The sequence below is a fragment of the Arctopsyche grandis genome, chromosome 2 (genome assembly GCF_051622035.1).
Source record: "Arctopsyche grandis isolate Sample6627 chromosome 2, ASM5162203v2, whole genome shotgun sequence".
NCBI lineage: Eukaryota > Metazoa > Arthropoda > Insecta > Trichoptera > Hydropsychidae > Arctopsyche > Arctopsyche grandis.
Genome location: NC_135356.1, coordinates 2,606,035 through 2,672,032, shown reverse-complemented (window position 1 = coordinate 2,672,032; position 65,998 = coordinate 2,606,035). Strand labels below are relative to the sequence as shown.

General features: G+C 32.2%; 2 protein-coding genes and 1 long non-coding RNA gene across 3 annotated transcripts; all 3 read right to left on the bottom strand.

Moving 5' to 3' along the window:
* Nucleotides 1-13,156: 13,156 nt before the first annotated feature.
* Nucleotides 13,157-15,677, bottom strand: LOC143922768 (basic juvenile hormone-suppressible protein 2-like). The gene is made up of 3 exons (XM_077446107.1): nt 14,844-15,677; nt 14,609-14,766; nt 13,157-14,172 (listed from the first exon to the last, which is right to left on the bottom strand). The coding sequence occupies exons 1-3, from the start codon at nt 14,985-14,987 to the stop codon at nt 14,004-14,006; spliced, it is 471 nt and encodes a 156-aa protein (XP_077302233.1). The 5' UTR covers nt 14,988-15,677; the 3' UTR covers nt 13,157-14,003.
* A 16,176-nt stretch (nt 15,678-31,853) lies between these two features.
* LOC143922770 (uncharacterized) lies at nt 31,854-44,341 on the bottom strand. The gene is made up of 3 exons (XR_013261647.1): nt 44,188-44,341; nt 43,525-43,626; nt 31,854-32,547 (listed from the first exon to the last, which is right to left on the bottom strand). It is a non-coding gene; the product is annotated as an uncharacterized LOC143922770 (long non-coding RNA).
* Nucleotides 44,342-51,058: 6,717 nt separating this feature from the next.
* On the bottom strand, nt 51,059-63,615 carry LOC143922829 (intraflagellar transport protein 122 homolog). The gene is made up of 20 exons (XM_077446184.1): nt 63,496-63,615; nt 63,060-63,290; nt 62,779-62,995; nt 61,347-61,497; nt 59,848-60,002; nt 59,578-59,775; nt 57,947-58,213; nt 57,336-57,500; nt 56,138-56,376; nt 55,919-56,072; nt 55,015-55,179; nt 54,677-54,834; nt 54,338-54,612; nt 53,678-53,834; nt 53,407-53,601; nt 53,209-53,317; nt 51,810-51,966; nt 51,561-51,763; nt 51,277-51,435; nt 51,059-51,196 (listed from the first exon to the last, which is right to left on the bottom strand). The coding sequence occupies exons 1-20, from the start codon at nt 63,555-63,557 to the stop codon at nt 51,059-51,061; spliced, it is 3,555 nt and encodes a 1,184-aa protein (XP_077302310.1). The 5' UTR covers nt 63,558-63,615.
* Between the last annotated feature and the right edge of the window lie 2,383 nt (nt 63,616-65,998).

Genomic DNA, 65,998 nt, shown 5'->3' with positions numbered 1-65,998 from the left:
GAAACCCGAAGCCCGGAGACTTCGGTGGCAACCCTAATTGTGGTTTACTTATGCATGTAAAACATTAATACTCTACCTATCCGTGCTAGAGAAATCCGCTCGCCGCAGTGCTGGATACCAAACTTCCGTTAGCACAAGACTTCGGCCCCTTCCACTGTCGGTATCGATTGGTCATTGCCAGTTACAAAAAATGACCACTGACACGAAAGCCATGTGAAACGTAAAGGAGGTAAGTAATAAGTAAAAAAAGGGCCGCGTACTCACTTCACTACTACGCACATACTAAATCATTTTGACATAATCCACGAGTATTTTTATTTTTTTGTTGATTCATTAGGTTATCTTTGTGGAATACAATAAATTTAAGATAGATGCAGTTACTATTTAACAAATTGTAAGACAGGGAAGGTATGTTGACCGTATCCCGGTCTAACGAAACACGTGTTGTGTAGTTTGAAAGAGGATCGTTTTTTTTCGTTCAATTGGTACAATGGTTATTGTATGTACGAAGAGGTTTCTTCGGAGAAGTGATCTGTATGATTTCCAGAGGCTCACTCTGCCAGTGGAGGTTAAGTTTAAGTTGTACTATATGCCTACAAAATGGTTGAAAAAACAAGAATTTTGGCGTTGAGATGTACTCCATATCGGTACGGGAGGGTTAAAAGGGTAAATAAAAAGTTGGAATGTTTTATCTTTTTAATTTATACCAGGAAATAAATAGGCTTCATATGCAGGTGTAGAAATCGATTTTTCATTATTTCGTTAGCAACAAAGTACATATCCGTATGGTAAAAAAAAAACCGATCAATTAAGCTCTTACTTGTGCTTGCCAACCACAGAACTCAAGCTCTCTAAAATTTAATACAAAGATGTAGATTTATATGTATATTTAATACTTTATAATGCATACAAAAATACGTACACGTGAGAAAAAACAATTTTATATAAGTTTTTTTGATTAATCATTAAAAAATAATTTAATTAATTAAATTTTTTTATAATACAATAAATGACTATTTATGTATTATCGAGACATCTATAGAGTAAAAATATGTTAATAAGTTTTGGTTAAAATCTTTGCTAAATTGGAGTATTAAATTTCAAAACATTAAAAAAATTAAATGATTAATATATCTAGTTAAATGTTTTGAAATGTAAAACTTTAATTTAGCAAAAATTTCAACCAAAATATGAAGTACGTTGGTACATATACAATTTGATAAATATATTTTTCAACTACAGATGTCTCAATAATACATAAATAATTGTTAATTATATTATAAAAACCAGGGAGTTGAACCGGAAACAAAACCGAAAACAAAAACCGAAACCGAACCGATATTTTTTTTTTTGCGGTTCGTTTTTTCAGTTCAATTTTAATTATATGTGTTAAAAAGTTAAGAATCCGTTGTCTTATAATGAAATTCAACGAAAATGCAATAGACTGTATTACTAGATGGAATAATACATTCGATATGTTAAACTCTTTATTGTAATGTAAAGAATTTTATTCAAAAATAGTTTAAATCAATATGGAGAACTATTTCTTAGAATATATGTAAATAGATCGAAATTATTGTCATCATTGATACATTACGGCCATTAAAAGAATCCACAATGAAATTGCAAACCGAGCAAATGACGTTGAGTGATTTTTACGAGATTTGGATTCCATCAAAATTGAAACTACAAAACTTAAAAAATATTATAGATACACCCATACTTCTGGAAAAAAAAAACTAGTAGATTATTTCTAAACTGTTGTCACACTTTTGTTCCTAAAAGCACGGCCCACGTAAATTTGGTAAGCCTAGAGAATGTCAAATAAGTATAAATAAAAGAAAGTATTTTGTCTGCATTTTAGCTGCATCAGAATCCGCCTTCAATTCCGCAGTGCACCAACGGCAAACTGCATATGCTAGAAAATATTCTCCTTTGACATTTTAATTATGTACCTATGTACAGTGGCGGACTGGGACTGAAATCAGTACATGCCAGGAGTCAAAGGGGGCCCACCCAGGGTTGAAAAAATTTGTCCCCCCCCCCATATAACAAAATTTTCTTCTTTCCATCACGCTAAAAATCAAGGATAAAAAAAATTCAAAAATGGGAATAAACAAATTTAAGTACAAGAAAAATGGCAAAAGCAAAATTGATCCATAAATTACATTGTATATTTCGTTTTAACCCTTGTCCTAGGTAAATAGAATGCATCATAAAAGAATGCGGCATAAAAGCGGCTTTTACTTTCGGTAGAAAACAATCGGGGACGTCATTTCAGCTTTTTCTTGGGAGGGGCAGGCAAAGATTGGTAAAATTGAAAAATTTTCAATAAATCTTGTTTATATCGGAATAAAAATGGAAAATATTCTTTGTATACACCTTATTGAGTTTTAAAATATGAAAAAAATTAGCTTATTTTTGAAAAAATAATTATAAAAAAATATTATCTAAAAAGCGAATAAAGCGCCGCAGACGAAAATTTTTTTCTATGTACATACATATGTACGTAATAACAATAGAAAAAGTTTTGAGATCATGCAAAAATTCGAACTCATAATCGATCGCTAATCACGTTTACATAATATAGAAAAATGAGTATGGCTCTGTGTGACTTATTATTATTTATATTAAATAACTAAAACTTGTTTTGGACCGAATTCGTTACACATGAAGTTTAAATCCATCTCATTCGTTGTTTTGTGAGAGAATGGACGTCTGCAAATAAAATAAAATAGGAGAAATAAAATTATTTGTGATTTAACCGATTCAGTAAATTATTAATTTAAAACCTTTCTTGAAAACAAAAAATAAAATAAACTTTCGGAAAAATAAACGTTACACATCTGTTTTTGAGACAAAATAAAGTAAAGGGGACCTTTCTAACGATTCGCTCCATAGGATGAACAATTTCTAAGAATTTTACCCAAGGCATACCACTTAAAAACCAAAATATACTTGTTTCGAAATAATAATTTTTTTTTTCAAAGCACATAGCAGCGATTATTTTATTAGATACCCAAAAGTAACATACAGTAGCATTCATAGATCCATAGTATCTCATTAATCGTTAAATTCATAATATTTTCTAAATTCACACTATTCCTTAATTTAGGGAAGCGAGCGCCCCCCTATTACGTCCCTGAAAAAAATGCATAGTATTTTCAGTTAATGTTAATCAAAAATCGGGATTTTGGGGAGGGGGCCCCTATCCTATATTTCTGTATACATGGTTGTGTCTAGATTAGGAATAGATTTTATATTCCGAAACTGTTTAAAATTGTGTATTTAAATCTTACTATATCGTCGAAGTATAATTAAATGTTATTATGAAGTAAATTTAAATCGCTGGTTGATGATGAATCGTCCTATCAAAATTGTTCTAAGCAATTCAGTTTATATTATTCACAGAAATTTGTTTATTCCCATTTTTATTTCAGTATGTAGTTGTTACATAGGTATTGGTATATACATATACATAATCTTAAGGTTGGAAATGGGCCCGGCAAAAGGGCCCACGCAAATGTTGAAACTTACATTTCGAGCCTAATAAAAAAAATTAACCGATCCTTGGGCTGTTAAAGCAGGTATTACATAATTATTTGTGTATATCGTAAGAAATTCGTTTTGTTAAAATACCCAAACTTTAGGTTCCAAAGTGCAATATCCTATAAATTTTTACACACGTGAAATAGTTAAAAAGTTATTTAATTTTACAGAGGGCCCATATTTTCTAACAGATAGTGGGGCCCACATGCCATCGGGCATGTTCGCTTGTATGGCCAGTCCGCCATTGCCTATGTACATACATATATGATCACATTAAGTTATAGTGAAAAGCCGTATAAAGAGAGTACACAGTGTGGGTGTATTTACATTAACTTGCTAATATTCAAATACAAGAGAAATTATTTAGGAGTAACGTTCGATAAAATAATGAGATGGGCACCTCACATTGAGGCAGCGAAATGCAAAGCGATGCGGGGTATATCCTCAATATATCCAATATTTAATCGCCATAGTTCTTTATCAACGCTAAATAAAATAAAATTATATCGCGCGCTAATATTACCATTATTAACCTATGCTTCACCTGTATGGAATAACGCCTCGAATACTAACCTTTCCAAGCTCCAAGTAATACAAAATAAATCCCTGAAAATAATTTATAATTCACCCATATATACTAACCTGAAAAAACTGCATGCCATATATAATATTCCTTTTGTTACAGACATTACTTACAAACTAACCAGTAGATTCTATGACAGAATCACTAATAACCATACTAACACACTTGTGAAGAGTCTCGGTGATTACAACAAAATGTCTATACCCTTCAGGTATAAACACAGATTACCTAAACACAATCTGCTTTAGATCATCGACTTTAGAGAGTCGTTAATTAATATTATGTATTAGATGTATTATGAACATTTATAAGGATTGTAAATAGGTTTTTGAGCTATTTTTCCTATTATGGTTTAGATTAACATTAGAATAATATAATACTGTGATTACTAACCAAATTAAATTAAATTGTAAAATAGAAAATGATCAGTAGATCAGTAGCTATTAAAATAGATATAAGATGTATTGTGAACATAATTTCGTAATAATAAAAAGCATTTAAAAATACAAGAGAACCAAAAACCTAAAACATATTTTTTTTACCAAACTGGAAAGAAAAAAATAACAGTTCGGGTCTCTGATAAAATCTGTTTTAATATTTTAAAGATATAAGAAAACATTTAAAAATATATATTTATTTAAATATATATAATTTATATAAAATAATAAATGATTATTTTTATATTATAGACACATCTATATTTTTCTTTAAAACTTATTTTATCAAATTCTTGAAATCTTTGTTATATTATGCTTAACTTTTTAAACATAGATGTCACTAATAATAATAGTATAAAAAAAACTTACCCAACTTATCGATCACTCCATTCAATGAGTAAACCCTATCTCTTTATATAGCCGTCTCGTTCTTTCATCTTCCATTCGATCGAATCGGTGTCTTTCCAGAAAGGCATCGAAGATATGATGTCTCGTAATCTCGAATATACTATAAAATAAAAGAACATTTTAAATATACAAACGAAACGAAAAAAATATCACAAGATTTGATGGAATTTTCTAGAAAATTCTTTCACCTTCAAGTCTTCTCTCGTGGTCTCGATCCGTTGCGGTAAAATTTTTAAAAGGATTAACGCTGGCATTCATGTTTTCTACGATCTTGAATTTATAAAACGAATGAAATTAGACTTATTTACAATGTTCAAATGTTTTTTTTTTTATTTAAAATGTAAAAATCTCTTTATTTTTCTTAAATATGTAATTGTTAACAAGATATTTACTTCAATTTTAACCTAATTAAAGTCTACATGTGCATACATACATATAATATGCAGCAAAATTATCACCATTTTTTTTTAAATTAGATTTTTTTAATCAGTTTTTTATCTTGAAACGGTCCGAATGGTTTTTATCCAAATATTATTGCATACTGAAAAGTGATTTTGTACAACACTGTATTTTTAATTGGCGTTATCTTTATTGAGCATGACGACATATTTATTCTGCCTACATAAATATAATATATGCTGCAGATTCAATAAATGATGGCATGGAATGGAAATAGTGTCCAGACAGACGCACACGAAAGATTTTCAAAAACGAAATCGAAAGACTTGCCTCCCATTTGCTGAAATCTATCAACAACAAATGTCTTAGCTGGAAACAGAGTAGTTTAGCCTTGAACTTCAACTTCAGTTTCTTAAAATCATGAAAAGTCGATTTGGAGATACATATCAATTTTTGAGTAACACGTGTAAAATTTGAATAGAACATATGTTTGTATATACATAGATATGAGGTCAAGGATTCAACCTAAAAAAATATTCGATTTCAATAATGCATGACTCAGAGAACGTACGTATGTACATATACATATATGCACGTGTGTGAATTAGACCGTAAATAAATAAATAATATTTAAATACATACATACTTACATATGTATGTATATATTAATACCTGGTTTTACAGTCTAGATGTGTTCCTGTAGTCAACACTTACTAATACTTGAATTATTCCGTGAAGAGCATGTTTAAGAGGGCTGAACACCAGCGCATAGTCCATACAATTATGGCACTAGAGAAATTATTTTTTAATATGCTATGGATATCCACCATAGGCATGTTTCTATTTTTTTTATTTATTTTGATTAGTTTTTTTTTATAGGAGCTATGAGCCACCAAATATCTATAAAATCGCCTCGTTTTTACACCCACGAAAAGAGTCCAGCGTGATAATTTAACGGTTGATTTTTAAAAAAATACGGAAACACAACCATAGAAAATATCCTTCTCATAGCGATGATGATTTTTTTTATAAAATTGGTCCTGTTTTTGAGGAGAAAACTGGAGAATACGAAACCTCGATTTTGTCGATTTAAAATACGTATTATCTGGTCGAAGCGCAACTGTCGCATTCACTCAATATATATATATATATATATATATATATATATACAGACCCACGACAGGTGTCTGTATATATATAAAAGTATTTGGATCCGCAAAAGCTTTTTGTGCATTTAATATAGAGATCGCATCTTGACTATTAAAACCGTCGATTTTATTTTATTATTTTTATTTTATCAAAACGTTCCGCGTAGTAGAATGCGGCCTGAAGCCAAACGCCCCATCTAGTAATCACTGGCTCATCATGATATTACATGTGCTTTATTAATAATTGAATTTTCATGTAACTGAACACTTCTGGTAAATAACATTTTCGTAGGGTGGATTCATTTGGACATACGACATCGGATCCATATTCTTGGTTTGAACACTTAGTTAAATAAAGTAAAAAGATTGAAATGATGGATTATCAACCTTTGACCAAGGAATATTACATTTAATTAACATTTATGTCCAGATGATTTACGTTTTGGAACATTATCATGTTTATCGGAATTCAATTGTCTATTTATTTACTGAAGATTTTTTAATCACAATATGATATTTACACCTTTCACAATAAATTTTTTCACCATTTAATATTAATTCCGGATGACCGCTTATCCAACTGTTTACTGTTGTTATGGAATGTTTAATCGGAACCATTATTTTTATTTTTATTATTAAAAGCGAAAAGTTGGAACTATTTTTTTAGATTAATCGTAATTATTTTCAAAGAATTTTATTAACGCAATTGAAATCGAATGGCGGAGATTATCGAAGTTCGTCACGAATATAATATTATTCATTAGATCCATACTAGGGGTTCCAAAAAACCGCCCGAAAAAAAAACCGGTTTTCGGTTTTTTTACAAAAAAAAACCGGCCAACCGGCTTTCAGCGGTTTCAGAAAATATTTTTTTTTATGTTTTAAATTTTGACATAAAAAAAAAAAGTTGTATATATATTATATTATGCAAAAAATAATTGCTTATAAATTAAATTGAGTTAGTTTTCACTGACATTTTTTATAAAATAACCAGAAATTGCTTTAAATATTCATGAAAAAAATATGTATTGTATTTGAGAATACACAAACATTTGTTTTTTTGTTAATATTTCTATCGTAAATATGAAAAAAAATTGAAAATTTTGTAATAAAATACAATATAATAGACAAAAACAAATTTATTGATTTAAAAAATACAAATGGATACATCACAAAAATTTTGAGGAAATAAATTCAAATTATTATAATACAAAAACAAGGAAAAATAACAATTAAACGTTATTACAGCTAAAAATTAAATACAGAGTTCGAGAAATTATAGAGATATTAAATTTTATTTACTTTTTAAAAAATGATATTTTAAAAAAACTAATGCATCAAGTGTATCATGTTTCATCGAACTTCGAATTTTCGTACAAAAATTATTGGCAATGCTAAAAACACGTTCGCACGCGGTTGACGTTGGATTAATAGTTAACAATGCGTTATATAATTTTTCGAGTTTTTCAGTACGCTGTTTGCTATACTCTAATAATTTAAAACCTTTTTGCAATTGGAACGGTTCCTTAGAAACGTCTTCTGGCACAGTCATGATTAGAGGTAGGATAGTCACAGTGCTATCCATTGTTCGGCAAACCTTTAACAATGCATTTACAACCTTTGAACAAAACACGGCCCCCTCAGGCTCCGGTGACTAGTCATGATTGATGATATGCTTTTATTTAATTCCGTTATCAAAGGATCGATTGAGGCTATTGCCTGATCATTGTCAGATCGACATGATTCTGTCGTTTCAACTAAAATTATATCGTCATCATCATTATTATTATTATTTAAAAAAAAGTATTTTCATTAAATTGTTCGCACGAGAAATTGCAGCAGATTTCGAAACAAATATTTGAGTTGAATTAACTACAGTTTTGGGAACTACTGATGTGTGTAAATATTGTAATAAAACTAATAAAGTAACTAAAGTTTTGTTTCGTCGTTCTAATATTCTACAAGTTAAAGCCTTTTTAATTTCACAACTAATTAAATTTTCATATTTTTTTAATTGCTCAAATATAAAATTAATTACACCTTCTGCCTGCAAAATAGTACTATCGCTCTTACTTAATTCTAGTACACCAACGTAATGAATTATGAAATATTTCCATCTTACTAGAAAGCTATTTTTACGCATCTGTTTTAGCTTAAAAATCCCAAAGCTGTCGAACCGTATCGGTATCACAATCGTAATAAAAAGTAGATATATTGGCCTCAAAATTGAAAGGGCTTCCAATTCCTTAGAACAAAAATCAATTATATTCCGGAAACTCTCACGCTTTTTTTTCAAGTACAGGGATAATTGTTCTCGTCGTCGGCTTTTCTGGTTATAAATTTGTCTTTCAATAGTGAATATCTCAAAGCTAGCGCTAAGTGCTTTTTACCTTTTTTTTTTGTTCAAAGAAATATACTAAAAATATAAAAATACGCCTATAAGAGATTTTGGATATATGTATGTACACATTTATTTTGATGTCATATAAATTTGAAATCCATAATTGATAGTTTTGAGGAAAAAAACATTAACTAAAGAAAACCTTAAAAAACCGGTTGATCGAGCAAAAAAAGCCGGTTTTTGGTTTTTTGAAAAATGGTGAAAAAGCCGGCTTTTCGGTTTCGGTTTAAGCTGGTTTGGAAGCCCTAGATCCATACTGTACGGAAAACCGAAAACAACTAAAAGTACAGACCCATGACAGGTCGTTCTTACCACTAGCGTAATTTGCAAAACTTGTGACAAATTTGACAAACATGTGGGAAACACGTATTTATTTTAACACCGGTAGATAGATTGAATAGCAACCCACATGTGGTGGTGAAAAAAACCGAAAATTTTGAAACTGGGGATGAAAGAAACAAAGAATCAGTTCACGGTCAGTTTTCGCCCTGTTAACACGCGTTTCCCTACATTAGCTCTCTAAATTCAAAAATGTTCTCATAGCCGGTTTTTGTTTTTTATACTTCTTATATTTTTTTTAGTTTATGATACCAAAATGAAAATAAAATAGTTCCTTTAGATTTACACATATGTATAATCCACATAGGTTAACTCGCGAGTTAATAATTTGTGATTAGAATTGCATATTTTAAGTTTTTCAATTCCCAAATGTTCGACGTCTCGACAATTATGCCAGCCCTAATAAATACAATTACGTGGAAATCCAAATTTTGCGTTCCAGTCTAGTATAAACATACATATGTACATATGTATGTCATTGGAGAGGCCTTCATACAACAGTGGATAGTGAATGGCTGTAAATGATGATTAGAGACACGTATTTGGGCATTTTGCTATTAATGCGTAGTTGATGTTAAAATTCGGAATAGATGCTAAAAGATGCTAAATTCGTAAAATATGCGAAACGATGCGAAAATAACAAACAAAAGTGAAATTTGCATAAGATTTATAAAATTAATAGAAAATTTAGAAGGGTCTTGATATCCCTTTGCCCATTTATTATGTGCAGAAATTGAGAAACATTTTTTGTTTTTTAGAAACCTGCCATTGTTTAATGTATTAACAGAGGCTCAATGTTTGGAAGGATATCAGCACTTTTTAGACAATTAATAGAGAATATAAAAAGTTAATCCACGCCGGATATATATTGCTATTATTGATGGCAACAAAAATTAAATATGAAGAGTTTGGTTGTGCAGCTCTAAAATCTATTTGGTGTCCCGTCAATAGTGTGGATGCTGAAAGGTATTTTAGTAAATATGTACAATATATGAAATTGTTACCGATCGTCGCACAAATCTCAAAAAAGAATCTGTAGAAATATGCTCCATGTTGAGTTTTAATAAATTTTAATTGGAATTATATTTTTTGTCTTTGTATTTTTATATTCATGTTTTTTTCGTTATAATTTTAATTCCAAAACATTTTTGAATTTTTCTATTATTTTTTAATTGTTGTGTTGTCTTTAAATTGTATACATGTACATATGTATGTATGTATAATATATAAAGTTTATTAAAATTCATCGAAATTTTTTATTATTTAAAATTAAACTCTTCATAAAAATAGATCACATATTTTTGGCTTCTATTTTTTCTCGTATTTGTATATGTAATGACATTAGTTAAACTTTTTAAGTTTTCTTTAATTGAAATTGCATCGATATTACTAGATTGCATTTGGTTATAAATAATTTCTACATGCGGCATTAACTTGTGAAAAAGTTCTGACTAAAATAAAATATTGTATTCAGTAAATTGGTAGAATCTGTTATTGTTTTATCAGTATTTTCGGAAGAATATTTAAGTTCTTGAAAACATTAGCTCAGCTTCTCTTGATTTTTATACCATCGTAAATACTTAGAGTGACGTGTAGAAGGAAGTGTAGAGAGGTAGAAAGTGTTAGAGGTGTAGAAAGAAAAACAAAAGGTGCAGAAGAAATGAGGAAAAGTGAGGAGCGTGTCGAGAGCGCGGCGCGCACACGAACGCAACAAGAAATGTGTATAGCACTGTTGGGAGTGCAGTACGGACCAAGCTTCTAGCTGCCCTCGCGCCCCCCCCTTCGCTCACTTCCATCGAAAACCGTACTGCACAAAATCATAAACGATGCCTCACTTTCTGATATTAGTACCACGATATATGATCATTATTGGATGTATCGGTGTGCGGGCGAGCTTAATACACGCTTAAATATGTAGTATTGATATTTTCATATAATATACATACATTTACGTATATAATAATATTAAATTTTTCTCAATTCCCTTGGGGGTGCTGTAGTACAGCTGTGCGTATGGACGAGCCGCCACTGTATATATATATATATATATATATATATATATATATATATATATATATATATATATATATATATATATATATATATATATATATTAAATATTGGATATATTGAGGATATACCCCGCATCGACTGGCATTTCGCTCCCTCAATGTGAGGTGCCCATCTCATTCTTTTATCGAACGTTACTCTTAAATATTTTATTACAACCTTTTACTCAATAAACTTTGGTCCCTTGGAATCCGAGGAAATTTATTTCGTTGGATCTCTTCGTATATACTAAATCGTCACCAAATCATAATTCTCAATGGTTTTAGATCATCACTTAGACATATTCCTTCCGGTGTCCCACAAGGGTCGCATTTAGGTCCCTTATTCTTTTTACTCTATATTAATGATATCTCATACATCTTCAAACATTCCTTTATACTTCTTTACGCTGATGATTTAAAAATTTACAAACCTATATACACCATAGACGATTGTCATAAGATACAAGAAGATCTAGATAGATTCTCTATATATTGTTTAAATAATGATCTTTTTATTAATCTAGAAAAATGCTCTATTTTAAATTTCACTAGAAATAAGTCAATTATTACTAATCAATATCAATTAAATCATTCAATCCTTAACACGTCATCTTCTATTAAGGATCTTGGTGTAATACTCAATAATAAACTAGATTTCTCTGAACATATTTCTTTTATTACCAACAAAGCATTTAAATCTCTTGGATTCCTACTCCGCTCAACAAAACCCTTTAATGATCCTTATGTACTAAAATTACTTTATTTTTCCTTTGTAAGGTCTCACCTTGAATTTGCCTCAATTATCTGGTCACCTTTTTATTTATCCCATATTAATTGTATTGAGAAAGTTCAACTTAAATTTATTAAATCCTTACGCTACCTTTTTCCTACCTATACCCATTCTACTGTTTCCGACATTTTAAAAATCCTTTCTTTTAACAATCTTTCTGTCAGGCGACGACATTCTGATGCTATATTCTTCTTTAAGCTCATAAATGGTTTCCTTGATTGTTCTGATTTACTGAATAAGGTTAATTTCAGAATCCCAGTTCGATACCCTAGACGCGTTACACTCTTTTCACTTGATCCTTTCAATACTAATTCCCAAAAATATTTTTATCTGCAGCGCGTTTATCGTATGTTTAACGGAGAGCTGAATGAGGTTGATCTGTTTGGTATTTCCCTACATCAATTCAGGTCTAACATCAAGAGAATCTTGACCGATTGATTCATTTTTTCTTCTATTCTATTTTTCCAATATTTCCATTATTTTTATACTTTAGTTTAGTTATGTAATGTGCTATTTAATCATATTATAGCTTTCATTCCTTTCCATTTCATTTGTTTATTTTGTATTTACCTTTTTCATTTGTTTTTTATATTTGTAAATTTCAATTTCTTCTTATATTCTATCTTATAACCTTTTCCAAATATTTTAATACTATAGTTTAATTATGCAATGTACTACATATTTTGTCATGCCTTTATTCTTTACTTTTTAATTTGTTTTCCTTATATTTATCTTTTTCATTTTTGTAAAAATCTATTATTGGACTCGGGTGTTACATATATTATTTATTTACTTTTTGTTTTTTTAATACCTATCTCTGTACATCCTGTCTGTTGATTTTTCAATTAATAAAATAAAATAAAAAATAAAATAAAATTACTGACTGCCATTTCAGACTTTCCATCTCCAGAGGGGATTTTCAGTTCTGACTTAACAAATGTATTGTAAATAATGTATGTATGTATGTTATGTATTGTAAAGTATATGTAATGTAAATATTATAATTAATAATTGCAATTCATAAAATATGTAAAAATAAAAATATATTGATCGGTTTCAAAACATACTTTATTTTAAAAATTCATTGTATGTATCCAAGTTGGTAATTTAGTAGAGATTGAATTAAAAGTAAGTAAAAGAAATCAATTGAATTTTTAGTGTTCTTCGGTTTCGAAGCGGTGGGCAACATCGTTCTTCTTGGAGTACGAGTCTGAGTGGTAGACGATCATGTCTCCGAAGTACATGTTGGGTGTGTAGAAGTATGTTTCGTCGATTTCACGGTCGAAGGGGAAACCGAATGGGAGGTCCTCGTAGTATCGAGATCCGCTGCCAACACCAGCGCTGTACTGGTAGGGGAAGGTGGAGCCGAATCGTACCTTAGCCTGCTTGAATGGAGTCACGATCACGTAGAATTGGTAGACCATGCCTCCACGTCTGCCTTTGGGTACCAATAACCTTAGTGGCCATCCACTGTGGGCTTCACTCTGGTCCAGTTTGAACTCTCCCTCGCCAGCGATGCCGGTGAGGACCTTCTTGTAGAGCTCGCGTGCTGGAGAATTCAGTATTCTTGCGAACGAAAGAGTTCTTGCCAGATTTCAGTTTGTACACGAAGTAGTCAACTTCGACGAAGTTGTACTTGTTGTCGTTCAACTTGATGTGACGGCCGAAGCTGTCGTATTTAGGTCCGAAGAATACTCTGAAGGAAGCTTCTGTGTCCTTTTCGGAGCTGATTTCGTAGTTGACATTGAATTTCTGGTGGTTCAAACGTTTTTGGCTGGCTTGGAACACGTATTTCTCCTTATGTTGGCTCAATTCCTGTTTGTCCATGTATACGCCGTTGGTGTTATCGTACGTGAAGTTTTCGAAGTATGTCTTCAAACGGGTGAATTCAACATGTTCTACTTTGATGCCTGGAATGTACGTACAATTCTTCCTTGGTGTAAGAAGGCATGTATTGCTTGAAGCGGAAGAAGTAGCTCATGAAGCGCTTGTACATACAGTTGATAGAAAACGGGATCGCGCATAGCAGTTTGGTATTGTTCTAGGGCAGATGGTACGTAGTCAATCCTATTGAAAAATATCAGTAAGAATATTAGTAAGAAATTTTGGAATTTTAGTAATTATAATAGGTTGTGGCTATTTGCATGTACTATATCTGCGAATTATTGGCTATTTGCAGGTACTATATCTGCGACAGGTGCAAAGCCTTCTGCGCATGCGCGTGAACTTCTTATAATTTGATTATAATTTCTTACATTTAATGTATGCTTTACTTGTTTAAGCAATCGTTCATTATACGTGAGGCAAATAAATTTCTAATTTGGATTATATATTTTACTCTACGAATTCGAACTAAATTTTAAGAGTTTAAAACAAAATTTTAACAGTAAACACGTTGACAGTGACAGTTCACACGCATGCGCAGAAGGCTTTGCGTCTGTCGCAGATATAGTACCTGCAAATAGCCACAACCATTATAATAACGCGAGACAAAAAAACTTACGTGTCGTAAGGTTTGACAGCACCACCTAACAATAATTTAGCGATGACAGAGAGGTAGTCATAGAATCTGATATCTCCAAAGTCAGGGTTGCTTTGCACGAAGCGTCCGAGGGTTTCAATGTCACTGTAGTCCTTCAAGAACAATTTGGTTCCATCGAACTGAAAATAAATAATAAATAAAATTAAAATTTATCTCAAATGATTTAAAAGTAATTCACCAGATTCTAAATATTCACCAAAGTCACGAATCCTTGGGTAACGGCATCACGGATGCGTCTTTCATAATCTTCGACTTCCTGGACGAGGTACTGGTTGTTATCGGTGTTGACGTAGTAGTTCTCTTGCCTCCTTGGGAAGGGATATCCGTTGGGGTATCTCATGTTGGGGTTGTACTGAGTCTTGACTGGGTACTTCCAGTTGAATGAAGGGATTTCTCCCAATCCGTTGGACAATCTTTCCAAGTAGTAACGAGCCAAAAGTTGTTGGTGAGTGAAGTAGTACAGCTCACCGCGTCTATCCTTGTTCAATCCGAATCGTTCGCCTCCTTGCTAGAATGGGTAGTCAGCATGGAAGTAGAAGTAGTACGAGTTCAATCCGATGTCGTTGGTGAAGTAAGATACTTTTCGTTCTTGATCATAGAAGTCATAACCTTGGGTGTAGTTGTCGTAGAATGTGTAGGTGTTGTCTTCGAATTGGATACCATAAAACTCGGCAAGTTTAGGATCTTGAACGTATCCTTGTTGTTTGATGTAATTGGCCTTTGCGAGGACATCGCTGCTGACGAAGTAGAAGGGGTAAATTTCATAAGGTGCTGGCAAGACGAATCCGTGGCAATCCTCACGGTGGAGAACGGCTACTGTGAAGGAATAGACAAAGACTCCGTGGTTCATGAATTCGCAGGCCCAGCAAGCGGTCTTGTAGAAGGTTTTGAAATCCTTAGCATAGTAGAAGACATTGAATAGAGCAACAGCTTCATCCCTATGTTTGTCGAAAGTCAGACAGAAGAGCTTGAACTTGGTAACGAATCCACGCTTGTAGAATTTCACGAATTCCTTAACGGCCTTAACGTTCTGAAAGTAAATTATATAATTAATAAATATTGAAAAGTTAATATATTTGAAATATTAATTCAATTAATGTACTGTGTATTGATCGATGTGGTCTTCGATGGAATACTCCTTGGCGATTTTGACGTATTCATCGCCGAATTCTTGGTTGACATGGTTCAACAGGTCGAACATTTTTTGTCGCTTCAAAAGAAAATCTTTGTCGGCTGAAAAAATAATAAAATATTAATATTATAAGTTGTTATTGTTGATTATTTTTTCAATTTCATAATCAGCAGAAATAGCATGAATAGAATCCTAACCGTTGTGTTGGGGTCACTTTCGATAACCTCACTAAAACAACACCTTTTGATATCTTTCAAGTCCGAGTTTGTATGAGTTCATTTACCTCAAGCTAAAAGTCGACATTTGAAAAATTATTTTATGTAATATATGTAAATATGAGCCGTTATATTTGAAAGTTTTCTTCCTTTCGAGAAATATCTCGCAAAATATTAAATATAATGTTTTGCGTTTAACAATGTGTCCTGTAATACATTTATTCTGCTTTTCCGAGATTCTAGACATATCGAATTACAACTTATATAATTTATTATAACTAGAGACACGTATTTTGGGCATTTTGTTATTAATGCCTAATTGTTGCTAAAATTCGGAATAGATGCTAAAAGATGCTAAATTCGTAAAATATGCGAATAGATGCGAAAATAACAAACAAAAGTGAAATTTGCATAATATTTATAAAATTAATAGACAATTTATAAGGGTCTTATGTGAAGAAATTGAGGGGATAAAACAGAGCTTGGAGTTTACCATAGACGGTGTTTTGCCTGTCAAAACCAAGCAACTGCTTTTGTCTACTACTGTAAACAAAAGAAGACAGTTGGAGCTGTGTATCCAAAAGGCTGCTCAAAAAAGCGTCTTAAAACTAGACTCGCACTCAAGACTAAATGAGACAAATCTATTCCTCCAAACATTGAGTAAACTATTCAATCCATCTGTGGCAGGTACAAAGTGTAATATTAATGTTAAAGAAACATTTTTTGTTTTTTAGAAACCTGCCATTGTTTAATATATTAACAGAGGCTCAATGTTTGGAAGGATATCAGCACTTTTTAGACAATTAATAGAGGATATAAAAAGTTAACCCACGCCGGATATACATACATATATTGCTATTATTGATGGCAACAAAAATTAAATATGAAGAGTTTGGTTGTGCCGCTCTAAAATATATTTGGTGTCCCGTTAAAAGTGTGGATTAATCGGTTCCCTCATCACTGAGGATCGTGACTATAGTGTCCGGTCAACTAGCTGCCTCTATTCAGTTCTAAATTCGGCCAAGCGAAGAATCGCTGCCGTGGAAGCGCCCGTCGCTGCAGATACTTGGTCAGTCCAAGGGGATGTGGGGCATCTGCCTCTGGCTCTTCTGCCTTCGACGCTACTAACCACAACCAACCGCTCCAGGCTCTCCTCACCTCTTCGTACAATGTGGCCGAAGAACAACAATATACGTTTCAGGCATATTGTTGACAATCTATCCTCAATTTTTAATTCTTCAAGAATAGACACATTTGTGCGTTTATCGGTCCAGGGCACGCGTAATAGCCGTCTCCAGGACCACATCTCGAAGGCATCTATTCTCCGTCTATCCGCCTTCTTCACGGTCCACGTCTCGACTACATAAAGGCAGACATAAAAAACGAGACTCTTCACGAGACGGATTTTGACAGCAGTTGTAATGGCTCTATTCTTCCAAATCTTCGTTCGTTGTGACATTGCCGATTTTGCTAATATAATCCGGCGCCGTATTTCCAATTCGCTGCCGCCGTTGTTGGATATGAGTGACCCCAGTTAGACAAAATTACAGTGGCGGCTCGTCCATACGCACTGCGGTACTGCAGCACCCCCAAGGAAATTGAGAAAAATTTAATATTATTATATACATACATAAATGGACATATGTATGTATATTATATGAAAATATCAATATTATTTAAGCGTATATTAAGCTCGCCCGCACACCGATACATCCAATAATGATCATACATCGCGGTACTAATATCAGAAAGTGAGGCATCGTTTATGATTTTGTGCAGTACGGTTCTCGTTGGAATATGCTGAGTGGGCGAAGGAGGGGCGCGGGGAGGGAGCTCGCGCTAGAAGCTTGGTCTCGTACTGCCACTCCCGGCTGTACGAGACGTATTTTGCGTCGATACGCGCGCCCGACACCTCTCACTTTTCCTCATTCCTTCTGCTTTCGTCTTTCCTTCTACACCTCTTACACTTTCTACATTTCTACTCTTCCTTCTAAACCTCACTGTAACAGTTTTATTTCTTCTAATTTATTTGGCAAACTAATTTTTTTAAAAGCGATATTTGCACCTATTTTCGAAACAGAATCATGGCTCTAACTGTTAATTAAGTGTATCGAAATCAAGAGAAGTTGAGGCAATATTTTCAAGACCTTAAATCTTTTTCCGAAAATGCCGATAAAACAATAACAGATTCTACCAATTTACTGAATACATAATTTTTTATTTTGGTTAGAACTTTTTAACAAATTAATACCGCATGTAGAAATTATTTACAACCAAATGCAATCTAGTAATAATTAAAGAAAACTTTTATTCAAAATGCTTTACTAATGCCATTATACAAATACGAGATTATTATAGCGAATTGTCTTCATCTCAGTCTCAAGAAGCCAGAAATATGTGCGATGTTATTATTAGGGACATCAAAGAGAAATGTACTTTTTCTAATCGATTAATAGCTGTGAAATTATTTAATAAAGAAAATTATGAAAAGTACTGAAAGAAAATGCCAATGGAAGATCTACTACTAACCGTTGAATCATATCCAATGCTAGATAAAGAAAAACTTCAAACTGAATTAGTGAAGTGTTTTACTCAAGGAAAGAAATGCATAGTATTAATGATTTATTAATATTTTTAAAACTTAGTTTTGGAATCAATTTATGTAAAGTTCGTGTGGAAATAACAAAACTTATTCAAATTCTGCTTACAACTTCAACTACCTCTGAGCCAGAACGGTGTTTTTCATCAATAAATATAACAAAGACATATGTACATATATAAGAAACACAATGGTTCAGGAAAGATTCACGGCTTTGTCTATGCTGTCAATTGAAAAAAAGTGATTATGAACAGTGAAAAATTTAACAAATAGGTGATAGACCTTTTTTCAAGGGAAAGGAAAAAAGACAGAAGAATCAATTTTTTAATGTAATAAAATACATAATGTTTAATTTTGATAATTTTGATGTTAATAGTAAAATATAATCCAAATAAACATTTATTTTATTTTTAATCAACCGCAGCACCCCCAGATATCTTACCCACGAGCCGCCACTGCAAAATTATCAACCAGCTCTATACCATTTCAAGCCCAGTTGTTGTTTTGCAGCAAATTATGATAATTGAGGGTCAATTATCATAATTTTTGTTTTGGGGCGGTTTATCTGGAGGCCAAGCACATTACTCTCTGTCTCAACACGACGGATCAGTTCGGCCATTTCTTCATGATGATTAGCTATGAGCGTTGTCTCATCCGCATACCGAAAATTGGATAGTTTTTTTACCACCGATGGACACTCCACCCTTCCAACCAACCAGTACTCTCCGCATTATATACTCTCCATAAATAGGTCTGGAGATAGTATACATAAAGTGACCATACGTCGCGTTTTGAACGGGACCGTCCCGTTTTTAGGTAGCCTGTACCGTTGTCCCCAAGCACTGCTTCGGGACGTCGAAATGTCCCGTTTTCAAAAAGAGAGCAACACACGGTAGCAATTAAAAAAAGTGCAAAAAATTGACTAGCTTGATACAAAGTGTATCTGCATACAGTGTGTATCGTTTTGACTTTGTTCTTTGAAGAATTAGAAATATTTGAATGAGTGAATTTAACCAAAATACCTACGTGGTATTTCAATTCTTAAAGTTAACGTTAACAAAATGTTAATTAAAGTTAACAAAATGTAAAATTTTCCGATAATACACAAACGATCATTGACCTCGTAGCGTTGAATATTATTATTACTGGTATGGTGTCGTGGTTGAGACCGTGAAACTCAATTAGACCTATATGAGGCTTTTTGAGATCGCAGGTTCGACTCGCAGCAAAGTCGTCTCGTCGAAAAATGATTTTTTATCGATTCATTTATTATGTTCGTCGAGCGTCAAAGAAACGCAATTGCAAGTCGCAGTTCTTAAAGTGATGTTGTTAATTAAAATCAATTTTAAGAAATCCTGCCAATAATTTCATTCTTATTAAAAAGCCAACCCAGTAATACTTAAGAAAATTTGTTCTTCAGAAAAATATAAAACAACATAATTTTTTTATATTTATATTATTCATTCCTGTTCTTTTAATTAATAAATAAAAACTATGAAAAAATACGCATGTTCTTGAATACACATACTATTACGTAAAAATTGGTAGATGTCCCGCTTTGAGGATAAAAATAAATGGTCACATTAAGTATACACCCTTGCCTTACTTCACGTTGTACTCGAAAATTTGTCGAGTTTAGCCAGTTGATTCGAACTACTGCATTGTTATATTGTACAAGTTATCATTATACAAGTTATAAATGTATTATTTTGTATCATTATACAAGTTATATAGATAGTCCCAGTTCACAAAGTCAAAAGCTTTTTTATAGTCTATAAAACAAAGAACGGCTGGAGTTTAAAACTCTCAACATTTTTCAATAAGCTGACGTATATTCAGTATTTGTTCCCTCGTCCCTTTGCCTTTTACAAACCCTGCTTGTTCGTTCGGTATTGGTACCCCTGTGTAAACGGAGTATGGCCGAAAGATTGGGTCAATTCAATATTCATTCCCTTACACAAGAAAGGATCTACAAAAAAATGCGAGAATTACAGGACCTTAGCCTTAATATCCCACTCTAGTAAAGTATTGCTGTATATAATTAGGTGTCAGCATCTACTTCCTCTTGTCAAAAGAAGGGAGATAGCTGACATCTCAACAATTTTGAACATCCTTAACGGCTCGATCGACTGTCCTCAATTATTGAGCAGACTATCATTGCGTGTACCAAATAGAATGACTAGATGTAATGAGCTCCTTTACATACCTAATACTTTTTCTAATTATGGAAGAAGCTCATTCATCTGGCGTGCAAGCTCCACCTTCAACACACTAATTTTAACAATTTCTATGTTTGACTTATTTAATATTAATGCTATACAAGCTAGAGTAATTATAGCAAATTTGTTTTTCGATGATTAATTTTATTGAAAATTTACGATTGTGATTATGAATTTTTATTTTGATGTATTTATTTTGTCTTTTTGTTTTTTGTTATATATTATATTTTTTTTATTATTTCATAATTTTTATCATATTATTATTCTTATTATTTTGATATTTTTATTATACTGTTATTTCTATTTTTTTTTCTTTTTTTGTTTTCTTTAACTATCTTACTCTATTATCATTTTTGTTTCTTATTTTAAATGTTTGAGCTTTTCTTTTTTTTACCTATATGTGAAAATTATTAATGGTTTACTTAACATAATTATATTTTTTTTACTATCAATCTATGTAACTCTAATAAACTGTAAATTTTCCAAATAAATAAATAAATAATTAAAGATCGTTTGAGCAGTTACCTTGGATGGCTAATACCGCGGACTACCTCACGGGCCCGAAAGCGAAACGCCCGAAAACGCAAATATCGGAAGGCAAAGATCGAAAATCGAAAGATCTTAATTCGAAAGATCAAAAAAAAAAAAGGGAGCACGATAAATGGTACTACATATATACTAATATAATATATATGAGTGGCATGCGGTGAAATTATCTCTCTTTTTGTCATACAGCCTTGTTTAATGTGCGCGCGCAGTATACGGGAGGAAAAGCCTGTTCCTCTTGTTCCTGTTGTATCCTGCTCGCGCAAATTAAGTGAGTATGTACCGTTTACCATCCACCCTTTTTTTTCTCCTAAGATCTTTCGATTTTCGATCTTTGCCTTCCGATATTTGCGTTTTCGGGCGTTTCACTTTCGGGCCCGTGAGGGAGACCGGTTTACACAGATCTTGTTGCACATATTACATAGCGCCTTTATCGCAGTTTCACCAAGCTCTTTCAGAAGTTCAGCTTGTATACCATCGCAGCCAGGAGACTTTTTACATTTCAGTTTCTTTATGGCATTTACAACTTCAGATGTAAAGATGTCAGGCTCCCTGACATCATCAATTGGGGAAACAATTGAGATCGACGAACTACCACTGTACAATTCCGAACAGTATTCTTTCCATCGGTTGGGTATCACATCAATATCTGTAAGCGTGATTCTAAATTGATCATATGAGTGTGACAACTTTTGAGTGACGATATTTACTTTGTGAAAAAAATCCCTTCCTGATTCTTTAATGCGTGTTTTTCAATCTCCTCACATACATATGTCATTTATATATTTAGCTTTATCCCGCCTACAACTCCTTTGAATATCTTTATGTAATATTGCATACCTTTCAAGATATTCTGTCGATGTTATGCCAGTTAGTTTTTACGTATTTTACGTTATTTTACGCCAAGTCTTTTACGTTATTTTATCTTAACCCAAGTTGAATCAGAGATAAAAGACTTACGATTTTCATTTTGCGGTGTTTGGTGTTTTCTGGCATACCGAATTATGAGATCTTTGATGTATTAATAGAGGCTCAATGTATAGAAGGATATCAGCAATTTTTTAGACAAGTAATAGAGAATATAAAAAGTGAATCCACGCCGGATATATAACTATTATTGATGGTAACAAAAATTAAATATGAAGAGTTTGCTTGTGCCGCTCTAAAATCTATTGGGTGTCCCGTCAATAGTGTGGATTCTGAAAGGTATTTTAGTAAATACAATATAATTTGTTACCGATCGTCGCACGAATCTCAAAAAAGAATCTGTAGAAATATGCTCCAAGTTGAGTTTTAATAAACTTTAATTGTTATTATATTTTTATATTCATATTATTTGTCTTTGTATTTTTATATTCATGTTTTTTTCGTTGTAATTTTAATTCCAAAACATTTTTGAATTTTTCTATTCTTTTTTAATTGTTGTATTGTCTTTAAATTGTATATAGATACATACATATGTACATACATATATAAATTTTATTAAAATTAATTGAAATTTTTTATTATTTAATATTAAACTCTTCATAAAAATAGAAGCTAAAATTGAACATTTTTAATGCCCTTAAACGCTAAAATGCAAAATGAAAATGCTAAAATTGACAGAAATAGGAGCCCAAAATACGTGGCTCTAATGATGATGATTATGTATGTATGTACTATCTCAAAATTGTTAAGGTTTGGTTAGGGCTAGGGAAATTTCGACTTCAAGACATTGACCTTTATGTATTAGGGCAGGGGCCTCCAACCTTTGAGAAATAGGCCGGTTCAGAATTTTGAAATGTATGGAGGGCCTGGATAAACAAAATCTTATTGGAATCCAATTCAAACAAACTTGAATACATTTTTTAAAAAATAAAAGAGGTAAATTTATTTCTTGCATATTTTTATAAAGTGTAAACACGGATTTTATACCTAAATTATGCACACATGTTTATGTACATATGTATGTGTTGTTATTATGTACAAATTCGAAAATAAAAAGGTTGGTACCTGTGTATATACCGTATCACAAAATCTATGAACGAGTTGTCGTGTAACCGTGTATATGTATGTATATACCGTATCACAACATAAGGTCCAATGATATAAGATCCAACCACAAAGGTACCACGAAAAAAGATCCTCCCGATAGAATGTCCACCAGATAAGTGATCCAGACGATAAAAAACCCAGATGATAAAACGTCCGACCGAAATCGTCTAACCGGTTAAAGGTCCAGCCACAAAAAGTCCGAAAACAAAATATAAAAAAGTAATAATGGTTGATAAAACGCTCCATATTTATAATAAATCGGATATCGAGTCAATTTGACTCGATATTCGATTGAATACTCGGTGAATACTCGATACTCGATTGAATATTTGGTGAGTGAATCGAATTTGGAATCAGGTGTGGTCAACCGGGTTTAAATTGTTTTTATTATTTTCCGAATATAATAATAATGTTATTCAGTTCCTCAATTGCGTCCAACATCAATTAGATCTATGTAAGTATCATCACCACTTGCGACCTAAAATGGTCCTCTCATATTTATCAAATTGTCAACAAATGTTATTCATATTCTGTATGTTATAAAGCGTGTATTCAATTTTCTGAACGTAACTATTTTATCAAAAATATATAAAACTTTCATCAGACCTGATTGTGAAGGAATTTGAATTAGTTTTTAAAAATCAGGCCAATTTTTTCCTTGGGCCGGATGAAAATTGAGGGATTGGATCAATTTTTTCAATCGAAAGATTGGGGGAAAATTGGATCAATTTTTTCCATGGGCCGGTAGGTTGGTGACCACTGCATTAGGGTATTTCTTAAAATCGTTATGTAACTTAAATATAATTTTAAAAGGTTTTTATGCATATCTTTTTCCACCATGAAACAATCTTTACTCTTGAGTTTTGTGGTTTTTAATTAATAAGGAACTTATTTCTCTATTATTTTATTATGAGTATCTATGAAGTTATATATTTGTATACTTGTAGTAGCGAGAATATCTGAAATTCAAATACATATAATAAATCTTTCGATCTCAGAAACAATATACATATATATGCACTTATAACTATTTATGTACATACATATGTATGTTAGTGGAATCCGAAGCTGAAGAATGATGCATGGAGCTTAATAATGATAATTGATGTCATCCACGAAATGTAAGTGAGAGTGATCGGCTTCGCCTGGGTTAGTATTTTTTTTTACTTTCAACACCTATGAATAATTAAAAATTTCTTGTGATATACTTACTGTGTTCGTGTAGTTCTTAATATGCTCAACATTCGCCCAAATGGACTATTTTCTTTCATTTAATATATGTATATTATATACTGCAGGGAATGAAACTCCAACCAGCATATCGATATATGTATGTACATATGTACTATTTGAATGTGCAGTACGTCTAAATACATTACCTAGGTAGATGAAATTGGAAGTGTGTTTGTGTTTTTCTTATGTAGACGCAGGAACAGGAACGGGAACAGGGACTCGTATAATAAGAAGATATTTGTAAAATGGCGATACAATTACATACATTTAATATTTCATCATTTGTATGAAGGTATGTATATTCAGGCAACGCACAGTGTGGCCGTGTGTAGATCTGCCTGGACATTCACGACTTTAATATTTTCCGAAAAACTATTAAAATATCATCGTTATATATTGACGAGTATTGTATCTATATACTTTGATGAACTATTAATAAAATTTTATTTATTCGTGTCAAAATCCGTCACACTTGATCAAACTTGTGACTCGTGTAACTATATAGATTTGTATTTGTAATAAATATACATATGTATGTACTAAAAAGATAGATTTGGACTTTCAGGTTGGAGGTCACTTGGGATATAATTAAAAGCTTTATTGATAAATTTATGATCAAGTAGTACTCAAAAAAGTAGCTTCTAATATATTTAATCAAAATTTTACCAAAAATATAATTGCTTTTTTGATTGGAATATCCACCCCTGAGTTTCTACTCGATTTTAATTAATTATTTATCTATAAGAATCTGTAAAATATTTGCTACCACAAATTGCCTTAATTTTTTACGTTAAACATTATTTTGATAATTTTTACGACACCAATAAACAAATTTTGACCTCTTTTTTATCATCATTAAAACTTATAAATTTTTATTTTTTCTATTTAATTTTATGATATATTTCTTCCCACTGATTACACTGTTCGACAAATGACGACTTTTTTTTTTGTTCAGAGACGAGATATAACTTTTCTTATAGATCTATGCCCAGTAAATACGAATCTGGTAATAAAAAGTGTTGATTGGCTCGAGATTCGGTGATACATAAATATATGTGTTTTTTAAATCGCGCGATTTTTCTTTATCTTGGTGTTGTTCGGTCGATTTCTCAAAATCTGTTAATTTACTTTTCAAAATGAATATCAGAATCTATAGTCGAGTATTTTATCTTTCATTTGTAGTACTTTTCAGTTTTCAAATCTCTCTAAGTAGTCGTCCATTTTAAATCAAAAGTCAAAATTACGTATTTTCACTTGGGATTTTTTCCCACTGTTAATACTATATTATATTGATTATTTTCTATTGAAACATGTTTATTAGGATAGTGTTCTGGCCAAATTATTTTTTGTTTTCGTTTAAAAGGTTAATTGGATGTGTGCTGAATTTTAAATCTGTAAATTTACGAGCAAAAAATTCGTATTAGTAGAGCACGGATTTGTGCACGGATTAGAGCACGGATTTGTGCACGGATTAGAGCACGGAGTTGTGCAAACGGCCACACATTGCGACACCAAGCTTATAAGGTAAAATAATATCCATTATATTTTTTGGTAATTAATTTATTACCCACATATCCAAAATCTCACAGTGAAAATGCATACGCATACATACATAGATACATTAAATATATTAAAATCTTATTATCTATTTTATTTCAACATGTTTACCATATGTGCCATGATAAGTTGCCACAAAGCGACACCTATGGCCAAACCTTATACATACATATGTAAATACTAAGTAATTCTAAACACATAACAATATAAGGGCAAAGTTGTACTTAACAAATTCTACAATATATGTATGTAGGTAAGCATATTTAACAACCAAAAAATTCGATAGCTACGAATTTGCAGGAAACAGAGGATATCGATTTTTATCGGATACAAAATATTAAATTAAATGAAAATGGAAAATTGTATATACATAAGTCTGTAAGTCATATTTCTCAATTCCGGCCGGGAATTGAACCCATGGCCTCTCTATTGGTTACCAACACTATGGTTAACTTACAAACATACTCCAGACTATACAATTTATCATCAGCATTTCACATTTGTATTGAACATATAGGAAAAATATTAACAAAATGTATAGCAGCACATTGGTATTCACTGATTAAAATAAATTTATTTATGTAAAGAAGCACAAAGATTAAATTAATAAAATTAATTTGGTGACATTATTTTGATGAAAATCAATGTGAGCAAAATACTAAAACCAATGACATATACGAAGTTTTCATGCGTACAATTATATATATGTAACTACGTATGGAAAGTTACATGTTTTTATTAAATTTTTGATAAATCGAATAGACAGCGAACCACGCAAATTTTTTACAACCAAATTTTAGTGTATCTTTAAAAACTAATTCAATTATATAGGACCAAAAGGCTCAACTTCTGATATAACAGATTGGTGATATATCATGCAATATTATTATACATATGTATATGTATATCATGCAATACATGTTGGAAAATGAGAATTCTGCAATCGAGAAATGCATTCATTGATCACATTTGATGTAACCGAAACTGCAACATTCGCAAATATGGCGATATATCTACTTTTCAACTAAAAAGAAGACAGGGAGACGTGTGCACATATACTCGTTACACTTTGCCCATTTTCAAGAGGAGAACAAGACAACGTCGACTTCATAACTCTGGAAAACTCCAGTATCCAGAGCAATTGGTATGTCGTGATATCACCTGCATCGGATGTTTATTAAGTCATGAAAACAGATGATGTCGAAACAACTCGCAGTATTGTTTTACACGAATGAGGACGACACGTATCCATTAAACTGAGAAGGAGAGTACGTTTCAAGTATAAAGATTGAAAATTGTCCGTTTTGTGGACGATTTATTCAATTTTGATTCATCTTGTAATGAAAAACTCGAAGAAATGTAAACAGCTAACGTTTCTCTGGCTTGTTTCAATAATGGATCACTTTGAAATATTTGGAATCTATGGAATTTCACAGATCACGATTTGATCAAGCTTGTACGCATATTTCAACAAGCGAGGAGACAGAGACACGAGTGCACGTAAACCCGTTACACTTTGCTCCATTTTTAAGGACATTGCATATCCAATCGTATCAAAAGAGAAAAAGAAAGTGACCTTTAAGGATTGGCTGATTGCCCTTGTAGTAAATATCACAACAATAGGGCTATAGAATCTACTTTTAGCAGAAGAGATTCATTGTTATGTCGATAATTGTCCGATTTGAACGTTCGACGATGACGTTTGTTTTCGTCAGATTATTTTTGTAGTTGCATACGTATAATTCAACTACAACGCTTCGATTACTTGATTGGACTTGTCTATCTATGTATCGATTTGGACTTTTCTATCATCAAAAAGTCGAAATTTAATTACATAAATGGTGTACAAATACTGTCTTAAGTGAGCTTGAAGCCCAGACAGCTTCTTCGTTATGGAGGCTATATAGAGCGAAGCTTCCATCGACTAGATTCAAATATGTATTGAATCTATTGTAAACGTAAATAATATTCATGTGATAACATTATGCATAGCCTCTTTGCATAGCCTCTTTGAAATGGAGGCACTCCTCGTCTTGGATATGTTTTTAGATAAACACACACTCCTAAGGGAATCTTCGCATAGAAAATTATCCACAACAAAACTGTGAAAAGCATTTCATGTGTAAAATCATTTACTCAAAAACCTATACTCGAGAAATATAAAAAATTGCATGCCGGGATAAAAGCACATAAATGTGAAATTTGTCTAAAATCATCTACTCGAATTATTTTTGTAGTTGCATAAGTATAATTCAACTACAACGCTTCGTTTACTTGATTGGACTTGTCTTTCTATGTATCGATTTGGACTTATCTATCATCGAAAAGTCGAAATTTAATTACAAAAATGGTGTACAAATACTGTCCCAAGTAAGCTTGAATAAAAAATTGCATGTTAAGATAAAAGCATACAAATGTGATCGGCCAGAGGTGCCGATCTTAGTGCTTTCATGTAATGTATTTTATCAAATCACATACATACATGTACACCCCATATTATTAATTTTATTACTAGCATCAAAACGAAAGACGCACTAAATTAATAGTAAATTGCATGTCCCATTATAATTAAATGAGAACGACTATAAAGTTTCTAGAGGAGAACAAGACAACGTCGACTTCATAACTCTGAACAACTCCAGTATCCAGAGCAATCGGTATGTCGTGATATCACCTGCATCAGATGTTTATAAGTCATGAAAACAGATGATGTCGAAACAACTCGCAGTATTGTTTACACGAATGAGGACGACACGTATCCATTAAACTGAGAACGAGAGTACGTTTCAAGTTTAAAGATTGAAAATTGTCCGTTTTGTGGACGATTTATTCAATTTTGATTCATCTTGTAACGAAAAACTCGAAGAAATGTAAACAGCTAACGTTTCTCTGGCTTGTTTCAATAACGGATCACTTTGAAATATTTGGAATCTATGGAATTTCACAGATCACGATTTGATCAAGCTTGTACGCATATTTCAACAAGCGAGGAGACAGAGACACGAGTGCACGTAAACCCGTTACACTTTGCTCCATTTTTAAGGACATTGCATATCCAATCGTATCAAAAGAGAAAAAGAAAGTGACCTTTAAGGATTGGCTGATTGCCCTTGTAGTAAATATCACAACAATAGGGCTACAGAATCTACTTTTAGCAGAAGAGATTCATTGTTATGTCGATAATTGTCCGATTTGAACGTTCGACGATGACGTTTGTTTTCGTCAGATTATTTTTGTAGTTGCATACGTATAATTCAACTACAACGCTTCGATTACTTGATTGGACTTGTCTATCTATGTATCGATTTGGACTTTTCTATCATCAAAAAGTCGAAATTTAATTACATAAATGGTGTACAAATACTGTCTTAAGTGAGCTTGAAGCCCAGACAGCTTCTTCGTTATGGAGGCTATATAGAGCGAAGCTTCCATCGACTAGATTCAAATATGTATTGAATCTATTGGAAACGTAAATAATATTCATGTGATAACATTATGCATAGCTTCTTTGCATAGCCTCTTTGAAATGGAGGCACTCCTCGTCTTGGATATGTTTTTAGATAAACACACACTCCTAAGGGAATCTTCGCACAGAAAATTATCCACAACAAAACTGTGAAAAGCATTACAAGTGTGAAATCATTTACTCAAAAACCTATACTCGAGAAATATAAAAAATTGCATGCCAGGATAAAAGTACAAAAATGTGAAATTTGTCTAAAATCATCTACTCGATTTATTTTTGTAGTTGCATAAGTATAATTCAACTACAACGCTTCGTTTACTTGATTGGACTTGTCTTTCTATGTATCGATTTGGACTTATCTATCATCGAAAAGTCGAAATTTAATTACAAAAATGGTGTACAAATACTGTCCCAAGTAAGCTTGAATAAAAAATTGCATGTTAAGATAAAAGCATACAAATGTGATCGGCCAGAGGTGCCGATCTTAGTGCTTTCATGTTATGTATTTTATCAAATCACATACATACATGTACACCCCATATTATTAATTTTATTACTAACATCAAAACGAAAGACGCACTAAATAAATAGTAAATCGCACATCACATTATAATACAGTGAGAACGACTAGAATGTTTCGAGAGCAGAATATGACTACGTCAGCTTTAAGTCTAGACACCTCCAATATCGAGAGCAATTATGATATCGTGACATCACCTTAGTATGTACATTGGATGGTGATAACGATAAGTCATGATAACGCCGGATGCCGATATTACTCGCAGTATTGTTTTATACGATTAAGAAAAAATACTATATACATTAACCGATTGAGAATTGAGTGTAAACCGGACATTTGACTATACATATTTTGATTAATTTCATACAATGACAGACAGTGTCTTTCAGAATTTGAAAGTTTACTCACACTTAACCACCAATGTTTAAAAATTAACGCAATCTTTTCGTAGAACGAAGTGATTCTAAATCGAGATTGTATTCTGTATCCGAAGCTGCAGCTCCAAAGACAAAGAAGAGTTTGAGAGCAACAAGATCGAATTTGTGATTGAAACTTTTTTCTATATTATACATAATAAGTATGTAGATACATATGTTTATATTTACATAGATTAAAGTAAAATATATTATGCAATTCTTACATACATTCAGGATTTCTGTGACCTTACTCTTTATGTATACACTAAACTATTGTCATTAAACTTTACATAGCATGTTTTTCTGATGATGAACTCGTTATTGAGAATATATGTATGGGTATAGAATATATGGATGCACAAAGGCATTTTTTTCTATCCTTAATATTTTGTAGATTTACATACATACATACAGACAGCGAAAATATGTATTTACACATCTAAGACAACTTGGTGACTTTCATAATTTGAAACTGCATAAGTATATACACACATGTTTTAACACATGATACTTCTTGACTGTCATCGAATATTAGTTAAAACTACGTTTTTTTACAATGTTACAGCATACACACATACATATGTACATATATTCATTCATTGTAATAATGAGTAATGGAAAGAGATCATTCGTTGAAGTTTCTGCAACAGAAACTGTCCGTACATGTACGGTCAACACATGGTAATTGGATTATTAGTCACATTGCGGTGGTCACAAAGACAATTTTTGCCATTAAAATCGCGAATACACAATATTTGGCACTCAAGTTCTCGTTAGTATTATAGTTATCGTTAGTATGATGGACTTTTCGGCTGCCAGATGTTGCGTTTTAGAGATTTTAGTGTCTTTGTGACCAGTAATCACCGAACCGGTAAACACATATGTAGTGTTATGAGACATTTTAGCTAAATTTCTGGTTGACAAAATTGAATCGACTCGCACACATGTAGAAATCATCCGATAACAATGAGGCATTCGAAAAATCACGATTAAAGAAATGACGAGAAATCTTGACTACCTTTTAAATGCGCTCGTTTTGTATTATGCAACATTTGATCTGCTTTTTGAAGATGCGAAGAGTCTTAATTCTTCTAAACACGACAAGCTGCTTTCCATATTTACAAAAATATTTACTGTTATTGATTGACTCGGATACTGTATATAAAAAAAAACAAGTATACATGTAATACATATATTTATAGTCAGTCTTAGTTTTTTTAAGGGGGTATTCTAATTTAGAAATTTGAAAAAATCATTTTTTTTTTCTTTCATATTTTCAGAGCTTAAACCTTTAAGAATATGTTTAAGCGGATTTTTAAAATCCAAATTATTTTCGGAGATATCGCTGCTTCAGTGACGTGGCATCTAACCGGCGCGTAACCTTACCCGAAACTTTAAACGCGTTTTTCTCGAAAGTACTTTTTTCGAGACGGTTGACATGGTATCTCAAGTTTTACTTGAAATTTGGTGTGAGGCTTCTCTATACATTACTCTATCGCACGAACTAGAACCATAACAAAATTAAAATTTTTACTATTTTTAAAAAATTCAGAAAAGTCAAAAAAACTGGTAAAAAATGGTCTTTTCATTTCAAACAGCCATTATTTTGCGAAAAAAATTATTTCGATTGCAGCATTTGTTTGGATTAAGAATTCATTTTTTTTTTATATCAGATAACTATGAACGTTGGAATCGTGTAAACCAGGGCGCGCCATTTTTTTGACGCGCCCTTTTGACGCGCCACTTCATCAGCCTGTAACTTTTTGAATTTTGAATTTTTTTTTATGTACTCTTCAAACATTTATAAATAAAATACCTACAATTCATGCCTCTAGACTCTTAGAATAACCCCTTAAAGTTCATTTTAATTTTATGCTGAATGTAGAACTTACTTTATTCAACTGAGTGCAAGGTCGAGGCTCATTTGCAGGACTCGGTTGCAGCGCTCATCCACTCCAAAGTTCTAAAAAATGCAAGAAAAAAAAACAGTGAGAGTTGCTTTCGGAAAATATTACAAGAGCCGGAAAATATTACTTGTATTGATAGTTAAACAAAGTCATATGAACCAGAGTTAGCTCAAAATCAGACGCAAACAAATTCGGCGATTAATAAATTTAAAAAGATCGCCCAATAGTCAACTATTGCAGTGAAATTGGATTGTTTATCATAAGCCCACCGTGCGCGCTCCTTCGTATTTAAGGCTATGGCTAGAAATTAATTTTGGTTTCTTCACAGCGAATAAGAATTCAAAGTTGCCACTTTTTCCTGAAACTCCTATTCAAATCGCGACACGCTCGCAACTAATATTTGTAATTTGTGATTATCTGTACTTTAATTATAAAAAATCCGAGAATTTTATGAAATATATAGGCAAGCCAAACTGTCATACATATTATACATATATACATATAATATATTGACGAATTGAGACTAGAGCTTCTAATTTCTCGACTAATTGCTCAAGTGGGCGAAGGGGGGGCGCGAGGGGGGACGCGACAATTGGTGCAAGTCCAAAATGTTCAACGACAAAATGTACCCGAAAATTAGTGCACTGACAAAATGTACCCGCGACAAAATGTACCCGCGACAAAATGTACCCGCGACAAAATGTAAACGGAAAAAATGTTCAAGCGACAAAATGTTCAAAAATCCTAAATTATCCTATTTTAATGGCAAAAGTAACTTTTTATTGTATTATATTTATCGATGTATATGGTACTTTTTATCGTATAGATCGCGGATGTTATTAAATTATTATAAATTAAAGGTGTTCTCAACCGTACCAACATATTCTTATTTAAATTGAACAATTACATTTTAAGCGAATGTCATTGTGACTCATTGAATATCATTTTAAGATGTCATTGAATTAGTATAAATGTCAGGGGTTCTCAACCGTATCCAATATTTTCTTATTTAAATTGAAAAAAAAAACTTTCTAAGCGTATGAACTCCAGATTACATTGCATTAGTTTATATGGCAGGGCTTCTCAACCGTCTCCAAAATTTTCTTTATTTCAATTGAATAATTTACTTTTTATCGTACACATCGCGGGCGTTATTAAATTCGTATAAATGACAGGGGTTCTCAACCGTATCCAATATTTACGTATTTAAATTGAAAAAAAAAAACTTTCTAAGCGTATGAACTGCAGATTACATTGAATTAGTTTATATGGCAGGGCTTCTCAACCGTCTCCAAAATTTACTTTATTTCAAATAAATAATTTACTTTTTATCGTACACATCGCGGGCGTTATTAAATTAGTATGAATGACATTGGCTCTCAACCGTATCCAATTTTTTCTTATTTAAATTGAAAAAAAAAAGTTTTTATGCGTATTGCAGATGTCAATGAATTAGTTTAAATGTCAGGGGTTCTAAACCGTATCCAATGTTTACTTATTTAAATTGAAAAAATTACTTTTTAAGCGTATGTCATTGAATTAGTTTAACACCCTCACAGAGGTGCGAAGACCTCTGTGAGGGACAGTACATATAAGATAATTATAAATTTTAGAGTTATTTAGAGTTAAGTAATTAAGATGTATTTTTAAAATTAGCTTTATAGCTAAGATAATATATAAATAAATAAACGTTGAACGCCACGTTTTATTTTGATAAAACAGTTCCCAGCCAGCGGTCACGTGTACTTCGAGTTTTAACATTGAATGTGACCTTTACGGCGTCTCTAAATCAAATTCACATAATTTTTTTCCAAAATTTTGTTTAAAAATGCAATTATTTTATTTCTTCTGCAAATAAGTCTTCTAGTGTACATTCGCAAGCTATATGTATAATGAAAGTTTTTTTTAAACTTAATATTTCATTATACAATTATAAGGCAAGAATATCAAATATTAATTTAGATAAATTTAATGTATTATTTTACAGTCAAGTCTCGAATTACGACTATTCGGATTAACGATGGAGAGATTTTACTTAGTGTTTAGCAAAAAACAAATGTATGAATCGGACATTGTATTGTAGAATAAAGGAGGTATGTAAAAAAGGCAGACATTAGAAATTTACAGCTAAAATTATTTTTACATACCTCCTTTATGTTTCACATTAATATTGCATCATTTACAACTAACTATTATGCGTAAGGGTTGCATACAAAATTTAATTTTGACATGTAAAAGACAATTAAAATGTAAATGTAAAAAAAATCAAGCGCGTTGAATAGAGATGGCAAAACAATAATATATTTTGAAATTAGTTCTATGATTGACAGATGAATTGTCTACACAAATGGACGAAAATATGTAAAAAGACAAATGGGTTATAAAATTTTACTACCCTCATGTTAGAGGCTATTGAATGCATTTTTTTCTTTGCGTAAAACCCTAGGACAATAGGCAAATGGTGGGTTCGAAATCTCTTCAATGTCCTCTTCAACGTCGGTTTGTAGCAATGGAATAATAATTTTTAGCTATTCACAGTTGATAAGCTCGATCACATTTATTATAGAAAAATATACATATATGTATGTAATTAATTTATAATTACTCTGGTATTATAAAGTTCTAATAAGGTTATCAAGTTAACAATACTTGTTCACCATCCCACCGCAAAATGCCTATGTTGAACGTGTGTTCTCATTAATTACATAAACCTCAGTGGATAGATGAGCGCATTCGCATTCTATTCGCATTTCGCAATTCGCATTCTATTGACACAGTGAAAAGCGTGTTATAAAAAAGTGTATGTATTATAAAATGTCGTGCATTGAACTATATATAAGAGTCAAGTTTTATTGTTATTGTTAAGAAATATTTTGTTGTTATTGTTTTATTGTTATGGCTAGAAAGTTTAATAATATAACTTTTAAATCAAATCGCCACCCTGGCACTTTGATTGATATAAACATTGTTTTTCGAGTACAATTAAAAAATATTTTGACTAAAATTTCACATAAAATTTTGTATTCCAAATATTGTGAGCAGAATCTCGTTCTAACACTCGAATAGTAATCTGAGCACATTCAAAACTTAAAAGACGTTTAGTGAAATTTATTGGCTTTTTTATCTAAAACCACCCAAAACTTCGAAAGAAAACATTCTTTAAACTATTGACCATACACACTTGAGGATACATAAAATGAGGGAACTCAGCTTAAATGAATACTGATCTCTAAATTCACATGTTAAAATTTGATAGTTTTTTGACATACATGGATTTAGAATTGCTAAAAGGAAATGTTACTGTTGACACACAAACACGGGTTTTGCAAAATCAAAGATGTTGAAGAGGATTAGGCAAAATCAAAGATGTTGAAGAGATTAGTTCAAGTGAGAATATTTATTATTATTTGATTTTTTTTATAAATATTTGAACTACCAATATTAGGATACAACTTATTACTTTATCTATGTACTTAGTAATAATAGATGAAGTTTTGTGATCATACGAAAATTCGAACTCGAGATTTTGACTGATTCGAACTCAGAATCGATCGCTGATCAGGTATTCATGATCTAGAAAAAATGTGTGTGTGTGTGTGTGTATTTTGGGGATATTTTTAGCACCGTTAGTCCTATCGAAATGAAACTTAGTATCGGTTAATGAAATTCTTATCGACACGTCGTAATTTTTTTTCAAATTTTTAAGTTGACCGGAAATGGTACCTCCCCTTATAGGTGTCCTCTTTTTTTAAGTTTTTGAATTCAATTATCTCCCAAACCACTAACTGAATCAGACTGATTTTTTTTTAAATATGATAGAAATAATAATTTTTATAACCTTATATTTTTTAAATATTTCTATCTGAACCGGAAGTAGTACTTTTACTCTAGAGAATCGAGGTTTTTTATGTTTTTCTCAGAAACCTTTTGGTTTATTGAACTGAAATTTCATATCTAAAAGTTTAAGCTTAATACCAAGTTATATATAAAATTTAATAAGTATCTGTCAACCGGAAGTGGCAGTTTACTCTTGTACGATTTTTCTTCCACTATTTTTTTCGACCCCTTTAACATGTGTTTTCGTCACAAAAAATTCAAGTATAATTCTTGTAGCAATTTGATGAAAAGAAAAAAAAATTATTAAATTTTATAAACCGGAAGTGGGTTTTTTCCTCTTAGAAAGGTTGAAAATGTTGCTACTACTCTGTCCACACCCCTGAACGTATTAAGCTGAAAATTTATATTTCTATCCTTTATGTACTAACTTAGAGCTGGTAGGGTTTTGGTCAGAATTTGTAAACCGGAAGTAGTATTTTTTTTTAAAACAATATTTCATTATTTTATTTTGACCCTTAAAATTATTTTTATTTTCTTGATATTTAATGAGTATAATACTGATAGTGATTTTTAGTAATAAAAAAAATTTGAACAAAATCTGACAACCGGAAGTAGAACTTTTTTTGTTTTGTGCAAGTTTCCATACATTTGCGCTCAATTTGTATCGCTATCATAGTCATCAGTTCAATATCGAATTTTGTTTTGTTACCTTCTTATATTCCTCAAATACATAGATAAAGTCATGGGTTGGTCACACCCGAATTTTTTTTAGTAAAAAAAAAACCGAGGGGGGGGGTCGTAAAAATTAAACACCGACCTGGTTCTTTTTAATTTAGCACTAACAGCACCCTGAGCTTCAATGAATATAGAAAAAACCTTATCTTGCAATATGCAAACCGTACTTGACCAGTTTACGAAAAATTATTTTATAGGCTTTAAAATTATGGCAAATAAGCTAGAACCACAATATTTATCAAGAAGACTATCTTTCAAGCAATGTATTATAATTTTCAACCATAATTAATTTTGTTTTTAAGGTCATTCCGTAGTCCGGTTTTGTGTTACATCGGCATTTTAGGATGGACTGTACATATGTTAATAGATAATTAATATATCAATTATTTATATGAATATTAAAACATGGAAATGTCTACTGTCTTCTTTTTATTATATACTGATAATGATGAATTTTTAAATAATTACATTTATTATTTATTACGTATTCACTCCTTTGTAAATCAAATTCAACTTTTTGCTAATCAAATTCACACGTTGAGAAAAAAAATGCATGGTTAAAATAAAATGATTGTAAATCGAATTTTATTTTTCAGCTCAAAAGAACCTATTGTCTTCGAAGTATTGAAGCGCATATGCTTCGACCAAATCTTTTTCTAGGAATCTTAACATTTTTTATGTAGTTAGGGTTGGTTAAATGATTTTCCCAATGTAATTAACCTCAAAATACATGAGGAAATCATCGACCTTCTGTTGGATTTCTCGTTCTTGTGCCAATAGCCATGGGTTGAGAATTTGGAGGAGTTCCTCCCAGCTTTCGACTACATTTTCTGGAGGAACAAATGCTAATGCCAATACCATTTTAAATTTAATTGCATTTTCCTGATTATCGTAAAATTCAGATAATCCCAATTCCTGGATTTTTCTGTAGGTACTTTGGGACAGATGGAAAAAGCAACCCGTTACTTGCGCATTTGGCCATATGTCAGACGTGAACCTCGTGTAGCTTCCATAGACATATGGAATGTTCGAGACCGAATATTACATAATTATGGAAAAACGGACAACGAAGTGGAAGGCTTCCATATGAAAGTTGGCTATACAATTGGAGCCCAATTTCCAAACCTGTGGAAGTTCTTGAAAGCCCTTCAAGGTCTCCAAGCCAAAACCGAGAAGTTAGTACAAGAACTAAACTCCGGAGTTATTCTCGAAACTGTGTTTACCGAAACACTCTGTTCTGGCAATTTTTCGCATGGACACCTTCTTCGCTTTCAAATATCAAAGTTTTTTTTCGGCGTAAATATCCCTGCAGCGACCAATTTCTGAAGAATCGATATTGTTAATTTAAAAATTCAAAATTAAATATTAAATCCATCAATTTTATAAAAAAAAAACTATTAAACCCATAATTACCCTTAGAACAATCATACAGCAAAAGGTCTCAGCTGAGCATGATCTTTTCAATGTTTGAAAGCATTTGACGCACAATGAACAAAGGCGTACCCTTAGCAGGTATATTACGGGTTTTTTGTACCAAAGTCTGTTTTATTTTGCATACATACAAGATAACTGTATTTTGTACATAGTTACGTTTAGAGAATTACGTTTTTTTACCAATATACAGAAGAAATAACTAAGATAAATTTACAAATAACGAAGTGATGATTAGAACAAACACGTATGTCGCAAAATTCACAAGCGTTCCGTTTTATGCTGCTGGTGGTGTATGTATATATATATATATATATATATATATATATATATATATATATATATATATATATATATACATATATATACATATAATTCAATGACAATGACAATCTGCAATACGATTAAAAAGTTTTTTTTTTTCAATTTAAATACGTAAATATTGGATACGGTTGAGAACCCCTGCCATTTATACTAATTTAATAACGCCCGCGATGTGTACGATAAAAACTAAATTATTCATTTAAAATAAAGTAAATTTTGGAGACGGTTGAGAAGCCCTGCCATATAAACTAATGCAATATAATCTGCAGTTCATACGCTTAGAAAGTTTTTATTTTTCAATTTAAATACGTAAATATTGGATACGGTTGAGAACCCCTGTCATTTATACGAATTTAATAACGCCCGCGATGTGTACGATAAAAAGTAAATTAAAATAAAATTTCATAAAAAAAATGTTCAAAATGTCCCGTTTAAATGGCTTCAGATTTCTGCGGCACACCACTGGTGTAAACGTACATACATATGTATGTATATACCAGTGGCGGACGGTGGGTGTTAATACCGGGTGTGCTGTGTATGCCGTAGGGCGTAGGGTATAAAATTAGCAATTAAAAAAAAATACTCGTTTTGCATTACAAAAATGTTTAATTTATTAGTTATTTATACATAAGTTCAATGCGACGTTTCTGAGACATAAACTTTTCAATCACGTCTGCATAGAATGTGTCTTTCTGTTTTAATTCCACCAATAACTTTTTTTCTATTGAAATTAAGCTAAGGCCACATAATCTATCTTGACCTTGCGTACCTCTATAGCAAGTTTTTATTCTTTTCAGCGCCGAAAAAGAACGTTCTGCTGAAGCTGTACTGCTTGGTATCGTTAATATTAATTCTCCCAGCTTAAACACCTCTTTAAAACCAGATTCGAGGTTATTTTTTGTCATGAATTGTATTAATTCATGAACAGGTTTCTCTGGAAATTCAGAGCTGGAATATAGCACAATGAGTTCGTTTTTCAATCGAATATAATCAAACAGTGATCCATAAAAATCTTTTAATTTATTAATTAAAACATTTGGAAAATTTTCTTTATATTCGTCATATTTATCATTACAAAGAAGGTGGAAATATTCTAATTTGGAAAGTGAAGAATATCTACGTTCGACTTGTGCGATTATGCTATCAACTATTTTGAAATATAATTGACGAAATGAAGTTTTATCTTCTACTTCTGAATAATTTTTTAATCTTTGTGGCCTACGATCATGATCATCATTTTTTTCATTTAAATAATTATTCCATAACATTTCAAAATTATTATCCCTTTCGTATTTCAGTTGCTGCAAAACATCATTAATTTTTTTACAACAATATAAAACGTCCGAAGATTTAGATTGAAGAATGTTATACAAAACATCAGTTATTCCAAACAGTTTTGAAAAAATTTGAAGAAGTTTAATTGTTTGAAAATCCTCTAAAAAGCCTAAAAACCCTCGTGCTTTTATAACAACAGTATCTGTGTCCCATAATTCACAATTTTCTATAACATGTCGAAAAAAATCTGTAAATTGACTTCTGTATTGTTGTACTGTGCTACTTAAACGAGATGTAAAATTCCACCTTGTGGGTGCTACAGAGGGAAGTCTTTTTGTCACAAATTCCTGTAAAGCGAATACTCTTTTGGAAGATTTTGAAAAGTATGTAGACAATCCATTTAAAGTTTGAAAAAATGATTTACTTTCTTTAATATCAGAAAGACCTTGCTGCAATACTAAATTCAATACATGAGCATAACAGTGTGTAAAAAGAGCAAAAGGATAAGCATTGAGGACTTTGGATTGCAAACCATTTACGTGTCCACTCATTACACTTGCTCCATCATAAGTCTGTCCAACCAATTTGTCTTGAATTTTAAATTCTTCAACTATGTTCACCACGTGACGGAATAGACCATTAGATGTTTTATCAGCACTAACGTCTGTAAAACTAATAAACCGTTCATGTACATTGCCTTTACATACAAAACGTAAAACTGTTGAGAGCTGTGATTTTGTCATTATATCTGAAGTTTCATCGAGAATAATAGCAACAAAACTTGCTGACTCTACTTCATTTTTTATATGAACTTTAATAACATGAGCGATTGCTTCGATTATGTCATTTTGTATACTTGGAGAAGTACCACGAAAGGTAGTAGCAGTATTTAAATGAGTATCTAAAACAGAATCATATTCTCGAAGAGCATTTAGATATTCAATGTAATTGCCTTTGTTTACGGAATTACATGACTCGTCGTGACCTCGCAGGGACAGTTCTTGTTTTCCTAGATAGATTATTGCGTTAATAATTCGTTTTAAAACATCTCTATTTTTAATTACTTGTTCATTATTTTTTTATTTTTTTATTTTATTTTATTTTATTTTACGGTCAAGAAAAAATTGACCATTTTACATGTTGGAAATAGAGAAAGAAAAAGAAAAAAAAATTAAAATGAAATATAAAAGAAAAATACACATACATTCATATACTACAAAATAAATTACATTATATTAAAAAAATATTTAAATAAAATAGATTTCATGTTATATTTACTAACAATGAATAAATCGACCATGGATAATTCGTTTCCAACTCTGTGCAGTCTCAACATAGCTGAGTTCAATGAGTAATTAGTGGTAAACCTGGGCATATCAAAAAGATGGTTACATCTAATTGATCTACCCGGCACATGGAAGCACACTAAACTCACCAAGTCAGAGCATTTAATAGTGCCATTAAGAAGACCACACAGAACTGAAATATCGTTAATTTTCCTTCTGTCATATAATTTTAGCAAATTAAGTTTCCTATAAATAATAACGTTACTGACATAGTGATTATGACTTTTAAAAAATTTAAATTTGATGAATCTTGTGAACTTTATTTGCACTGACTCTATTATGTTAATTTGTTTCATTAAATAAGGAGACCAAATGGTAGAATTGTACTCTAATTGGTTTCTAACCAGAGTGGTGTATAAAATTTTAATCGTATTTACATTTTTGAAGTGAGTACTATTTCTTATTAAGAAACCAAGTGTTTTGATGGCATTTTTTGTGATAAAATTTATATGAGAATTAAAAGTTAATTTGTCGTCAAAAATAACTCCTAGATCTATAATTAGCGATGATGATGGTAATGATTCATTATTTATATGATAATTATAAATAATTTTGTTATTTGACCTACTGAACCTGACAACAGAACACTTCTTAATGTTTAAATATAATTTATTAAAAGAACACCAATCGTTTAATGAGTTTAAATTAGTTTGTAAAGTAGCACAATCGTTAGTGTCTTTTATACATTTAAATATTTTTAAATCGTCTGCAAATAAGAGCACTTTAACATCATTAAATATATTTATAATATCATTTATAAAAATATTGAATAGGACTGGTCCCATGTGAGATCCTTGGGGAACGCCATTATGTCGACTTATTTCGGCTTTACGTTGACTGTCAATTAATACGTCGATTCGTTGTTTGCCAAACATTTGTATGGAAAGAAATGATTGAACGTGTGCCTGCGATCCTTCGTGTTTCTTCAGTGCTGCTGTCAAATGGTTGAGATCAGCAAATCCTTCTTTGTTCCACACATTAATATCTTTGGAGAACAATAAACATGGCCAGCAGAAAAGTTTGGATCGAATTTCACAGCCTGTAATCCATTCGAATTTTTTATAATTTGAAACGCAAAAATGTCTAGTGTAAACTTTTGTTTTTTCTTTATGCAAACTGGATAAATTTGGAAGAGACGGACACGGTTTCCCATCTTTAATTATTTTTAATTTTATCTCAAAACTTCTATTTGAAAACGGAATAGTTAAAATGTCTTGAACACTGTTAGCCATTATTAGTTATTAGAGGTATGACTGAGATACGAATGACCATAAAAATACGAATGTGCGAAAAAGTACGAGACCACGTGTCGCATCGCATTCGGTCAATTGCCGAGTGGTGCGGTGCGGTGCGGTGCGGTGCGGTGCGGTGCGCGGTGCTCTGAAGTCGTAGCACACCGTACGTCTTAATATCGCGAACAAACCTATACAAGCGAATATCCGCCTGCACACTCCAACCAAACCCACCAATTTGCTGCACGGCATAGGTATTCTCTCGTCGCGGCGCACAAACTACATCTAACATCACACAACACGCTGCAGACTGCACACCACACCATACACCACACCATACATTTAGCGCACGCGGTAAATACACCATACACATCAATGCCTGTTTATACAACAACACATTATTTTGTATTAAAATACTACTTTATGTGGTCTTTGGTTTTCACGGGTGTGCGCCGCACACCTAGCACACACCCAATATACGGCACTGGTATATACATATGCTTATTCGTACCCTCAAAATAAGGCAGCCAATAACACAAAGGAAAAAAAGTACAGCTACAACTACATACAATTGCGGTTGCTTGCAATGAACAAAATTGCAAAAGAAACCCAAAATATTCCCAATTTAAAACAATACAACTAAAAACATAGATAAAGTAAAAAATAGGAATTTACCACATAACGCACCCAAAAGCCGAAACAAAATGCCACCGAATATTGTAGAACGCCCGCTATTGTGAATGCGTAATATGATACAATCAAAAAGAAACGCAGAAATGACGTTAACAAAACGCACAACCAAAATGGCGACAGGAAAAAATATTTTTGATTTCGCAGTTGCAGTCGTAAATACCTGTATGTGTGCGGCCCCATCACTGTTGAGCTCCATTATCTTCCACAAAGATGTTCTCTCGCTGAAGGCTCGTCTGGATCTGACCTGCGCCATGGGGTGGTCCTGAAAATTTACCCAGACACTGTATCGATTGAAGCAACCCCGGCTTTCCCCCCCCCCTCCCCTCTCACCGCCCCTTGTTGCCATGAGCTCAGATGCGCATGTCAACATAGACTTTTCTCCCCTACAGGCAAGTAATCGATTTAATGGCCGGTGTCACCTGAAGGTCACGGTTAGTATAGGTCTGTTACTGAGAGTTGTCGCGAACAAATGCGCTTGCGTAGTGTATGTGAATAGGTGTATAGCATGCTGTCACACTGAATCCAAAAATAAAAGTCGAGGAATACCTGTAAAAAATGCAAACAAAGAAAGTGCAAACTGCGCAATAAAAAATGGCCGAATCAAATTGAAACCGATGTACAGACATACAATATTATACAGCGCCCGTTATTGTGAATTCGTCATATGATAAGCGGACTCTACACTCGCGCCGCAAAGCAATTAGTGTGGTGACATCTTTTTCGCGCAGAGTTCCCGACAAAAATACACACTCTCACATTTTGGCGTGAGCGTAGACACCGCTTTACAATCTTAAAAGTAATCGCAAAAACTAAGGATAAATACCTAAGTGTGTTGACCATCACTGGTGAGTTCCATTGTCTTCCAGGAAGCTGGCTGCAGGAGATCCTCAGGTGTCAGAAAGCGGTCGGTAGTAAGATGTCACCTCGGCGAAGTATCGCCTACAACTGAGCGAGCCTGAGCGCTCACTTAGTGCACTGCGCGCAACAGACCGCAACAGACCCATCGTTTCCCAACCTTTTTTGACTCGCGTACCACTTGGTAGTACATAATGCTAAATTATACCACCATATAAAAATGATTGTGTAGTATTTGCATGGTAAGGATTGTGAAGACAGGATATGTAGCATATGATGATCTGTTTTGGTTTGACTTGCATGAAATCTAGACATAATGCAAAATTGCAATGCAGGTAAAAAAAATTTCCAGGTAGCATTGAAAAAAAATGCATTGAATATGGGTCGTGTAATCCGTGTCAATGTTTATAAAGACTGGCTTACACCGGAATTGCTGAATTTATAATTATAGTAGAATTTCTCGTTGGAAATCCCTAGCTGCTGAGTATTTTAGATTGTGGCATGGTATTTAGATTGTGGCATGGTATTTAGATTGTGAGCATGACATTTTAAGAACGATGAAGATCGAACTAGTTTTTGAGAAATACATAAAATTAATAGACTTAGAATTTGTTTATTTTATATTGTTGCAAGATATATGTACATATTAGAGAGTCTAAACACACCTTTACAAAACTCGAAATCCTCATTGGTAGTTATCTAGGGTCTCGTACTTTTTTAAATAATGCAATAATAATTATGACTGACGGTTGTATCAAAAAGTTATTTTCTTTGGATTTTTAATAGATTTTTATTTATCATAAAATATACTTACAATAAATTTATTCTACATATATGTATGTATGTATGTATATAATAGTTATTAATCTAACGATTATTATCTATTTACAAGCTTTTTATTATTCGCTTTCGTTTTGATGATAGTAATAAAATTAATAATAAGAGATCATTCTAGTTTGACACGCATATGTACCAGTCGTTCTCATGTTTCATAAAGTAATATTTCACAATTTTATTTGTTATTTTTTGCATTTTATGTAGTTCGATTAAAACAACTTCTGAATTCAAATTTAAAACGTAAAATTATAGTGTCTTCAATCTATATCTGGAACTTGCTATATGCTTGCATTGATATACATATGTATGTACAATATTCTATTATTGTACATAAATTTATTTTTTTGTAGTTGTTTATAATTCGAACTATGTATGTAATACATGTCAAAAATTTATAAATAATTTTACAAATAAAATAGTGAAATATTACTCTATATAGCGTTGGTGGCTGCACATGAGAACCACTGATCTAGTCACATATCTGCACTCAGATTGACTGAAATTTGATACAAAAACATTTTTTCGGGTTTCAAAGTATTTTTGCACACTCCACTTCTCCGGAGGTTTTTCCTTAGTCTGCAAATCGTACGACTCGTTGATCAATGCAAAACTCCTTAATGGAAGATCGGTTGATGTAGTATTTTTGTAAATAAACACTCCAGAGATGATTTCACGAGTACCGGTCAATTTAGACATTCAAAGATACATAAATTCACAACAAGCTGAATGTGAGTAAAATTGTTCAAAACGTAATTATAAATGACATGTCAAAACTCGTCATCGTTCTGATACCTGGAAAAAAATCATAGGTCAAAAATATGGGTTTTTCGCGATTTTCAACAAAACGGTAAGTTTTATTATAAAATTACATCTGACAAAAATTGTAGATTATAAAATTATCTATAAAAAATGTATCAGTACTTTTTTTTCTAAGAGCCACCGTTTCTGAGGTATAACGATTCAAAAAATTGTAAAAGTTGTAATCGTCATAATATGCATAATACTTTGAGATATAATAGAATTATAACTTTGAGAATATCAGGTAAAATGAAACCCAGCCCCCTAATTTATACGCTAGTGTAACCTTGAGACAACATCTGTCTCCCTTTTCAGAGTTAGGCCATATATATTTTTTTGTTGTTCTGATACTGGTCCATTCATCTAGAGCAGGTCTGGGCAAGCTTTTCGGATGAAGGGCCACTTTAGAAATTAAAAATGAGCGGCAGGCCGCAAGTAAAATACTATTTTTAGATATACATTATTTATTATCGTGAAAGAAATTAAAACATAATTTTTTTTTAAATTTCATACAAAACAACAATTTAATTTGACGAATGAAACTGTTTCAGATTTTTAACAGTTTTTTTAATTTCAGGAGAAAGTTTTGTAGTTGAAATTCTTAAAAATGCTTGTAAATTTTCATCTGTGATGCTTGATTGTAAAGAATTTTTAATTGATATGTTTTTTTACATATTTAGGTTGATCAAAAAACCACCAACATTTTTTGAGCAAAATCTCTAAGTTTGTCGAATTTTTCCGTATTAAGGGCGTTGTACAATTTGCAAATTTCTTCATGACGGTGTAATTCCCTTAAATCATCATCGCACTGTAAATATAATATATAATCTTAATTTATAGCTCCGTCTCGCCACTTAAATCGTCGATAATTTCAGCATATTCTTCAAATTTATTTTCTGGTACCTTCAGCAATTTCACGGTTGAAAGGTGGTCTACCCGTTTAATCAAAAAATGGTGAAGAAACAGTCGTAGTTTTAATTTAAATGCCTTCAAACTTTTCATCATATCGTGAACATATAAATTTTCCTCTTGGAACACTGTGATGAAAGTATTTAAATGTGTCACGATGTCCAAAGTAAATGCAAAATCACACAGCCAGTCACATTATCAGTTAATTCGGGGAAGTCGATACTATTTTTCATTTCTAAAAATAGAACGATTTCTTATTTTGTATCCCATAATCGCCGAAGTATTTTTCCTAGGCTAAGCCATCGAATATGATTATGATCAATAATATCTGTGAACTCAGATTCAATAACTTGAAGGATAGCAATGAATTGTCTGTGTTTCAAGCCACTCGATCGTATTAAATTGGCAAGTTTAATAATACAAGATGTCACATGTGCAACTTTTAACACATTTTGGCACAATACTTGTTGATGTATGATATAATGAATTATAATTAAATTTTAATCAGGACAATTTTCGAAAATTTATCCTGGATTTTCTTTATCCAATATTTTTAACCGTCAAACTTGGTGTTCTGTCAGTTGTTATTTTTTTTAAGCAATTAACAACTTTTTCAAAAATATCAGCTCCAGTTGTTTGATTTTTAAGTGATTCCAATGATAAAAGCTCTTCAATAATTTCAAATTTAGAGTTTCATCCGCGTATGAAAATTAATAACTGTGCTGTATCTTTTCGGTCATTACTTTCGTCGAGAGCTATCGAGTACCATGTGATCGATTCTAATATGTATGTATGATAATTGCTTATTAAAGTTTGTATTCTAGTTTGCCGTCTAGTTTGACCCAAATTTGAATTCTATCTTATGTCAGAAACGATAAACCATTTAACAAATCAACAAAATTTTTTTAGATCAGAAAAATTAAGCTTTTTTTTAATTTTGCTCGCGGGCCGCACCAAATTAGTTTGCCCAGGCCTGATCTATAGTCAAATTAAACCGTTGATTATTTGAGATTTTTTCCAACAATTCGGAAATAATTTCCGATTTTACGACTTCATAATGTTTCTGCACTAATTTCATGACATCACTTTCATTTTTGGGCAATTTATATCCTCGATATGTTATCGACTCCCTGATGAATTCGGATTTACATAGTTATAGCTCATATGGATATTCCATCTACAGCGGCCAATTTTTCAACAATTTCTTCTAGGCTTTTTCGATGGATAAAATCAAAGAGTCAAATCGTTAAATTAAATTCGTCGATTTTTTAACGGGATTTTCAACCATAGAATTAATTTACGTGTCACTGTCTCGTTTTTCATTTGGATATATATGTATTATGTGTTTTAAGATATACTTGAATTAAGAACAGTTTTTTCTGATTTGCACACGTTGCAGTTTGCTTTATGCAGTTTGTTTTTGATTAAGATCCCGCTACTGGCAGCAGTGTGAAATTATCCCAAATTTTCCATGTTTTCTTTTGTGACATGCTTCACTAAAAATACCAAAAAAAATAAAAATAATTTAATCGATCATTATCTAAATATAATAGTATAAGTATGCTCAATCAATTTTCATTTATTTTATATACAGAAACGTTTCATTTGATAGTTTATGTACCTTTAAATGACTGATGACGGTTCGTGTGTTGAAATTAATAGCGAAATATATTAATAGCGATTTTGCAGCTGCCAGTCGCAGCTGCAAAATCAAACAATGTCTACACGGCAGAAAATACTAACAACCAATTCAAGCGTAATGATAATGTATTTTATGTACTTCAAATGCCGACTATTCCCACCAATCACTACTGATTTAGGAACTTATGTATGTTGTAAACAGTTTTATTCACACACGAGTAAAAAAGACCATGGTTTTACCTTCGAAGTGTACAAAATAATTTTCTCATCCATCGATATTGGCATGTGCGGAAGTACACGAGATATTGATCTGTGTGTAATAATGAATGTGGTCTTCGTCCTAAATGGTTTGGAAATGTAATACATACCTACTTTAGACGACGCTAACATTTGTTTTGCTTCAATGTGTAAAATAAATATAGTGCCATCTATAATTAATAAAAAAGCTACGATTTTGGATATATTTTTTTTAATTTCGCTATTAATTTAAGCAAATTATTATATTTGCAATTGTTTCAATAGACTTATCAAACAGCTTTTAAAAAAAATACATATTCAAATTGTCAAATTTAAATCTTGATTTATAAATATTTTTGTAAAATTCAAGAGACGTCAGGCATCATAAAATAATACCTATATGATTTTAGAATTTCCGTGTAGATCAGCGGCTTCCAAACTTTATGCTACTACGCCTCCCTAAAAAAAAAATTTTTTTTCCGCGCCTCCCTACCTTTTATTTTTTAATATATATAATAATATAGACACGTTTTAAATAATAAACCTTTATTTAAAAAAAAATACTGAACACTACAATAGACAGAATAATAAAAAGGTTTTGCTATAACATAAATTTATACGAACACGTATATTTATTATTATATTAAATTACTAATTAAACTACATCTATCACATCAAAATTAAATGCGAATGATGTTGTTGTTTTTTGGCACAAAGTTTATCAAATCTTGGGGGCAATATGGAGAGTGCCACTCGTAACTCCTTTTCGGTAGAAACACTTGCATTGCTTTGCAATACAAAGATTCATACTCTCCACTAAGATTCATCCAAAATTTAATTATGGTTTCATTTTGAAACTTTTGTTTTAGTGAGCTATCGCATGATAATTCTATCAATTTTTCTTTTTCGATAGTTGTCAGTTCGAATTCGCCTTCTTCATTGTAGTTAAATGGATTCTGTATACACAAAAACTTTGAGAAATCAAGGTCTTTGAAATAATTGGAAAAATGCAGCACTAAACCATCCAAGTGGTCAGTAAAAAGATTTTTACTTGCTTCAATATTGGCTGTGGCCCAGAAATCTTTGGAAAGTGAAAACATATCCAAATCATTCTTTTGTAAATTTGATTTCCATAACTTCAACTTTTTAATGAAAGCTTTTACTTGGTCTTTTTGAACAAGTGGGTGTATTTGTGATCCCTGCATTGATTTATTTAAACACCTCAATTTTCCAAAAATTTCAACCAAATAGGCAAGTTTAACAATTTAATTATCGAGAGGTTTTCTTCGAGAAAGGTTGCTAATTAAATGTGTATATAAAAATGAAAATAAACATTCATGCATTGAATTTTTACTGTTAAGCAATGATATGAAGTTTTATTTATTTGTAGATATTATGGTATGAAAATTATTTTTTTATTAAAAAGTTTTGGCGCCTCCCCTGGCAATAGTCCGCGCCTCCCGTGGGAGGCGCGCCTCCCAGTTTGGAAACCGCTGGTGTAGATGGATATCACAAAAATTTTAAATAAAACAACTTTATGAAAATAAATTTATAATGTAATTCAACACACAATAATTACATGGAATAATTACAAATTTTCCAAAAATGTGCCACTCAATTTTTTATTATATATTTTAATAAATGTAAATATAATACAAATACCACTTAGTCTATTTTTTTTTCTTTTAAAAATATGGAAAAATATAAAAATATGAATGAGATGTTGAAAATCTATTGAAGAAAAAAATTACTGTTAGTGGTGACTTCTTCTTCGATTCAACGGTTCGGAACAGCTCTTCAGCGCTCATATCAGTCCATGACAACTTCTTCCTTCCAATCCATTTTCTACCTTCTATTTTTCCCATGATAATCAAACGGAAAAATTCGTATTTTGAACCCTGTATCATGCGTCCGAGGTACTCCATCTGTCTCCACTTGATGACAGAAACAAGTTTCCTGCCTCTCCGTATCATGCTGAGGACAGCTTCATTTGTGACTTTTTTGGTCCATGGGATCTTCAGCATACGCCTGTTGACCCACATCTCAAAAGCTTCGATACGGCTGATCATTCTGGTCTTCAGAGTCCTCGTTTTGCATCCAGATAGCAGCACTCTTTGCGAATCTCAAACGCGTACGAAGATTGTGATGCTTGTTTATTGTTGATGAACACTGTTCTAGCCATCTCGATGCGGATTCTTAAGTTTTCATCTGGGTCAAGCTCTTAATTTAACCAAGTTCTCAGGTATTTAAATATTTTAACTCTTTCTAACACCTCTAGATACAACGTTTAGATCACCGGTGTCTGTTTGCATTTTGTCAACTACATAGCATAAATTTCGTCTTCTTTATATTTATGTGCAGACCTCTTCGATTGCTTTCTTGATTAACAGTATATCTTTCTTCCATTCCAAAAATTTTCATTCAAGAGAGAATGACGAAGATGAAATAATGGATTTTAACGGTTCAGTGCCATTCCCGTCAATCAGTTGACTACGACAAAATGAGCAGAGTGCTTTAGAAATCAGCTGCGATTCCAAATCATCCACGTAAAATAGCTGAAACAAAAACAAACCGACGTTGTTGTTTTATGGTATACTCGTACATATTTAAGTCCCCATTCAATATTGATATAAACCTTGTAACAATGAGGGCAATACTGTATGTGTAAGTCGGGCATAACGTTGCGAAAAAATAACGTTTCCAATGGTTTTGGACGATTGATGACTATCACAGATAATGGCTGTAATATTTTCAAATCTTCTCGGTTGCACACAACTTTACCATTCTTATCATCCTATAAAAAAACATTGAAAATATGAATTAATTGACCTCACTTATACATATATGTTATAATTATGTACTATATTTACTTTTCATTTGAAATGCTAATCGTTGAGATACTATTAAATATTTACTTACTTCAAACGATTTGTTTGAGAACACGTCTTTGAGATTAGACAAATTCTCTATTCGCAATATCTGAGAATTTTCTTGGTCGTTTGGCCGAGCTTCGAGAGAAGACACATCAGATTCTATCAACTGTAAAGCCTCCTCCACGGTTATGTCGTCCTCTATAGTGAATGCGACCAACGGTAATATTTCTAAAACATTAATAACCACTTCTATACCAAATAAAAAAATGAAAAATTTCACATAACATCAACTAACCGAATGTAAGAAACGAATGGTACAAATTATGTCCGCAGTAGTTGCAAACTGTTGAAAGTGGTGTGAAATGATGTGAACATCTGTAGCACAACGGCGTAACCTCGTTACTATCGTTCAATCCAGCTCGTGAGAGCAATGTCAAAACTTCTACATTTTCCTGCAATCAAATAAATATCACAGATGGTTACTGATTTCTGAAAAGGATGGTATCAAGAAATCAATCTACATATGTAGAGAAATTAGCAACAAAAATAATGAATATTTAGAGGAAGAGTATTTTCAAAAGCTAATTTTGTGATCTTTCGGATCTTCACCAGAGCGGAGACCAATCAATCTTTACTTAGTTTAACCCATTGAATTCGAATATGATGATGATTTGTGTTCCTTTCTTCCCGTTTAAAAGATATGAGCGTTTAAAATATGCGCAATTTTTACAGATTTTTGAGTTTTACCGTCTTTAACTCAAAATCATTGTGGGTCACACTAGTAAAGATTGAATAATCTCCGCTTCGTTAATTTTTTTGTTGCTCAATATTATCTAAGATTTTCTTTTAAAACATTTTAGTTCAAAAGAAATACTAGAGCAACATATGTAGAAGAAAAGCAGCTCATGAAGCAGACAACAAATGATTTTTTGAAAATAACACTTGTCTGATATATAATATTTTTTATGTTGGGTTTGCGAAACACTATTAACCCTTTCAATGCTGACCAACGCTGTACAGCGTTTTGCCGACAAGTCCTTGGGCCTGAAGAATGCCAATGTGCTTTGTATATTTTTCATGCATAAAATAAACAAGAATAATACCTGTTAAGCCTTTCCCGGTAGCATTAAAAATCAGTCGTGTAATCCGTGCAATTGCTTTGTCTACGTTTATAAACACTCATTTACACCGGAATTTCTGAATTTATAACCATAGCAGAATTACCCAATGGAAATCCCTAATTGATGAGTATTTCAGATTTTGCCTTGGTCTCTAGTTGCACATGGGAACAATCAGATTGGACCGAATAGGTGATTATTGGAAGAAGCATCACGTATTTAATATACCGGTATTATCCCAATACACGTCACGCAATCGATTTTTATTCATTTTAAAAGCATTAAATTATAACAACAATTAAGAAGATCGAACTAGTTTTGGAAAAATACATTCACTAATAAACTTCTTTTGTTTATTATATTTTGTTGCAAGATATATTAGAGAGTCTAAACACACCTTTACAAAACTTGAAATCCCCGGCGGTAGTTATCTAGAGTTTGTTTGGATTAACTTCAATTTTATACCTGATTTCTAAATAATTCTAATTGGAAATGTGGGCGAAGTTTGTAGCGTGGCGGGCTTTCAACAGAAATGACTTCAGCATTCAAAGGGTTAAACCGTTTTAATTTATTCACCTGTATCTTAAATGGTACTTTCAAGTTCTGAATTTTGTCCAGCATCTGACGAGCCAGTTTGTTTGCGCCTAGTAATCTGCCTTGTTTTGCTAAACACAAATATACCGAACTGAAAACCGTCAAGGCGCAATATCTTACATGATTTTCAAAAATGAAATACTGCTAAAAATAAACTCTACATAAGATTGAAAAGGATACAATAAAGAAATGCCTTTCGGCGGATGAACATTGTTTTCGACGAGCGAAAGAACAATTTTAGCCGCGTTGAACAACGTTTCCGGTTGGCAAACTGAAAACACTTCGTGTATAGACTGATGCACAATATGAAAAGTAAAGTAAATTGTTGCATATTTTTCATTTTCATTATACGATTCTATCCAATTCTGTTGTTGACTGTAATTGAATAGAAGAAAAATGTTAATTTCAACTGTCGATAACAATAATTTCAAAGCTTTTCGAATTAACCCACTCAATATCGTCCACAGTTTGGGAGATTTCTAAGGATTGTGATGCAAGCAACCAATGCAAGTAAGCAGCGTCGTTGAAACGTTCTTCGGCGATGGCATTTTGTATAAGAACTCCCAAAACTCTAGCGGCTGATTCCGTCTGACCGCCCATGTGGTATGCTGAAAATATCACATCGATAACACAAAATAAGAAACTATTATAGAATAAATACAACTCAAATGAAGAACATTTAGAAATTCTCGATTATGTTCAATATAACCAGCAGAATAGACTAGTGGTTAGCATATAATGCTTTGAACAGAGTGGTCATGGGTTCAAATCCGAGTTTGCCAATTTATCTGATTTTTATTGAAACGGTTCCAATAAATTGGCAACCTTACCAATTTTCTCGTAAAATCTCGAGTTTTAAGCAATCTCGAATTTCACTGAATTGTATAAAATGCTGCAAATTTACAAATTTGACCATAAATGGATGTTAATTGATATGTATTTACATACTTTGTATAGTACTTGTATCAAGTGTACCTACAATGTGTCTGGCCAGGAAGGCGCATTTGGGGTTACCTGCTAGGCCTTCCTGGTATGAATTAATAAAAAATAAATATCAAGGTACAAATTTAAATGTCTAGTAGTACATAAATTCATGTAACCATGTACGAACCTTTATGAGCTTCGATAAAATGATTGTCCCTAGCCATTTGTTGTGCATATGGTATATAAACCTCTTCCTTGTATTCCGGATTCTGTTTGACCAATTGAAACGCTTGCTCCCAATTTTCCATCTTAACTGCCATCTTGACCATTGCATGCTGATCTCCCAATTTTTGATACAGCTCGGTCGCCGACTCCAAGTGACCGATCGAGATCAAAGCCTGAGCCACCACATATAAATTATCGCTCGCACCCTTATCGAGATTACGACCCGTTTCGACCAACCTAAAACATAAATATGTATTCTCTAAAGGTTCACCGCACACTATTCGTTTAAATAATAACTCACATGTCGACCCAACCGTTCTGTGCCATAATATTCGCCGCACTCTTTATGTCTCCGGCTGCCAAAAACATCTCAGCAGCCACACGAGGCTCGTTTATATGCTGAGCCCATTCAGCTCTCTTTTTTATAAGATCCGACACATCTTCCGAATCCATGTATTCCTACAAATATAAAATAATTCTCTAAAAAAAGGGTCTAAAAGGATGTAGAAAAAAGTGAAAAAAATTAATATATGTATGTATATATAAAATAATTGACAAACTCGTCATCTGTGGATTATTTCTTAATTTTTTTGGTTAATAATTTTAATATACAACTGTACAGATATGAAGAAGACAAACTTGAGCCTTGTGGAACAGTCTAAGATCCGTGTACATTGTGAGGGCTCGGTGTGATTGGCCGTTGGATCGGTATAGCCGTGCAGCGTCGATAAACTTTCCTCGGTATGCATAAACTTCAGCTACCGAGAGAGCTTTGGATGCATTATCGCCTTGATTTAACATTTCCTAGAATAATAATAGTACAAATTAAAACCGAGCTTTTTATTATGCTTTCAATTGTATTCAATTAGGGTTGCCAAGTGTCATGGACAAAAAAAAAGAACATTTAACAAAAAAATGTTTAGTTATAATTGTGCAGGTTATTATTAAAGTGAAATAGTACCAAAAATGCCATTATTTTACAAGGTAATCGTAATATTCCACCAGTACAGGAAAGATTATATCTATAAGGCTAAGAATCATAATGTATATGAAAGAATCATAATTTCACAATAATTTTTAAAACAAATTTACACAAAAGTCCAAATATCTCAAAGGAAATATTATATTACTTCCACTTTCATAATAACCGGAAAATACATACATATGTAGTTAGGAACTTGAAAAGTACGCTTAAAAATGAATTGTTGAATTTAATCATCTTCATTCTCACTCTCAATTTCATCACCTCTGTTGCTATATTTATCCATACACTGCTAATTTGGTGCAAAAGTTTCTTAGTTTCTTATAATATAGTACGGACTGTGTGAAATTATTGTCAAAATTGAAAAAGAGGACATTACGGGTGTAATATAAAAAAATATAGAGAACAAAAGAATTGTGTTACAAAAGACAATTCTTAAAAAAAGACCTGTTGGCAACTCTACATATATTCAATGTCTCTTACTTATTTTTGTAATTGACCTGTTAGGCCTAAATAAAATAAAATAACAATAAGTATATGTAAGTATTACAACAATCAAACCTCTAACACATCGACCAATTCGAGAAATAAAACATTCTCGATCCGTTGAAACGCCTTTTTGGCCACGCTCAACGACAATTCTTCCAAAGCCGCAAAACCCAAACTCTCCCAATCGGAATTCGGAACGCCCAGACAGGCAATGTTGTACGCCTCACTGAAAAAATGAACAAATTTAAAACGCGAACGATTTCGACTGACAACGAAAGACACCGTCCATACTTGAACATGTGATTTTGTATGTACTGATGCATCGCATGAGATAGAGGCACGTTTATCGATTGCATGGCATTGGCCTGCAGACAGAACACGTGGCCTTTCTGAAATCCGACAACTGATCCGATCACCGGCTGCGAAGACTCCGGAAAGGGTACCAGCTTGATCGAAAGCATGCCGCCGCCGGAGTAACACAGCAAATCCTCATACGTCGCATGCCAAGACACCGAGGAAGCATTTTCCGCCTGTTTAACAAACTTTCATTATACAAAACATCACTCACTATTATTGGAAAAAAATTCATACAAATGTGCACAACGCCTCGAATATTAACCTTTCCAAACTCCAAATAATACAAAATAAATCCCTAGAAACAATTTATAATACGCCCATATATACTAACTAAATAATATTCCGTTTGTTACAGACATTAACAACAAACTAACCAGTACAACAAAATGTCTATACCCTTCAGGTATAACACGCAGATTACCTAAACACAATCTGCTTTAAGTCATCGACTTTAGAGAGTCTTTAATTAAAATTATGTATTAGATGTATTATGAGCATTTTATTTTTAAATGCTTTTTATTATTACTAAATTGTGTTCACAATACATCTTATATCTTTTTTAATATCTACTGATCATTTTCTATTTTACAATTTAAAATTAATTTTGTTAGTAATCATAGTATTATATTATTAATATGTACAGCGTAATAGGAAAAAAAGAGCTCAAAAACCTATTTACAATCCTCCAATTACATATACATATGGCCAGCAGTATGGTCGGTGGTTGCGTTTATGTTTAGCACCGAGAGGTTACCGGGTTCGATCCCGTGCTAATCTTTAATACTGCTGACTGTCAGACTTCGATATTTGTGACTCCAAGTCGATCGTTTCTTATCAGAGTTTGCCAATTTATCTGATTTCATTGTTGAAATGGTTCCTCCATCAAATTGGCAAAAATCATCCTACCAACTATGTAACAAATATCTGAATTTGATTTATGTACAATATTATGATTAATTAATTGTTAATTTCGTGTTCTTCAGCCTCTCGAAATACAGCGATTTATGTAATAAAAATGGTGCAATGTTTGTAATTAATTGTCTAGGAAGGCGCATTGGGGTCTACCTGTTATGCCTTCCTCGTATATATGTATCTATGTAAAATAAATAAATAAATATACAATGAGACTTACGGTGAAAAGAAGTTGCTGCGTAGCTATCATATAAACATGACAACAACAACTTTCGTCCACGATTGCTATCATCGATTTAGAAGAGCTCAAGTCGAAGCACCTGATCGCTGATTCAATAGTCACCAACACTTCCATGGAAGCTTCATCCAGGTCGACTTTCCATATCTATAAATACAAGATAAATAGTTGAAAACTTTAAAATCAATAAAATATTATAATGGACTTCCATTCAATCAACAATTTGATACAATTAAGTCAACTTGTTAAGTATTAAATAACATTCTCAATAAACGTACAAATGTACAGATATTATGTAGCAAAGACAAAAAATCATCGAATTCAATTTTTGTATGTTAAAAACGATCAAGTTGCGATTCGAGTACTGCAAGCATTTTTTGCTATGTGTTACGAATGAAGAATTTGATACAATGTGCTAAATATGGATATAGAAAATGATCTCAATTGCCGTTACGAGTCATTCCGGTTAATTGAAAACTGCCAAGCGATGCATTTCTTCGGTAAAAATAACGCTGACCCACGTTAGTACAAGTTTATACACATTGCTCTGAAAATACATACGTATATAACAAATAGATATGTAAATTGCGGACCTCTCCATTGGCGAGTCCCAACAATAGTGCTTCTTTATTTTGAACCGTAGTAACTTTCACGAATTTTATCGAAGCGGGCACATTCCACGATGCCAGATTCTTGCCTCCGATCATCACCAGCTTGGCGTCTTGGCACAGCAGAAGAGCACTGCTTGTCGCCACCAGCAACGAACATTCGGCTTTCTGGGGTATCTTCTCCTTGACGCGATACAGCATACCGTCAGTATCGCTCTGCTCATATATGACTATACGCTCGGGCAGTTGTACCTGTATGTATAATAATTTTCTTAAATCACAATGACTCAAATCATATCTTTAGAGCACATGTTTTAAATATTAAAATCAATCGAAAGATTGAAATTTGTAGTTGTCACAAAAAAACGTGACGTCATTTTAAAAAAATACCGTTGTATTGTGTATGTATATGTTACAATTGAGGTGTATCTTCCAGTTGTAATATATTTCGACTACATACAATAATAACATCACAGCTGTCAAAACTCAACTGTTATATTACAACTAGGGATCCCAAATCCAAATATTCGAATACTTTTTATACGAACTTATTTTTTTTTTTAATTTCAATCTACAGCACATTTAGTTCTATTTTATGTTCCAGATGATTCCCTTAAAATTTTATCTTAATAATATCTTGAACTTCTTAAAACTACTACTACTTCGATATTCGAATATTTGGGATCCCTAATTACAACTGGCGCACATTGTTGAAAGTGTATTTGCGCTTGCACATAGAGATATAATTTACTAGTTGAATTGTATTCGTATATGAATGACCTAAAACGCCAGTTGGAATATATTACAACTGAAAATACACTTCCGACTGTAACATATACATATGTATGTACATGTTATATCACATCACCATTGTGCTCTAAGGCAGTGCTATTTGCTCAAACTATTTCAGTTGGCGGACCAGTATATATTTTTCAGTAATTCTCACGGACCAGCATCATATTTTTAAATAAAAAGGTTATATATGTATATGTATATGAGTGAAAATTTGTTCGTATAACAAATAAAAATAGTATGAAATATAAGTAATAAAATTTATTTTATTCACTTCAAAGTACAATATGTATATATCATATACATATGTATGTACTTAGATAAAAATGAAGAAAAAAAAACTAATGAGACATGAGCTTGTTTGTTATTAGACAACTTATCCAGTCGTGGTTTTATCGAAGACAATTCCACACATAATGGATCATGAATATTCACACTATTAAGATGTTTTGTCTTAATTAAACTCATGGTTGAGAAACCAGTCTCGCAAAGGTAAAAGAGTTTTCAGTGCATGGTATTAAAGATCTGGGAAGATTTGTGCTTTCAATTTGATTCAAAAGGACGCAAGTGAAGTTGTGGTTTCAAAACACTTTTTTAATTCGTCAATTATTTTATCTTCTAAATTAACTAATATATCACTCCATGGCAAAAATGGATGAGATGATGCAACGTTATCCATAAGCTATTGTTTTAATTTGTTATTTACTTGTTTGCCGACGGACGGTAATGGGCCGCGGACCATAGTTTGAGTAGCACTGCTCTAAGGACACTATACATATTTAAGTCTCATATTGAAGTTGAGGCTTGCTAAAATAGAAACTCACGGCTAAACGATGTTTATAAATAGCTATCTTCTGCACCTTGTCGTGGCACTTGATTTTGACTTTGGTGCCCGACGTCAGGTGGTGAATTATGACGTCGGTTAAATTCTCCCGGTATGCATACTTCTCGTGGTACAAGCCGTGTACTTTATTGAAGACGATTTGATAGCACCATAGTGTGCCGTCCAAGCATCCCAGAGCCTGTCGGATGACAAATTGTTAAGGGCAACCAACTTTTTGAAATAAATCTGTCAAGTTAGTCTGTGGACTCACTATAGTGTTGGTGTTGTCGCAGTGCTCTATGGACCAGACCCATTGTTGGGAATTTTTCAGTACAGGAACGCCTTCAAGGGTGGTGATGATCCAACCTTTTACGCCACACACTAAAATCAACTCGCCCAGTCTATTCAAACACACCGGCATCAAACCTGAAAATCAAATCAATTCACATTAAAATAAATAGTTAATTATAGCCAGCGTTGCTCGGGCAGGTGAAAGTTGGAAAAAAACTATACAAATTCAGCTTTATATTAAGTATAAAAATACGATCAATAAATAATTCGCCGAGCAAAAGCTGCTTAATTCGCATTATACATACATGTCTGTATTTATTTATTTATTGAAAAAAATCAACAGACAACAAATGTAGAAATGCATAAAAATAAAGAATAAATGTAACAAAATAAAATAACATCTGGGCCCAATTATATTTTTTTACAAATTACATAAAATGGTACATAGAGACAAACAAATGAAAAAAAACTAAAACATGACTAAATAGAACAGTACATAACTAAACATGAAGTGATGTAATATTGGATAAAGATTACATATGTATATAATAGAAATAGAGAATGAATCAACCAATCAAGACGCTCCTGATGGCAGTCCTGATTTGATGCAAGGAAATACCGAATAGATCAACATCATTCAGCTCCCCGTTAAACATACGATAAACACGCTGTAGATAGGAACATTTTAGGGAATTGGTTCTGAAAGTATCAAGTGAAAAGAGTGTCTAGAATACCTAACTGGGATCCTGAAATCAACCTTACTCCGGACATCGGGACAATCAAGGAAACCATTTAGGAGTATAAAAAGGAACGTAGCATCAGAGAGTCGTCGTCTGATAGAAAGACTGTTAAAAGTATGGGCGTAGATAGGAAAACGGTAGCGTAAGGATTTGATAAATTTTAGTTGAACTTTTTCAATACAATTAAAATGGGATATATAAAAAGGTGAACAAGATAATTGAGCCAAATTCAAGGTGAGACCTTACAAGGGAAAAATAAAGTAAATTAAGTACATGAGGATCATCAATGGGTTTAGTTGAGCGGAGTAGGAATCCAAGAGATTTATATGCTTTATTAGTAATGAAGGAAATATGTTCAAAGTAATCGAGTTTATGATTAAAAATAACACCAAGATCCTTAATAGGATGTATTTAGAATTGAATGGTTTAAATGGTAATGATAAGTGACATTAGATTTATTTCTGGTAAAATTTTCAAAATAGAACATTTTTCAGGATTTAGAAAAAGGTCACTATTTAAACAATATATAGCAAATCTATCCAAATCTTTTTGCAGTTTATAACAATCGTCTATAGTGTAAATAGGTTTATAAATTTTTGTGTCATCAGCATAAAGAAGTATGGAAGAGTTTTTAAAGATGTATGTATGTAAATAGTGTCGCTTCAATTACAAGTAATCATACAAAAATTATTCAAACAGTAATGAAACGAGTGCAATTATAACACATAACGCAAATTACCAATAGGACGATCCTTCATAACTTGCTGACCGGACGCGTTGTAAAACGAAAGCGTCTCCGACCAATCTCCGACCAGAAGAGCACTCTCCGTCCAAAGCACCGACCACACGGGACAACCCTCTCGACTAATTTTCAACCTCTCTTCACAATTCTGAAACACACAAACAAACACTTGTTCATATTTAAATTATCTCGGAAACCATTCAACGATCCTATCACTATCAAACTGCAAAGTCTGATCAAAGCAAACTGTCTGTATTTACATAATTGGTGAGTAGCTGAATAACTTAAATTGGTCAACAAGTTATACATATTATTAGCCACCGATTTAACATAGTAATCTATTTAATTGTCAGAAATATTCTAGCCGAAAATAGCAGTTTATTAGCATAGTGCACTCACTAGCAGAGCTATTGCATACCAGTAGAGAGGTCAAGTCGACGGTTATTAAAAAAACACAGAACGACCATCTCCTATTAGAATTTTCCAATTTTTCTATCTTAATTGTTGTGACGAATCCAATAAGTTGTTATCTTCTTCCTCAGTTTCTCGCAAATTCGAATTATATTCGAATCTTACAAATGCTACCTACATACATACATACATACATAATGTTACAGTTTCGATTCCCACTACAGCCCCGCTGCTGGCCAGACCTTGGTGTGTGACTTGAGGTCCATCGTTTCTTATCAGAGTTTGCCAATTTTTCTGATTTTCATTGAAACGGTTCATGTAAAATTAGCATCTCCTTTCCTATCTCTCTTGCTAATCTCAAGTTATTCAGCGTCTTAAAATTCGACAATTTGATTATAAAATGCTGCAAAAATTTCTCCATAGATGTCACTGTGGATGTTTATATGAATTCGCATTGTATAAAATGCTTATATATTGTATTTAAAGTACAATCGTAGCAAACCATATGTGTCACTTTGGGGTAATTCCTGTCATGGCACATATGTATGTAATAAAATAAGTAAAGCATTCGCTGTGTTTTTACTGAATTTCAAATATTATATAACTACTGGCCACTTATGTACATAACTTATAAAATTAAAGCAATATTACCGTAACCTCAAAGCGAAATTGAGATAAGTTCACAGTTTGGTCAAATTTGATCATTAATGCAGTTTTCTTCCTATTTTCATATTCTTTTTAGGCATTATTGGCAACTTTTCAAAATAGCATCACATTTTTTACAATACAACAGACAAAAAGTTTTAGTTTTAATTACAAATTACATATGAATTCAATTCAAAATCACACGTTAAAATTCCAAACAGCTCAAATTGAAATACATACAGTTAATTGTAGTACAATTGTAAAGAATTATCATTTTTACATTCAGTCAATTTTATCAATTTATTTCAATCTTTAAAATGGTGCCCTGATTAACCGTATCTTGTAGACATACATATCTTGTGTACATATATACCTTATCCCTTATTGAAACAAAGCCGTTAGACAAGCCTACGGCCAACAATTGCCCGTCCAACGACCACGAGCAACATGTGATTCTCCCGGACCCGTTGACACGGTGTTTCTGTACAGCCTTAACTTCATTAGACCAAAACGCAATGTCGGAGACGGCACACGAGGTCAACTGGTGAGTTATTGGATTGTAGGCCAAACACTGCAGCGGTTCGTTGTGTCTGAAAAGATAACATATTATGTCATTTGATTCGCACTACTCAAATCATGTACACAAATACGTACGAATATTTAAGCACTCCTTCAAGTTTCGACGTCCAGATTATGACTATCTTGTCGGCGCCCCCCGATGCAAACTTTCGACCGTCCTTAGCATAAGCTACGCAGTACACAGTGTCCTTGTGGCCTCTCAGCAGCCTGATCAAGGAGCCGTCTTGAGGATCGTATACCATGACCCGCTCACTAGCCGCCACTATCATCTGGGTACCATCGGGACTATAGCACAGACTCTGCACGCTGAAAACAATAAATAAAGGTGCATACTATTTATGTATATGCAATCAATACAAGTATTAAAACTAGGCTGTACTTTCGATCGATATGGAGTATGTTGACATTTTTGACATTTTTGACATTTCGTCATACACTCCAAGGCTAGCCTGCCATTTTAAATAATTAGTACAAAGCTTATTAATCAAGATATGAGCATTGTGAGTATTACCAAGAGTATTCAGTCTTTTCCGCCTCGTGAATCTTGTTAATCCACTTGGGAACTGTACGCATTTTTATTATTTTGAGCCTGATGATATTGTACGAAGCGAGCTTGTGTGTTGTCTGAGTTGTCACTGCCGTTGCTATTGGTTACAAACTCGACTCTCTGCTCGGCACCTCTTTTGAGGAGTTTACAATAATAACGCTTTTAGAAACTAACAATTTTGTATATATTGTATATATTTCTTCGAACAAATCGAGTTGAGTTGAACAAATAGTGCTAAAACTCATCTTCTTTGAGTGCTATGTCCTCCAAAAGGTTGGCTACCACATATGTATCATACATTTTTAAGTTAAATCCCAATGCGCCTTCCTGGCCAATTAATTAAAAACATCGGTATACAATTTTTAGAATAATTTCAACAAAGCATCATAGAGATACCTATGATTAATCATTAAAAAATAATTTAATTAATTAAATTTTTTTATAATACAATAAATGACTATTTATGTATTATCGAGACATCTATAGAGTAAAAATATGTTAATAAGTTTTGGTTAAAACCTTTGCTAAATTGGAGTATTAAATTTCAAAACATTAAAAAAATTAAATAATTAATATATCTAGTTAAATGTTTTGAAATGTAAAACTCTAATTTAGCAAAGATTTCAACCAAAATATAAAGTACGTTGGTACATATACAATTTGATAAATATATTTTTCAACTACAGATGTCTCAATAATACATAAATAATTGTTAATAATATTATAAAAACCAGGGAGCTGAACCGGAAACAAAACCGAAAACAAAAACCGAAACCGAACCGATATTTTTTTTTTGCGGTTCGTTTTTTCAGTTCAATTTTAATTATATGTGTTAAAAAGTTAAGAATCCGTTGTCTTATAATGAAATTCAACGAAAATGCAATAGACTGTATTACTAGATGGAATAATACATTCGATATGTTAAACTCTTTATTGTAATGTAAAGAATTTTATTCAAAAATAGTTTAAATCAATATGGAGAACTATTTCTTAGAATATATGTAAATAGATCGAAATTATTGTCATCATTGATACATTACGGCCATTAAAAGAATCCACAATGAAATTGCAAACCGAGCAAATGAAGTTGAGTGATTTTTACGAGATTTGGATTCCATCAAAATTGAAACTACAAAACTTAAAAAATATTATAGATACACCCATACTTCTGGAAAAAAAAAACTAGTAGATTATTTCTAAACTGTTGTCACACTTTTGTTCCTAAAAGCACGGCCCACGTAAAGTTGGTAAGCCTAGAGAATGTCAAATAAGTATAAATAAAAGAAAGTATTTTGTCTGCATTTTAGCTGCATCAGAATCCGCCCTCAATTCCGCAGTGCACCAACGGCAAACTGCATATGCTAGAAAATATTCTCCTTTGACATTTTAATTATGTACCTATGTACATACATATATGATCACATTAAGTTACAGTAAAAAGCCGTATAAAGAGAGGTATACACAGTGTGGGTGTATTTACATTAACTTGCTAATATTCAAATACAAGAGAAATTATTTAGGAGTAACGTTCGATAAAATAATGAGATGGGCACCTCACATTGAGGCAGCGAAATGCAAAGAGATGCGGGGTATATCCTCAATATATCCAATATTTAATCGCCATAGTTCTTTATCAACGCTAAATAAAATAAAATTATATCGCGCGCTAATATTACCATTATTAACCTATGTTTCACCTGTATGGAATAACGCCTCGAATACTAACCTTTCCAAGCTCCAAGTAATACAAAATAAATCCCTGAAAATAATTTATAATTCACCCATATATACTAACCTGAAAAAACTGCATGCCATATATAATATTCCGTTTGTTACAGACATTATTAACAAACTAACCAGTAGATTCTATGACAGAATCACTAATAACCATACTAACACACTTGTGAAGAGTCTCGGTGATTACAACAAAATGTCTATACCCTTCAGGTATAAACACTGATTACCTAAACACAATCTGCTTTAGATCATCGACTTTAGAGAGTCTTTAATTAATATTATGTATTAGATGTATTATGAACATTTATAAGGATTGTAAATAGGTTTTTGAGCTATTTTTCCTATTATGGTTTAGATTAACATTAGAATAATATAATACTGTGATTACTAACCAAATTAAATTAAATTGTAAAATAGAAAATGATCAGTAGATCAGTAGCTATTAAAATAGATATAAGATGTATTGTGAACATAATTTCGTAATAATAAAAAGCATTTAAAAATACAAGAGAACCAAAAACCTAAAACATATTTTTTTTACCAAACTGGAACGAAAAAAATAACAGTTCGGGTCTCTGATAAAATCTGTTTTAATATTTTAAAGATATAAGAAAACATTTAAAAATATATATTTATTTAAATATATAATTTTTATAAAATAATAAATGATTATTTTTATATTATAGAGACATCTATATTTTTCTTTAAAACTTATTTTATCAAATTCTTG

Excerpts from the sequence above, each read along its gene's own strand:
- LOC143922768 (XM_077446107.1), bottom strand. The coding sequence starts at position 14,987 with ATGAGATACCCCAACGGATATCCCTTCCCAAGGAGGCAAGAGAACTAC. Across the intron at positions 14,767-14,843 it reads CCCAAGGATTCGTGACTTTG|TTCGATGGAACCAAATTGTT; the intron begins GTGAATATTTAG and ends ATTTATTTTCAG. Across the intron at positions 14,173-14,608 it reads GCTGTCAAACCTTACGACAC|GATTGACTACGTACCATCTG; the intron begins GTAAGTTTTTTT and ends ATTTTTCAATAG.
- LOC143922829 (XM_077446184.1), bottom strand. The coding sequence starts at position 63,557 with ATGCGTACAGTTCCCAAGTGGATTAACAAGATTCACGAGGCGGAAAAG. Across the intron at positions 54,613-54,676 it reads CAGAACGGTTGGGTCGACAT|GTTGGTCGAAACGGGTCGTA; the intron begins GTGAGTTATTAT and ends TTTATGTTTTAG. Across the intron at positions 51,967-53,208 it reads AAGTACCATTTAAGATACAG|GAAAATGTAGAAGTTTTGAC; the intron begins GTGAATAAATTA and ends ATTTGATTGCAG.